Raw genomic sequence first — 72,089 nt, 5'->3', positions numbered from 1 at the left:
AAGCAGCAATAAGCGCACTTGATAGCCCTCTCAATCTCTTCTCTGCGAGGAGTTACCGATGATAGTTCAACCTCCAACGCTTTCTGATTACACTGGATGACTAGATTATTTTCCACAGTCTGTTCCTTGGCCCATTGTATGATCTTTCTGCGGACTGCATTCAGTTTAAAGATGACTGAATCTAGAGGATCATGGTGCCAGGTATCTTGAACTAGCTCCTCAATTTCCTTCTTCTCCGTGAGGGTATGATTGAACCGAAACATCCCTTTCTTCCGGGGACCAGTCCTATTAAAATAGGTAATAAGGGGGCGGTGATCCGATCCTTCGAACCTCAGATATGAGCATCTGCCCATGGGAATTGTTCATTCCAGGAGCAGTTAACCATAGATCGATCCAGTCGAGATCTCACATAATGAGTATGCCTAGTACCTCGCCAAGACAGTTGATTCCCTGAGTGCTTCAAATCCCACAAGCCGCTCTGCGAGACAAAAGATCGGAATGACGTAAAGGAGCCTTCCCAGCGAGGAGGACCTCCCGTTTTCTCCGTATTATCCAGGATTTCGTTGAAATCACCTGTAACCAACCAGGAAGCCTCTCTGCCCTGTCCCAATATTGCAAGTTTGTTCCAGAAAGCTGTCCTATTTTCCACTGCGGGAGCACCATAAATAAAGGAAATAAAGGATTCTTTTCCTTTAAAGGAGACTTTAGTATCAATAACGTTAGCTGAGTGCTCCAAGATATCGATGTCAACCCCCTCTTTCCACATCAGGACGAGACCCCCACTAAGACCCACCGGGGGCACAGAAAAGTAGTTAGGGTAGTTGAGCTTGCGGAGTTTCCTTTTGATAAATTCATCATCGTTTTTTGACTCCATGAGGAACATAATATGTGGGCAGATATTGCGGTATATCTCCTTCAGGCCACGAATTGTCAAGACGTTCCCCAACCCCTGACTATTCCAGCTCATAAGAGCTAAGGAAGAGGAGGGGGAGGGGGTGAAAATCCGCCCCACCATCCTTAGTACGACGAGACCTCGTTGAGACACTCTTTGGGAACACACTGGGGGAAGCCTTATCACAAGGTAAATCTGAGGAACGTCCGGTACACTGTTTCTTACGTGGTGGTTTAGCAGAAGTGGACGCCACTGATTTGAGTTTAGCGTTCTTCAAGGGGCTACGGGCCACACGTTTAGCTGCCTGCGACTTAGTTAGTCTGCGCTTGGCGGACGGTTTGCTCAGGTTCACTGGGATAGAGATGTTAACTGTATCAACTTGGCTGTCAGGTTCTTGCAGCCTCAGCACAGCAGGGACTCGGGTGTTTGAAGAACTATCACGCAGAGCAGAGTCGTTCCCAGCTTCCGTGGGAGCTTCCAGAGCAGGGTTAGATCGAGAGGAAGGTCCCTGGATTCTGTCTAGAGCTGACTTCCTTCCTCCTGTCGAGGAGCGACTTTTGGCTGAGCTATGCTCAGAGGGAAATTCCAATCTATCTCTCACTAGCCGTGCAGGAGGAGTGTGAGAGACTTGTGAGCCAAGGCACTGACAAGGGGTATTATCACCCAAAGGTTCCCTAGCCAGGGGAGGGAGTGGAAGTATCTCATTACCACCAACAATCTTTCCACTAGAGAGTTCTCTAGGGTGTCTGTCAGAGCCACTGTTGCTTTGCTCTTGATGGTAACTTTTGTTATACGACGTTCTCGGAGACGCTCTGTGAGAGAAGTGTTGTGGGTCTGGGATCTCAGCTCGAGAGGAGGAGTGATGTCTGTGATTCCTGGTAATATCCCCCAAATCTCGCGAGTATTGTCTTGACGTAAGAGAGCATGAATATCCTCGACGATCATCATGCCTTTTCTTCTCAGCCTCAATCCGTTGGAGAGCAATGCGTTGAGTAATCCCAAGGTTCCTCTCCTTGGGAGGAGGTAGGTTTCTTGGTCTAATAGGACAATCGACCTCCTCGTGAAAGAGAGAGAAGCAGACAAAGCAATGCTTCTCGATTTTGAGATATTCAAATTCCACTAGCAGGACCTCATCTGAAGGCAGTTGGATCTCAAGGGTCATCGGAAGAGATTGCATTCCGTTCAACTCGATTCTGATACGCGCATCATCAGCAGCTTTAGCCGCTACAAAACCAATCTCATCACCAATAGTGTCAAGAGTTTCATCATTCCAGAAATGAAGAGGCAGTCCGTGGACTCGAATCCAGAAGGAAATAGATGATGGGGACGTTTCTGAGACCACTGGTTCCCACTTTTGAAGTATGAGCATCCAGCGCTTAAAGTGATACGGTCCCTTGTTTAGAACAGAGAGGAGGTCAGCTTCTGACTCAAAGCAAAACTGGAATTTATCAGGGCCTAGGTCCCTTCCAGCTACACGCCCTTCAAGGTTCCAAATTTGTGGAAGGAAATCGATTACTGCACGAGGTCTTTGGAGAAGAGGTTTACTAACCCTACCAATTATGGTGAGTTTATTAGCAGCAATAAGGTTGTCGTTGTTTCTGGGAGGAATGCGAACAAGAGCTTTCTTAGTAATTGGGGCCGCCGGGACCCATTTTTTCTTATCATTACGAGATAATCTTCGAGCCATCACGACAGGAGAAAGCTGAGAGTAAAGAAATTATAGCAGAGTAACCATTCCAGAGAGTCAGGTTATTACAACCAAATAGTACTAGCGAGGTAAGGTTAGCAGACAGCTTGTATCCAGACAGGTTATATCAACCAAGAGAGAAATCGTATGTCACGAAACAGAGTTTATCGCTCATTCTGCAAACAGAGATATGGAGCAGCACCACGAGAACGGCTCAGGGGAACCTGGCTGACCCGCCGACGGAGTCGGGGGCTGAACCCGGGAAGGAGCTTGTTAGAAGCGAGTTTTACCAGCCAGAACTCGGAGGAAGCCGCCGGAGGAGCGGCCAAAAGAGGAAAGAATTTGAACAGACAGAGGCTTATACAGTGGGTAAAGGGAGAGAAAGGGGAAAGTCTGTCAGGTAAAAGGAAGTAGATCTAATACTCAACGTGTAACGGTTTGCTTGGAACTCGTGCCTGAGAGAGAAAAGAGCTAATATTAACACGAGAGATGGAGAAAAGTGCCTGCATACGATTCTATCCATGTTAGATAGTTGGAACCATATTTTGAGAAGTGGTTTCCTCCACTTTTGGGATACATTTTCGGACGGATTTATTTGTTTGAATGATCAGATTACGAGATCGTCGGATATGTCACAGTAGGTTAGGGGGTTATACTCTATGGATAAAGAAGTAAAACCAAATCACCCAAATGTAGACCAAACCAAGTCTGGCGTTAAGCCAAATCAAGATTGGCCAAGCTTGTTTTGGATTTAAATAAATATGCATGACTTTAAAAACATATTTTGAAGTCGTTTGCTTAAGTTATTTATTTAATAAAGATAAAGAAAATTGTGGAAACTAATGTGTAAGCATTTAAAAATGTAATGTGGAATTGTCTCGGATATAATCGTTTCGGATTGGTGTGTCACGGGAAACACTACAACAACACACTATGTTTTCCATCAGAAAGTTGATTTCCATCGAAAAATAGTTGTTGGAATGCAGTAGATGAAAACTCGTTATATGTTGGAAATTTTCCAACAAATTTCAAACGAATAGAGACAGTAGATATTTCGTGAAAAGTTTGTTGGAATATGTCGTTGGAAATCCGAAATTCCAACGAGACTTCCGTTGGAGTTTCAAACGAATATTCCGTGTCAATTTTTCCATGAAGTCCCAAAGATTCTTCCGTTTGGATTTTCTGACGAGTTTCAAAAGAATTTTTGTGGTTTTTTTTCAATAAGTTCCCACAAAAATTTAATATTTTTTTTATAAAATCTTTAAATTTTTTTTTTCAAATTTTGAAAAAAAATAAAATAAAAATTTAGTTTTAAAATTAACAAAAATAGTCTGGAATTCCATAAACGGAAAGTGGATAAGAACAAATATAAAGGAAACGCAAAGATTTGGCTCTTGAGGTTCGCCATCTTCGTCCGAGAAATTTTGAGGGTCCTTGGCTTTAAGGATCACTCTTTATCGAGCTAATTCCATGTGTACGAGAGAAGCCTTCCCGAGTTCCTTGGAGCACCGCTAACGCTTATGTCTCCGGTACGGTTTCATAGGCAACTTTTTTATTTTTTTATTATTATTTTCTTGTTGTATGATAATTTTTTTTCAAAAGGCGAACCAATCGCGACCGCCAAGTGTCAGCGGAGCCCACGAACAGTGCAAGGAACAATTAAATACCGGTACTTATATAAAACTTTTAAGGAGCTGATTCTTAACTATTTGTGGAACCCATTTATTTTTAATATTATTATTTTTTAAGGATTTTTGGGTTAAGAACTCCTATTGGAGTTGGTCTTAGGTCTCGTCAGCAATGTTTATTCGAGGACGTATCGTGGAGGACACTGAGTCTGAGAAGAGAAACTGACTTTTTCATACGCGGGCGAACCATATCTGTGTAGAAAATTCTTAGGAATCGGGGCTGTCTTCAATATTTATTGAAAACTATTAACAAAGTGAAAATAAAATTATAAAATATTTTTTTTTTATAAATTTGTGAAATAAAATATCAACAATAATAATATTTAACTGGTTGTAAAGCTGCTGGATCTCCTCAGCTGGGTATGGATGTTTGATTCTTCGATTCGGTTTGGTTCTTTTGTTTTGTTTTTTCTGAAAATTTGTTCACCAGGTGTCACTACATATTCAGTTCGGTGAATAAGAAAACAGAACCGAGTTATTTTGGTTAAGCTCCACAACGAGATGACGTTCCTCAAATTCTCTGAAAATACTTTCTGAATGTATGCAATTCTTAGGAATTATGTGGACTTTGGTTCAGTTAAACACCAAACGGGCTTCGCGTTCCGTGGCCCATCTCTTCTATCAACCTGCAAAAGAAAAGAAGAAGCCCAAGTCTCAGCCCAAGTATTGTCGGCTAAGTGAAACGGTGCGTTTCAATGGAGGAGGAGTTTGTTATAACAAACTAATGAGCTGGCATCGTCACTACGGCGAAGTGAGAGAGAGAATCAGATCGAGAGAAAGGATCAAGGAAGAGAGAAGACGACTTAGCTTGGAGATCACGAGGTTGAAGCTCGACGGAGTCACGAAAGCGGTATACGATCAGATTGGATCATTCCAGCAGTGATTTTCTGGCTTCATAGAGGAAGCGATAAGCTCGCTAACTCTCTCTTTGTTGCTCTGTTTTGGTGGTTATACGCCATTGTTGCTGAGCTTGTAACCTTGATCAAAACTCCGATAGTGATCAGTTGAGGGATATTGTTCCCTCCCCGCTGAGTAGATCAGCGAATACTAGGTGAACAATTGTCTCGTGCTGTTCTTTGATTGCTTTCTTCGATCAAAAACCTGAAATCAAACTTGAATCAACAACACACATTAAGCAGGATTTGAACCTAAGAAATCGGATCTAAAACTCTACAAAATAGTCGACATATAATAAAAAATTGCAACTCTTCTTCAGTTTCACGATTCATCAAAGAGATTCAAAAAAAAAAACTAATTGTTAATCGTAGAAATCTAAGACACTTTCATTAGAGATCCTAGAGTACTCGTTAACAAAGGAACAATCCCAACCACTTTCTCATCAATTTTATAAAGATAATTGGAAGTCCTTAATACATATAATTATCAAGTTGGTCATTCTTACGAAATGTAATTCTGAAAGGCATCTATACTATTAAAACAGAAGTCACAACTTTAATTTATGTGTAGTTTTTTTAAGTTGGACCTATTCCTAAACAATCAGGTTACATTTATTCTCTAATTATATTATTGTTATTATACCTTACAGAATATTTTCTTTTAATCAAAACTATAATGAAACATACGGCTAAAAATCCGGTTAGGATAACTAGCACAAATTATCTTCGTACTTATTGAATTGCAAAGCTCATTAAATTTACTTGACCACGAAATATACAGCAGTTGAACGTAACATTATAAAATGAGTGATTTACGCTCTAGGTCACCTTCTATCTTTATATTTTATCATAGGTCACTTTTTAGTACTGAGGTAGTTTCTTTAAACTAAATCTCAACCAATTTTCAACTGAGTTTTTACACTGCAGGATAGTTTTTGAGTTTTTATTACAGAATAAGGCAGTTTGTTATACTATGGTAGTTTGTTGGTGGTCAAAGACACTAATATCCCCAAATGAAGCCCAAACCTTTCTATACCTTTCTCTTCCTTTCTTTTCTGGTCACGTGGGTCTAGTATTGCTTTATTTAAAATGTGAAAATACATTGTTTCATTTATTTGTTTTTAATCTGAACCACAAACAAAAAATTACTTTTTTATCTTATCTCTAAATTAAACCAACAAACAGAAGAGTGCTGTAAAAATGCGGTGGTGAAACAAATTGATATAGCTTCCGCGGCGGCAAATAATCCATATAAGTTACTGAAATGGCTTTGACGAGATTTGAGTATTCATCAGTCTCGTATAAAGAAAAATTATTATATTGCTTTATTTGGCATTTTCTATATCATCTTCTCCGCCGCGTTTCTACCACTTCAACCGAGCTCTTATAACCAGACACTCAACATTTGAGAATGCAGCGAAGATGGCTAAGGGAACGAAAGGGACAAACAAGAGACAGACGGACCCAAACATAGTGAGATTCATGACACTTAGTAGCAATAAAAACAGAAGAAAGTAAAGTCTTTATTGAGTGAGAGATGCTCAATTTATGGAGGCATCAACTCTAGATGCAACCCATGTTGAAAATGCCTACACTGGAGTGTTCACACAGATTCACAAGATAGTGACCAAAAGAAGTGTGGATAGATCCAACAAAGGAGGATGATCTTTGTTTTAAGCGTTCATGTACACACATGTATACAACAAAAAATAGTATCTATGTGTACATTGTTTTCATGTACATCATTTTGATGAGACTACATATATACCTTTTTGTTTTAATTTTTCCTAATGCAAGACTAATAAAGTAGTTAGATAATGTTAGATGCATGTGCATCTTTTAACATAGTGGACAAAAAAATAGTATCCATGTGTACACTTCTTTCATGTACACCATTAAGTTCATCCACATGTACACTATAAAAAACTATCTACATGTAACTCGCTAAACACATAATCATTAACATTGTCTTTATTCTATCCTAATGCATCTTCTTCTCTAACTCATATCTTGACACCCAAAGTTTAGCATTTACTTCTTCTAGTGACTTCTCCAGTGACTCAGTTCTATACTCTTCTTTCACGTGTATACATCTTTGATTTATAACTAATTGCAGTCTTGCCACTTTCAGAAGAAGTATAGAGTTAATTCTCATCATGACTTTTTGTCACATGTACACAATCCATGTGTACATTGTTTTCATGTACATCGTTTGATGAGACTACATGTACACCTTTTTCGTTTCATTTTTTCCTAGTGCAAGACTAATAAGGTAGTTAGATAATGGTAGTAGCATGTGCATCTTTTAAACTAATGGACAAAAAAATAATAGTATCCATGTGTACACTTCTTTCATTTACACCATTATGACTTTTTGTCACATGTACACAATTTCACAATGTACATATGAACACACATATAAAACTGTGTTGGTTCGACACAACCCTATCTAATATGAACTCCCTACAATCTATGTTGTACTGTCTCTTACAATAAAGGAAAAAACTTCACAGAAGTATAAAATTCATATGATGAACATTAATATTGCAAAGATGTAATCTTTACAAGGTTCGAAGAACATAGAGAAACTGAAATCGATGGATTTTAACACTGAGTTCTCCTTCTTGTTATTCATAAAAGAAGTCATTTGGCTTCAAATATGGATTCAAAATTCCACTGGAATGAGACATCATCACCACTTCGGAAATCGTTATCGCGACAGTTACAAACCATTAGAGAGGGGAGGTGTAAGAAAAACTGGAGTTAAAGAGCATCAATTGATATTGACCAACGACAACAATTTCCAACGAGAGCTTTGTGGAATCCTGGTGCTTTGGCTAGTGAGACGGCAAATTCGGTGGGGGAAAATCAGAAGACAATACCTCAGTATATTTATGTTCAGTCATAAACGGTTCGTTGAAATCATAAGGAAGTAGCCATAGACACAAAACAAGTTCATCGGAGTTATCTATCCATCACCGGAATGATGGTCAAAATCCACGGTGGAAGATGAGTCGGGCATTCCAAACGCTGATGTCGATGATTCCATACAAACTCATGATCTCAGAATCATACATTACCTTCACCTTCGTCATCTTTGCCGTTGTCGTCTATGTTCTCACTGCCGTCACCGTCTTCATCATCAACGCTGTCATCGTCTTTGTCCTCATCTTCTTCTTCTATTGGTTCTATATAAGGCTGATTAAGGATTGCAAAACTGGAATCATGTGTTTTTCATATTTGTCTTATTCTTTATCTTTTTCCTAGCATGATTTGTATTAGACAAGAAAAAAATTAAAGAGATAAAGAAAGAGAAGAGAAAAGGAGATTCTTTACGGCCACATATTTTGATTCTTATATTTTTGTCTTCAAAAATTTTGGAGGTTTGTCAGCCAAACAATCGGTTTTATAAAGAATTTAATTTTTGGAAAATGTAATATATAAGCGCTATCCACACATATTTTGTGTATTAATACGTACATGATAATCTATGTACACAATTTTTCTGTCCACATGTACATCGATACATATGTACATCAGTTAATTTGTGCAAAAATCCAAAATGAAGAGCCATTTATGCAATTAGGAAGGGTTAGAATAAACAATCAAAAAGTTAGATGTCAAATTACCATAATTAGATGATGTACAGATTGATCATTAAAAATCATGTGTACACATGTACAATCCTGTAATTTTGTAAAGAAATTTAATCAGATTAGAAGTTTGAAGCATATTGTGAAAGAAGCACGAAACTAGAAGACCAAAAGTGCAAAAATACGATATCCTCCAGGGATATTGCTCAGCGTTTTCGGATCTCATTAACGACGACGGTGAACCAGGATAATGTGTACAACAACAACACATAAAACAAAAATCTTTAGTCTATTTATTACATTTTAATGAATTTTACTTTTTATGAGCCTTCTCGGTTAGCCACTTCTTCGATATAGTAGAGAAACACATTCTAATTACGTACATATGTACAATGAGTATGATGTACACATTGATCAGTAAAATTACGTGTACACATGTACAATGAGGTAAATTTGTAAAGCAATTTAATTAGATTGGAAATTTGGGCATATTGTAAAAGAAGCATGAAACTAGAGGACCAAAAGTGCAAAAGACGAACTCCTCCATTGGTGTTGCTCGAACATCTTCTCGCCGAATCTTGTTAACGTTAACGATGACTACGAGCCGGCTACGACGAGGCTTGATTCCGAAGACGGCGAAGGCTGAGGGCACGACCCGGAGGTGGAAAAGCAACGATCACCAGTAGAGACCTCACATCGACAGGATCTTTGAGGGAGGAACTGAGTACGATGAGGAGGTGGCGAAGCTCTCCGGTTGTAAAGAAGAGAGATACAGAGACGACATCAAGATTTGATTTGGAGTGATTTACACTTAACAGCCCAGATGGAGAAAGAATCAAAAAATAAAATCAAAACTAAAAATGTAATCTTTGAAAGGATTGTTTACAAAATTGATTGCAGGGGCGTTAGAAGGTTTGGTAATGGTGGAGGAGTACAATGATAATTCGAGAAGCTGCGATGAAGAGGCGAGGGTTGAATCTGGAGAAGAAAAAAATGATTGATGTGGAGGAGATCCAATATGAAACCAACGGTTTCAGTAGGAAAATTTTTAGATGAGATCCAAAAAGAGAAAGAAAAGGAAAGAAAATTTTCATATTGCTAATAGTTTAATATAATATTTTCAAACACAACAAATTCATAGCTTATATGCAGTAATTTAATTTATTGTTTCAACTTATTAGTGATATTTTTCTTATTAAAACATGAACATTAACTAAAACTATACATTATGTGATATTTACGACAAATTCTATTTACTTTAATATTAACTTAGATATTAATTTATTTGAGATTGTAATTTTATTTTAGGTTTTGTTCATAGATATATGTTAACCGAATCATTTGTATGATATTTACTGAATAACCTATATTAAATGAAATTTATAAAACATCCGCTTCATTTAAATGATTAAACTGGAAATTGTAATGAATTTTGTTTGTTTTTATTCCTTTTTAATCTAAATTTTCTCTTTATTATCTATCTTTCTGAGGGTTCTTATATTATCTACTCGCGATTTAGATTTTTTTACCCCGAAAATTTTGAATTATTTACAGTTAATTATTCAATGTTAAAACTTTTAAAGAAAAATGAAAAATCTATTTATATTGTAAATAAAAGATATGAAAATATTTTGTTGAGATGTAAATCAGAGGAAATATAGGAATATCTATTTGATTTTTTTAGAATAATTAAAATATTTCAAATATGTATACAATAATTCATTTAATTAGTTTTCTAAGGAATGACCCGAATAGAAAAATCATACATGAAATAATTCATCAATTCTCTTTTAATAGAGTAGATATTTTATATTTATGAAAATAAAATTTATAATTTTATCAATTTAATATAATTTATCATATCTATTTTAATATAATAATTTTAACATGATTTATTATGATTATGGAATAGATAAAATAGGATATAATTTGTATTTTTAATTTTATAAATAATAACTGAATATATATTAATGCATAAAAATATTGCATTGCTAATTATGAAATTAGTGAAAATATTTACATAATTTGTTTGAAAATTAAGATATTGTTAAAATATTTAGATCAACATAATAATTTTCTTTTAATATCATTGATTGTGATTATATAATATATAAAAATAGGATGTAATTTTTATTTTCTTTTTATAAACTATTACTGAATATATTAATTTACAATAATATTTTAAGACTAATAACAAAATTAGTTAAATTATTTATATATAACTTTTGAAAATTAAGATCTTGGTAAGATCTTGTTAAACAGATTTTTCGAAAATTTTAATATATGCATATATATATATATATTATTAAATTTTAAATAAAAAGATATTAAAAGATATTATGATTATAGTAGTTCAAATATTTTATACGTTATTATTTTTATTAAAGTACATTTAATAAAAAAATTAAAGATGGTCCAACTTAAAAATAACACATATACTATATATACACACTCCAGTAACAACTTCGAAATACTCATCAAAACATGTTTACTAAATGTGTATTTTGTTTGACAACATTAAACTGGCTTTGTATAAAATAATGTGACAAATAATTTAACAGAGACCAGAAGGTTCGTGGTGTGGCCTAAGGTTCATATGAAAAATAAACAATGGAGGCGTGAGTTAAGGTTTGTGAATTGAGAAGTGTAAGATTTGTTACAATGTGAGATAAATAAACAGGTGGATTAATAATATTCTTTATTTAAATATGAAGTTTAATAATAGATAAAAATGCAGTGTGACCAATTCTAATAAGTAGTCCATTTTTAAAAAAATCACACATGAATTAGAAGTCATGACTTCTGTTTTAATATAATAGACTAGATCTCGATCCGCACAACCGTGCGGGTTTTATTTTCAGTTTTATATGCATATATATTTATTTAGATCATTAGTAGTATATTTTTTTAATTTAATCATATATTTAAATATTTATAAAGTTATTTCAAATATAATAATGTATAGTTTGCATGTTGTAAATAATCAATTGTTTAAACCATCGTACATATTTGTTGTTTTTTATTATATATTTATCTTATTGTATTTGCATTTAATTATTAAATGTATTTAATATGTGCATGAAAAGCATATTGTATTTGACAATTATTTTTTATTTAATTTATATCAAATTTTTACCCGTCTTTTAAAACTGGATTTCTTTTAGCAGTATTTTCTATGTTTATTTATTTTACATAATATATTATTATATTTACAAAATGAAAGATATGTTAGTTTTATACATGTAGTATATAGTCTGCTAATGTTAAGCCGCTTTATTATCATATTATACTTTTAACTTAAATATTTTATATATATGAAAATAAAATTAAAAATTTATTAATTTAATATAATTTATCACATTAAGTTCAATATGATAAAAATAACATGATTGATTGTGATTATATAATAGATAAAAATAAGATATAATATTTTATTTTTTTATTTTTCATTTTATAAAAAACAACTGAATATATTAATGTATAATATTATTTCAAAACTAATTACGGAATTAGTTAAAATATTTCCATATAATTTTGAAAATTAAGATCTTGTTGAGATCTTCTTAATAGATTTTTCAAAATTTACAATATATATATATATATATATATATATATATAAATTTTAAATAAAAAGATATCAAAAGATATTATGATTAAAGTAGTTCAAAGATTCTATATATATTATTAGTCTTACTAAAATATATTTAATAAAATTTCTTAAAAATGGACCAACTTAAAAAACACACATGAAATGAAATTGTGACTTCTATTTTAATATAATAGATATATGAAAAATTTACATCCTCGGTCACTTTTCTACTTACAAATATCAAAGAAAGTCACTTTCTTCTACATGAGCACTTTTGTCTAACTCATCGTTAGAAACCAGAGGAGAGAAGGTGTTCCAATTGACTTTCCATTATCTCTCCTTACTCTTCTCTCTTCTCTTTTTAACTAAGTCACATTTTTGAGCGGGCTTCATTTACAGCCGTTGATCTTTAAATAACACTGACGGCTCAGATTATTTCATCCAGATCTGGACAAGACAGCAATCTGCTTTCACCACCACCCTTGGATTTCGCACCTTCCTCTCTGTTTGACGGTCTGGATTTCCCTTTGGGTTTTCACCTCTTTCTTCTCGTCAATACCATTGTTTACCTTTTCACCGTTTCTCTTCTTTCTTACCTCGATTCACTGTCGGCTTCCAGAACCTAAGAACACACAAATTTGTGATAAGCAGATCATTAACGGTATGGTCTTAATCCCATAAACCCGTTTAACATTCATTAATTTATAGTTTAGCTGCAATTATTTTGAACATATCTTTGTTTCAACTCAGCTGTCGCGATGGCAGAACATTGTATGGTCATCGCCGGCGAATGGGAAACCTCGCAGGCAACCACTGGAACTTCGTCATCGACAAAGAGCAGATGACCCGAATTGTCCCTCTTCATAACGTCATCACTATTACCAAATTACTGAGTAATGTGTTCAAGGAGTTTTTTGAAAAGCCTCTCACTCTCCTTACTGCTGTTCTTAGCTATTGGCCACCGAACTCTAAGGAACTTGCTACAGGTCTTACCACCCTTCTAGTTATGCTTACCAATGACGGGCCGTTTCCTTTTTTTACCAGCACTTTCAAACAAACAAAAGGAATGAACCTGTTTGTCACATTCAGAAAAACCGCGGTGCCTGGCCTTGCTGATCAGAATCCTTTACCCTTTACCACGCCGAACCAACCTATCAAGAGGGCGCATAGCCCCTACTCTCCTGATATGCTTCAGGCCTCAACCGCTGGTTCACAAATACCAGGCTTCTCCCTGTTCGCCGATGATGAGCTAGACATGCCTCAGAACCGTCCGCATGTACAACAACCAAATTGTACTCCTGTCCAAGCACAGAGTTGTCCGCCTGTACAACTTCCCCGGAGTACAGCCTCACACAATGCTAGCAGCTCTCGGACTGCAAAACCCTCTCGAATCTCTCTCATTGATGAGACCCTCATCTGCGGGACGAGCTCCTTGAAGACATGTTCAAAGAAGACCCTGCCAATATTCCGGACAGCTGGGCATCCGAAGATGATGGTGAAACTGGGTCTGATGCTTCTATTCCGGCCGACATTGACAATGTTCCTACTCGTGGGTATGATCAGGACTTTTGGGCCCCCCTTCTTGACACCCACCTTGGCGGTTCTGATGCTGCTGAGGTCATGGCTGGAATCGCAGTTCCGAAGACTGCGCCCCATATCATTCACTGCACCACTAGGGATGCCTTTGACCACACCATTCTTATCTCCGGCGAACTTCCACCGTACACAAAACCTGAAATCGGCTCTTTTCCTGTACAGGCTAGAAACTGTCCTCCTGTACACACCCGTAGCTGTCCACCAGCTTCACGTACTGCGCCGTACATGGGTGCGAGCACTAACAGTACAGCTGAATTTCAGACATCCTCGTACGCCACCTGCACGAGAGACCATGCCTCTTTCAGAAATCATCGACGAGGAATTTGACATACCCCCACTGTTCGACGACACGTTGTACGAAGTTGAAGATGTCCCAGATTTGGATATTGATGATGACGAACCTTATGTTGGGAAACTTTACGCCTCCAAACAAGACTGCCAAATTGGTCTTGCCATCTATGCGATTAAGGAACAATTTTATTTCAGGCAAACCAGGACCAGCAAGCACAAATTTGTACTGAGTTGCCACGATACGCGCTGTGATTGGAGGATACTGGCTAAGGAGCTAACCGCGTGTGGTTACTACACCATTAAGAAGTGTCAGTTGAATCACACCTGCGACTGGGAGACCCGTAAACTTTACAAAAGGCGTGACCCTACTGATGCTCCCAAAGCCATTCAGCTTCAGCAGCTTGTCTTAGAAGATATGCGTGTCTCTGCTTCTTACTGAAATGTCATCGGGCAAAAGGAATTGCAATTGACATGACACATGGCAATGCCGAGGACTCCTACCTCAACATTGCAGACTATTTTGAGAGGCTCAAAGCGACTAATCCTGGCACAATCACTGATGTCAAACTGAAGTTGACGAAAACGGAGACACTCGTTTCCTGTATGCATTCCTGGCCTTTGGCGCTTCTATCCAAGGGTTTCGTCGCCTGCGCCCTGTCTTGATTATTGATGGTACTCACTCGTCTGAAAAATACAAAGGGACACTACTAACTGCTAGTGGACAAGATGGCAACTTCCAGGTATCCCTCTAGCTTTTGCTGTTGTAGATGGAGAAAACCCATGACGCCTGGACCTGGTTCCTTTCCATGGTTGAAAGAATTATTGTTGACTCTAGCACACTTACAATCATCTCTGACCGCCATGTCTCCATTGTCTCAGACATAAGTCAGACATTCCCCAAGGCACATCACGGAGCCTGCATTGTTCACCTTATGAGAAAGGTTGTCTCCCGCTACAAAAGCAAGGGCCTTGCTAAGTTGGTTTGTGAGGCTGCTTTCCAGTTCCGCCGTGCTGATTTTGATGCAAAGTTTGACAAGATCAAGATGGCCAATCCAGCCTGCTTCAAATACCTGGAAGACATTCACACTTCTAAATGGTCTCGCACTTACTTCCTTGGCAACAGGTACAATCTCATGACCAGCAACATTGCAGAGCAGCTGAACAATGCAATCTCAAAATCCAGAGCTTCCCCCATTGTTGAGATGTTCATGTTCATACAGCGAATGCTTACCCGCTGGTTTTCAGCTATGAGGACTAAATCATCAAAACATAGGGGATTTTACATACCAGAGGTTGATAAGGTCATTCAGACCCACATCAAACTTACTAAAGGCAGCAAAATCTCCCCATCTAAGGAATGGAGCTTTTCTATAAGGGGGCTCTTTGGCCATGGCAACACTGTTCACCTGGATACTAAGGCATGCACATGTCAAGTATTCCAGAAGCTAAATATACCTTGCGGTCACGGACTCATGGCGGCAGACTCAGTTGGACTTTCCTACCTGGCTTAATTGGAGAGTACTACAAGACTCAACACTGGATAGACACATATGCAGGTGTGATTTACCCTGAGACAGACATTGGTGAATTCTCCATCCCTCCTGCTCTTCCTGATCTTCCTATTGGCCCTCTGAGGACTCGCCGTCCTTCTGGCCGTCCAAAGGAATCACGGATCCCGTCAACAGGAGAGATACCGGTAACTAGAACTCTCACTTAGATTTTACACCCATTTTTTACATCCTCTAATATAACGTCTTTGTTCCATTCGTCCAGCCTGTCAAAAAAACCAAGACTGTTCCCAACAAGTGCAGCCGCTGCGGTGGTACTTGGCACAATCAGACTCGCTGTGTCTGCCCTATCTGACTTACGATAAATCTTATATCCAAGTGATGTATCTTTTGGATAGAAAATTCACCTAGTCTGAGCTATTATCTTTTGCACAATTATCTTTTGAACTTGTAAGGCTTCTTTTGTACAACCTGGTTACCCAAACCAGCATGCAGTGCCTGTTTCTTTTTTGTGGCACATGCTTTTGTAAAATTACTTTTGCAAAACTTGTGTCTTTTTGGTTAAAGTTCTCGGAAGGATGCTCAAATTATTGTCCTCGTGTATCTGTACAAACCACAATTTCTTATCCACATGGACAGCTAAACAAGTGTTGCTGCTGAAATCTATCCATGTGTTCAGTCGCATAACTGTACTCCTACGACTACTACTTAGGCCCAACCCAATTGAGAAGCCCAACAAGTACCAACCGTTTTACTTAAAATTAAACGTAGTCGTTTTGCATTTAGCCATTCATTGAAGCAGCCCCAAATTTCAGATCATCGACGATTAGGGTTCAAACAAGTCTCTCTCTCCCCAGAAACACAATCCGCCATGGTAAAGAGCCAGAGGGGTTTTCCTACACACTGTCCCTGTGGTTCACGGGTCTCTTTCCGCACATCCAAAACAATCGCCAACCCGGGTCGACTCTTCCACAGCTGCCCCTATGTCAACGAGGTACGCTGATTTTGCTTTTAGGGTTGTTGATTTAGGACAATTGCTGTAACCAAACTTTTACCATCTGTTCTCTTACATATTTCTTACCATACAGAACAATCCACACCATCTATTCAAATGGAAAGACGAATCTATGGTTGAGGAGATAGAGGACTGAGGAGATAGAGGACCTTAAGGATCGTTTTGATGAGTTCGAGCAAGAGGAACTGGGCAACGCAAAGGATCTACAGGTCCTTCAATCGGAAATTTAGAACATCACACACGGAACTAGGTCATACGCCACCACTATCCAGCGTTGCCATGATGCTATGGAAGAAACACAAGAGCAACTTAAAGGTCTTAAAACGGATCTAAAATGTTTGCAAAACCTGGTTTTCTGCGCCCTCTTCTTCGGCTTCGTCTATAAGTTCATTCTATAAGTTCAGTTTGCTTTTAGTTGCTACGGACTTCACATCTTTTTGTATGCTAGTACTTTCGGTATGTATGTACGGCAGTGGTCACTGCCCATCTATGTTTGTTGTAGTACGTACTAGTTCATTGTAATAACCCTCAACGCAGCTAACCACTATTTTCTCTGTCACCGTTTGTACTTGACTAACAAAATTTTGTAGTACACGATTCTACGAGAACACAAGTTCAGCACAAAAAATTAACTCATCGTACACGGGAAGTACTAGTACACTTGTACAACAACCCTTTCTGTGGCAACCCAAAACACTTCATCTCTCATCCTACTAGTTTTAACAACACTATTGCCTACATCGGAAACTCGGTTCCTTAACACACTTGTACACTAACTTCAGCTTGGTTTACCATTCAAATTCACAAACACATCTACTAAGATAAAAAAGCAATCACAGAAACAAATACATATAACCAAGTTAAAGTTTAACATCCACTTCCTTCCCGTTAGTTATGCTACCTTACAAACACAGTAAGTCCACAACCCCCATATCATACATCAAAACAAAATGTAACACCATTAGTCAACAAAATACATAAACTTAAGGTACAAGAAACTAAGCACCGCTCTCCTCCTGCTCTCCTTCCCCACAAATGTACAATGGCACAATCCAATCTTTGTACAAATCCATTGCTCATTGCTTCCTAAAAAAGTCAACCGAACCATCTGTCAATCCTCCACATCCGGCTTCTCCGCACCCGTGGCAGCCAACTCCATAAACTTCACTGCCACTGGCCCACAGTCCCCGCTTCGGGTATTCTGATACCCATCATCCATCAACGAAACACTGAACGGTTCTAAACCGTGTGCCTTCAGATAACTAGCTCCACAAACCTTCCGGACAACATAAGGTAACATCTTCGCGATTGGCCTCATCAGGGACATCACTTCTTCCATTTCCCTAAGGCTGTGATATGGGTCATATACCAACACATTCCAAGCAGTAATACTGATGCGCAGGCCTACCCAGTGATTAGCCCCCCAAATCATAGGGCAAACACAATTACCACAACAACCAAACAAAAAAAAAGAAAAAGAAAGGATCCTCAACCACCGACATCTAACTCGGCATTTTCACATCTTGACTCAACAACAACATCGTCCCCCTGTACATCAAAGGTTTATTAACACCGTACCACAACCAAACAAAAAAACTAATTTACAAACTTACCATTGTTTCATTAACATAGTAAGTCTGGCTAGTTGTAGCCAGGTACAGTACAGTTCCGTGTAGCCTAGTTGCCCCTTTCTCCATCCACTGCAGAGGGACACCATCATAATCTGCTAAAGGTACAAGCACCGGTGGTTGTTCTTCTGAGGAACTACCATCACCCTCCCCATCGCCTCGACTACCCTCAGCAACGTCTTCCCCAACTGATACATCCGTCTCCGCTACCTCGTCGTCAGTATCTCTAACTTCACCACAAACACGACAACTCTGCAGACTGTCCTCATTCCCCCGCTTACTCCCACCTCCATCTGCGTATTCATTGTTGCCATCGTTCCCTCGTTCTGCACGTGGAGACCGCTATGTTCCCTCAGGCCTCAACCGCTGGTTCACAAATACCAGGCTTCTCCCTGTTCGCCGATGATGAGCTAGACATGCCTCAGAACCGTCCGCATGTACAACAACCAAATTGTACTCCTGTCCAAGCACAGAGTTGTCTGCCTGTACAACTTCCCCGGAGTACAGCCTCACACAATGATAGCAGCTCTCGGACTGCAAAACCCTCTCGAATCTCTCTCATTGATGAGACCCTCATCTGCGGGGACGAGCTCTTTGAAGACATGTTCAAAGAAGACCCTGCCAATATTCTGGACAGCTGGGCATCCGAAGATGATGGTGAAACTGGGTCTGATGCTTCTATTCCGGCCGACATTGACAATGTTCTTACTCGTGGGTATGATCAGGACTTTTGGGCCACCCTTCTTGACACCCACCTTGGCGGTTCTGATGCTGCTGAGGTCATGGCTGGAATCGCAGTTCCGAAGACTGCGCCCCATATCATTTAGTGCACCACTAGGGATGCTTTTGACCACACCATTCTTGTCTCCTGCGAACTTCCACCGTACACAAAACCTGAAATCGGCTCTTTTCCTGTACAGAATAGAAACTGTCCTCCTGTACACACCCGTAGCTGTCCACCAGCTTCACGTACTGCGCCGTACACGGGTGCGAGCACTAACAGTACAGCTGAATTTCAGACTCATCTCATACGCCACCTGCACGAGAGACCAGGCCTCTTTCAGAAATCAGCGACGAGGAATTTGACATACCCACACTGTTCGACGACACGTTGTACGAAGTTGTATGTCCCAGATTTGGATATTTATGATGACGAACCTTATGTTGGGAAATTTTACGCCTCCAAACAAGACTGCCAAATTGGTCTTGCCATCTACGCGATTAAGGAACAATTTTATTTCAGGCAAACCAGGACCAGCAAGCACAAATTTGTACTGAGTTGCCACGATACGCGCTGTGATTGGAGGATACTGGCTAAGGAGCTAACCGCGTGTGGTTTCTACACCATTAAGAAGTGTCAGTTGAATAACACCTGCGACTGGGAGTCCCGTAAACTTTACAAAAGGCGTGACCCTACTGATGCACCCAAAGCCATTCATCTTCAGCAGCTTGTTAGAAGATATGCGTGTCTCTGCTTCTTACATGAAATGTCATCGGGCAAAAGGAATTGCAATTGACATGACACATGGCAATGCCGAGGACTCCTACCTCAACTTTGCAGACTATTTTGAGAGGCTCAAAGCGACTAATCCTGGCACCATCACTGATGTTCAAACTAAAGTTGACGAAAACGGAGACACTCGTTTCCTGTATGCATTCCTGGCCTTTGGCGCTTCTATCCAAGGGTTTCGTCGCCTGCGCCCTGTCTTGATTATTGATGGTACTCACTCGTCTGACAAATACAAAGGGACACTACTAACTGCTAGTGGACAAGATGGGAACTTCCACGTATTCCCTCTAGGTTTTGCTGTTGTAGATGGAGAAACCCAAGACGCTTGGACCTGGTTCCTTTCCAAGGTTGAAAGAATTATTGTTGACTCTAGCACACTTACAATCATCTCTGACCGCCATGTCTCCATCGTCTCAGCCATAAGTCAGACATTCCCCAAGGCACATCACGGAGCCTGCATTGTTCACCTTATGAGAAACGTTGTCTCCCGCTACAAAAGCAAGGGCCTTGCTAAGTTGGTTTGTTAGGCTGCTTTCCAGTTCCGCCGTGCTGATTTTGATGTAAAGTTTGACAAGATCAAGATGGCCAATCCAGCCTGCTTCAAATACCTGGAAGACATTCACACTTCTAAATGGTCTCGCACTTACTTCCTTGGCAACAGGTACAATCTCATGACCAGCAACGTTGCAGAGCAGCTGAACAATGCAATCTCAAAATCCAGAGCTTCCCCCATTGTTGAGATGTTCATGTTCATACAGCGAATGCTTACCCGCTGGTTTTCAGCTATGAGGACTAAATCATCAAAACATAGGGGATTTTACACACCAGAGGTTGATAAGGTCATTCAGACTCACATCAAACTTACTAAAGGCAGCAAAATCTCCCCATCTAAGGAATGGAGCTTTTCTATAAGGGGGATTTTTGGCCATGGCAACACTGTCCACCTGGATACTAAGGCATGCACATGTCAGGTATTCCAGAAGCTGAAAATACCTTGCGGTCACGGACTCATGGCGGCAGACTCAGTTGGACTTTCCTACCTGGCTTAATTGGAGAGTAATACAAGACTCAACACTGGATAGACACATATGCAGGTGTGATTTACCCTGAGACAGACATTGGTGAATTCTCCATCCCTCCTGCTCTTCCTGGTCTTCCTATTGGCCCTCCGAGGACTCGCCGTCCTTCTGGCCGTCCAAAGGAATCACGGATCCCGTCAAAATGAGAGATACCGGTAACTAGAACTCTCACTTAGATTTTACACCCATTTTTTTACATCCTCTAATATAACGTCTTTGTTCCATTCGTCCAGCCTGTCAAAAAAACCAAGACTGTTCCCAACAAGTGCAGCCGCTGCGGTGATACTGGGCACAATCGGACTCGCTGTGTCTGCCCTATCTGACTTACGGTGAATCTTATATCCAAGTGATGTATCTTTTGGATAGAAAATTCACCTAGTCTGAGCTATTATCTTTTGCACAATTATCTTTTGAACTTGTAAGGCTTCTTTTGTACAACCTGGTTACCCAAACCAGCATGCAGTGCCTGTTTTTTTTGTTGTGGCACATGCTTTTGTAAAATTACATTTCCAAAACTTGTGTCTTTTTGGTTAAAGTTCTCGGAATGATGCTCAAATTATTGTCCTCGTGTATCTGTACAAACCACAATTTCTTATCCACATGGACAGCTAAACAAGTGTTGCTGCTGAAATCTATCCATGTGTTCAGCCGCATAACTGTACTCCTACGACTACTACTTAGGCCCAACCCAATTGAGAAGCCCAACAAGTACCAACCGTTTTACTTAAAATTAAACGTAGTCGTTTTGCATTTAGCCATTCATTGAAGCAGCCCCAAATTTCAGATCATCAATGATTAGGGTTCAAACAAGTCTCTCTCTCCCCAGAAACACAATCCGCCATGGTAAAGAGCCAGAGGGGTTTTCCTACACACTGTCCATGTGGTTCACGGGTCTCTTTCCGCACATCCAAAACAATCGCCAACCCGGGTCGACTCTTCCACAGCTGCCCCTATGTCAACGAGGTACGCTGATTTTGCTTTTAGGGTTGTTGATTTAGGACAATTGCTGTAACCACACTTTTACCATCTGTTCTCTTACATATTTCTTACCATACAGAACAATCCACACCATCTATTCAAATGGAAAGCCGAATCTATGGTTGAGGAGATAGAGGACTGAGGAGATAGAGGACCTTAAGGATCGTTTTGATGAGTTCGAGCAAGAGGAACTGGGCAACGCAAAGGATCTACAGGTACTTCAATCGGAAATTTAGAACATCACACACGGAACTAGGTCATACGCCACCACTATCCAGCGTTGCCATGATGCTATGGAAGAAACACAAGAGCAACTTAAAGGTCTTAAAACGGATCTAAAATGTTTGCAAAACCTGGTTTTCTGCGCCCTCTTCTTCGGCTTCGTCTATAAGTTCATTCTATAAGTTCAATTTGCCTTTAGTTGCTACGGACTTCACATCTTTTTGTATGCTAGTACTTTCGGTATGTATGTACGGCAGTGGTCACTGCCCATCTATGTTTGTTGTAGTACGTACTAGTTCATTGTAATAACCCTCAACGCAGCTAACCACTATTTTCTCTGTCACCGTTTGTACTTGACTAACAAAGTTTTGTAGTACACGATTCTACGAGAACACAAGTTCAGCACAAAAAATTAACTCATCGTACACGGGAAGTACTAGTACACTTGTACAACAACCCTTTCTGTGGCAACCCAAAACACTTCATCTCTCATCCTACTAGTTTTAACAACACTATTGCCTACATCGGAAACTCGGTTCCTTAACACACTTGTACACTAACGTCAGCTTGGTTTACCATTCAAATTCACAAACACATCTACTAAGATAAAAAAGCAATCACAGAAACAAATACATATAACCAAGTTAAAGTTTAACATCCACTTCCTTCCCGTTACTTATGCTACCTTACAAAAACAGTAAGTCCACAACCCCCATATCGTACATCAAAACAAAATGTAACACCATTAGTCAACAAAATACATAAAATTAAGGTACAAGAAACTAAGCACCGCTCTCCTCCTGCTCTCCTTCCCCAAAAATGTACAATGGCACAATCCAATCTTTGTACAAATCCATTGCCCATTGCTTCCTAAAAAAGTAAACCGAACCATCTGTCAATCCTCCACATCCGGCTTCTCCGCACCCGTGGCAGCCAACTCCATAAACTTCACTGCCACTGGCCCACAGTCCCCGCTTCGGGTATTCTGATACCCATCATCCATCAACGAAACACTGAACGGTTCTAAACCGTGTGCCTTCAGATAACTAGCTCCACAAACCTTCCGGACAACATAAGGTAACATCTTCGCGATTGGCCTCATTAGGGACGTCACTTCTTCCATTTCCCTAAGGCTGTGATATGGGTCATATACCAACACATTCCAAGCAGTAATACTGATGCGCAGGCCTACCCAGTGATTAGTCCCCCAAATCATAGGGCAAACACAATTACCACAGCAACCAAACAAAAAAAAAAAGAAAAAGAAAGGATCCTCAACCACCAACATCTAACTGGGCATTTTCACATCTTGACTCAACAACAACATCGTCCCCCTGTACATCAAAGGTTTATTAACACCGTACCACAACTAAACAAAAAAATTAATTTACAAACTTGCCATTGTTTCATTAACATAGTAAGTCTGGCTAGTTGTAGCCCGGTACAGTACAGTTCCGTGTAACCCAGTTGCCCCTTTCTCCATCCACTGCAGAGGGACACCATCACCATCTGCTAAAGGTACAAGCACCGGTGGTTGTTATTCTGAGGAACTACCATCACCCTCCCCATCGCCTCGACTACCCTCAGCAACGTCTTCCCCAACTGATACATCCGTCTCCGCTACCTCGTCGTCAGTATCTCTAACTTCACCACAAACACGACAACTCTGCAGACTGTCCTCATTCCCCCGCTTACTCCCACCTCCATCTGCGTATTCATTGTTGCCATCGTTCCCTCGTTCTGCACGTGGAGACCGCTATGTTCCCTCGTTCACATCGTTTCCCCCATCTTCCTCCATAACATCATCATCGATCCCCCTACGATCATCCCCTCCTTTACCTGAACCGCTACCTTCGTCATCACTATCACCATCCCCCCGCTCTTCTGGAGTACCATCAAGTGGTCCACCACCATGTTCTTCCTCATCCTCATCAGACAAGTCGTCATCCTTAGCCCCCTTAGACATCTTACTCTCCTTCCTCTTCAAGTTTTTCCCACTGCGCATCAACTCCTTCTTAGGTGTTAACCCCAACCTCCTGCGCTTAGACAGCTTCCTTTTCAACCAAGCCACAGTCTTTTCCAGTGCCACAAGCCTTCTTACTACCTCTGAGTCACACACATTATCAACCAGCGCAGGCTTCCTAAAATACGCGCACAATCTCCTTTGCTTCAACAGAGGCTCTGCCACAACTCCAGCTTTCGACGCACCAGCCTCCCACTTCCTCTTTTTCACTGCTTTCGCTTCCTCATGGTTGTAAAAATTTTCTTTCAGATCACCTCCCCTCCAAGAACTCTTCAGATATTCATGTCCAGCCGTCAAACGCCCCACCATGTATGTAACAGTCCAGTCAGCAATCTCATCATCCCACACTCCCCAGCCTTCTGGCATGTCTGCAGGTACCTCCATCATTGGCTGCACCATTAGCTAACATACAGAAAACAAAAACAAGTCAAAACATGGTTATGTGTGTACAAAACCCTAACAAAACACAGTACACATGTCTGAAACACAATCTGTACACAAATTCACAAAAGTCTAGCATAACCACGCACACAAACCATAACTATGTACAACTGTGCAGTGCCAAAATTACCGATCTTACTTGTACACATATACAGCTCCGCTTGCAGTACACACATACAATACCAGAAAACTGAACATAGTCTCATAAAAAAATGTCAACTAGCAAACACAAATCTTAATTCACCAGTAGTACACGTATGCAATACCAGAAAACTGTACACAGTCTTAATTCACCAGTAGTACACGTATACAACTAGCAAACACAGATCATGGAAAATCATATTAAAACAACATTAGTACAGTGGTTTGTACCTGCGGGTGATTCTCAGCCTCCAGGACATGTCCAGAGTTTCAAACCCTTCCTCTGCGGTAAAGTCTCACAATCAATAAGCTTCAAATTATCAATACCCCCCAGTCTTGCGGACAGCACAGGTATCGCTTCATACACCACCAGTCGAAGAACAAGCGGAAAACCTGACATTTTCTTAGTCTTCTGCCTCAACCTGGAGCAAAACTCCCCTTCTGGGTCGTCACACACACCCAACACCCTCTTCGGCGGGATCATCGTTGAAATCGTCCAGTAGAAAGATTCTCTCCCCCATGGAAACTCTAGGATTTTGTTCAGATTCTCCAAACGCTTCACATGCTTCAATGTTGGGCAGACCGGTGAAGTAGAAGCTAGCAACACGCCATCAACAATTAGTATCAGGCAAAGCCTAAATTTCCGGCTGCGTGGGATGGTGAGGTCCTGCTCAATCATTCTAGCGACCTCTGCTATCGTTATGTCGCGCCTCCCATCAAATAAGTAATCCCAGAATGCATAGTCAGCCTCCTTGTACTTCGGGACAACATCCACAGCATAACCAGCCTCAAACTCTCAACAAGGCGAACCCGTCACACGCCCAAACTCCACCAACGAGAATCTGAAAGGGTTCCCACCAAACACAGGCCACACCTCATACCTCTTTTTGGTCACAACCTGTCGCACCAGCATGGCATGTAACATGACGGATGAATAGCTACACCTACGGACAGGAATGTTAAAGAGGGGACCAAAGCAAGAGTGCAGCGAACGCCCTAGGTCAGGGGTTCCTTTCAAAGCATCTCTGACCACCATCAGGTACCCAGGAGAAGAGTAGTTGTTCAACCTCCTGCTCGGGAATCTATCAGTCTCGAACAACCTTAAAGGTAGTCGTTCATCAGGACCCTCTAGAGGGCTAGTCTCCCCTATACAATCCAGAACAAAAACATTAGCCATGTACAACACCGGACAAACACAGAGACATAGACGCAGGAAACACACGAACAAAATCAGGTTAAGGCTTCCAACTACTCACCCACTACGTGTTTTTTGCCAGGTCGCCGACGAAACCCCGACGAATCCTCCGCTTCACCACGGTTCTCCGACGAATCCTCCGCTTCAAAAACCAAACCAAGTAAAAGACACTTAGCGGACTAGATGACGCGAAAAGAAACAGCGGACTAATATAAAAGGAACCCTAATCGGAATCGATAACACGAAAATAAAAAACTCATGAACAGTTTGACAGACCTTTGCCCGGACGGCGCGCACTCCTCCTCATCGCGGTCTGTAAACGGAAATCAGGCAGTCTCGATGGAAAAACGGTTTATCAGCAATGAATGGGAAACAAAACCTCCTTCTCTGTAAGTGGGAATATCGATGAGAGTGGGGAGGGAAACTGAAAATATCTCACCGCTTTTCAGTTTTTTAATATTAAAAGAAAAAAATAATCCCCTTTTAATTTGAATTTCAAAACCGTAACCAGACCTTAGTGCTCTTTTTAACCAAAACGAAACCAGTTGGGCCTCTAACAGATCAAGTTGCAACAAAGTGTCTTAGTATAGAAAAGTGACCTATAGTGGTGCTTAAAGTCAATAAGTGACTTAGAGCGTCTCCAAAAGAAACTCTATAACTTCAAATATAGAGTTTTTTGCTCTCCAAAAAGAAACTTCAAAACTTCAAATTTAGAGTTTTGTGGAGTGAAACTTTATATTTGAAGTTTCACTACTCAAAACTTCAAATTTGAAGTTTCATCTTTTTATTTGCAATTTAATCCTTATAATTAATTACATATAACATTTATGATTCTTAATTATTATTTTTGTCTATCATTTTAGTCCTTAAAGTTTTTATATTTCACAATTGTTTCAGATTTGTTTTAATAAATTCAATTTTAACACATAAATTAAATAAAAAAAATTAAAATAAAATGTATATTATTTTAAAACAGTAATTAGAAAACAAAAATATGACAAAAGAAACATAATAAAAAACTTTTTTAAATGGGTACATGAAGAAATAATTATTATACATAATCAAATATTAAACTACAAACAAAGTACCACATTGTATAATAATTATGTCTTCATGTACCCTTTTAAACAAAATTATTAAGTTTCTTTTGTAATATTCTTGTTGTCTAATTCTAGTTTAGAATAAAACTATAAATAAAAATGCATAATTAGATATTAAACTACAAACAAAATACCATATTATTTCATAAAAAAAAAATTTTATTATATATCTCTATTTATAATTTTATCTTTTAGTGTAAGATTTTATTAATTAATATTTCTGTAATATTTTTATATATGTGTTAGTTATTTATAAAAAAAATATGGATTTACATTAATTATGATAAATACAAGGACCATAGAGTAAAATACAAATAGTTTTGAAGTTAAGTTTAAAGTTTTGCTTTTGGAGAAAAACATCTTGAAACTTCAAATATAGAGTTTTTGCAAACTCTAAAATAGAGAGTCTTTTGGAGATGCTCTTAGAGTATAAATCTCTCTAGATATATATAGGTATATAATTATATTTCAGATATATTCGGATACCCGAAATATTTTGGTTCGGATCAGATTTGGTTTCGGTTCTATATATACCAAAATTTTAAATCCATTCGTATATTTAATCAATTTAGATTCAGATTTGATACTACTTTTTCGAATCAAGTTCGGTTCTTCGGATCTAGGTTTTTGCCACTTTTGACTTTCATTATATATATGATTTTACCATAAACGTGTTAGTTTATATTTTGGTTTGAACTTAATTAAACCAAACTTATAACATATTACAAATGAATTGATCATAAACTTGTGCTCAGATTCAAACTTAAATTTTTTTCTTAAACAACTAATCCAACAAACAAAAATATATAGAAAAAAGCAAATACATGTGACAGCTTGAAATAATTTATTTGATGGAAAACAAGTATACTCTAGATATTATTATGTTTGAGTAACCTTAAATATACACATTTCATATATGTAATTTCTATAATAAATACCAATTAAGAAATGAAAACAAAATATTTATATAACTATAAACGAAAACAAACACCTGCGCGGTTGCGCGGATCAAGATTTAGTTCTTATTTATAATTAAAGTTCTGTCGTCATTCTTAATAAAAATAATCAAGTTGGGTCTTTTGTCATAAAGATAATATGTGAGTCATTCTTATATTAAAATTAGTTTGGCTCGTTCTTCATAAGAATTAATTAAGTTGGCTCATTCCTGATAAAAATTAATTTGTGAGTTTGGTCATTCTTTATAGAAGATTCTTTTAAGCTGGTAAACATAACATAAATTGCATTCAGTAGCTAAGAAAAAAAATCAAAATTTACAAAGTAACCAAAATCTCATTTTCTCTCCCGTTTTCTCTTCCTATCTCTCTCTACCTCTCTCTTAAAAACTAATTTAACATTTTTCTTGGTTATTTCATAAATAACCCCTAAACATAATTGTAAGTTGAGTTATTTTTTAATTATTTTTTAATAAGGGTAAGAGTAGTTAATTCGACATTTTTTAAATTTTAAAAAACCATTTGTTCAATACACTCCTTAAGAATAAGTAAGACTATGTTATAAAACTAAGTGGGAAAACGTGTTTCTGTTATTAATCTCGACCAGAGGTCTTACATATATATATATATACATCAGGTCGTGTTTATCCTAATACAATAAGGATAAGGATAACGACTAAGTTACAGATAAACATAAACTATATCCTAAGTAGATAAGTACAACAGTCGATATGCATTATCTCCTGCAGTCGGTACGGTCCTGGTCGGTCTGGTTATGTCGATCACAATCTGGTACATAACACTCCCCCTTGATCAACACATCCGGTACTGGTTCGTTCCATGCTTAATGTTGCCTCATTAAAACCTCTCCTGGAAAACCCCAAAACCAATGTGGCAAAATGGGAAACCATGGACAGGAAAAAGAGTACAACACATGAACTCCCCCTGATGAATGCATCACTGTAGTAGACGCATTCCATCTGGTATCCGAGTCTTCCTAAACGTTGAAGCTGCTTGTGACTTGGTGAAGATGATCAGCTGGATTCTCCTTGAATGAACTAGTGAATGTTAGACGTCTTGATGTCTTTGGAACTCCATAAAGATGTGGTCAGGATGTACATCTTTGCTGCTGATCACTCCATGTCTTGGTCGTACTGATGGCGCTTCGAACGATGCTCGGATGGACTTTATAGTCTGCAATTAAACTTTACTTGCAGGTCCTTTTCATGTCCCACGGAGATACTTTGGTTATATGGCTTTATCAAAACGTGGACATTCAATATATATTGAGTCTTCTGACCCAAACAAATACGAACCACTTCTCTTTATATCGTTTGCCCATTTGGACTTATTTCTCTTCGTATGTGCCAATTGTTTTATCCATTGTAGCCAATCTTTCTTTATTTCCTTTTGTCGATCCATGTTATGTTATAGACCTTGTCTATACACGTCCATTACCATGAGTGTCTAAGGTCATACCATAAATAATTATTTGCTGCAATTGAACTCATCAAACTATGAATTCGCAGTCAGATACACTCATGTTCTTTATACATGGCTATCGATCTTTCTTGCCTTTAGCAATACTATATTTATTAAGCCACGACTAGGTATGCTTCTGGTCACTATCTTAGATTACGGTTCTCACTTTAGGCGTGCTGACTTAATCATACACACACTTACACGGCTATGATTTTTCTGCAGTTTTACCATATGTAAGAAGACATAGCCTGTTTAATCAATTGATAACTTGTATCATTGAAACTATTGAACCATGAGACCATTGAACCTTTCTTAGGTTAATTCCGGACACAAGGGTTTCTTTAGTATGTATGGACTGAGTTGGATTCGTCCTTAGACAATTCCTTTACTAATTATTACTTAGTCTCTCGTACTGTTTGCAGCTGCTGTATTTTTCAGTCCATGAACAACTTAGGAACAAAGCTTGTTCTATGAGAATTTCTTTTCTTATCTTTCTATGGTACCTTTATTCTCATTATCCAGTGACCCATATACTGCTTACTACACCATTATTCCTTTCTTAAATATCCAGACAAAATCAATCTTGATTTTCTATAGTAGCATCCACCATATAGGAGCATATCTTCTTATAATTTGTTCCTTGGTCCTTGTGAGTATCCTTGTGTAATCAAGCTATACTTGACCTTTATTTAGAAGGAACATAGACACACTAGACCACGTGGTCATGTCCTGGAATCTCATGGAATTTCTTCTCCTCACAAGATCCATTCACTGGTTTCATTCTTAGATGGCGTTTCTGTATGTTCATGGCCATTACGCCCATCTGTCTATAAATACTTTGAATTCTTTGAACGTCCCACGTCCCTATATAGTTTTATGCGTACTCTTACGTGGGTTCATGATCCTCAGGTTATATCTTTCAAACTCAAGTGCTACAATCTGTTATGAGCTCTTATGTATGTAAATACATCTTAGGTGTCGACACTCTTTTGTTTATAGTTCCATACTGTTCCAGACATGATTTAATTAGATTTGAGATCTTATTATCCAGGACCTTTATACCTTGCAGTTTGGCGTCCCAAACTACATGGTCTGGTAGATGTGTGGTTGCGCAACCTTATTTCTCTGTCTGAACTAGTTTCACTTTATGAACTCGGATATGTATTTTCTGTGCACCTTTCATTACTTTCCGAGGTTTCTTATTATTTAGAACTTATTTGTCTATCTTTAATAGACATTGTAGCAACTTTATTGTGTCTCTTAGGACATCAAATTTCGTGGTGCTTAAGCTGGTATGACTTAATCATTATTTTCTTTTCGGTTCAGTGTGTCTGGCATATTTTTCTGCTAGCTTTTATATCTTTTGATCTCATTCTTTTTGGACGTCTAGATCATAATCTTTGGTCTGAGGATCTTGCCAAGACACCTATGGTAAATACCATTATATTTACATTTTACTCTTTAGTCTTTACCAGCTCATAACTTTCTCTTTTTAATGTTGGATAATCAGATTACTATCTTTTGCAATATGTGTTCTTGGCCACTGATTGAATCACCCATGTTTGGCACAAGATACATTATAATTTCGTGGAGGAAGTCTTATTAATTTTACATCATGTTTTGGACCAAGATGGCTAATCTGGTCAGGCCATAAGTGTTTATTTCGTGGTGAACCATACAGGTTACCATGGCTATTTGCCTCTTTCATACTGATCCTTAGCATAGAATAAATCAGTAGAAAATGTGGGTTTAGACATTTATAATCCCTTGGGCGATTTTTCAAAATCTGAAAAGAATTTGTTTCCTTTGCTCACTGATTCAGAATGGAAACCATTCTTAACTCTTTATAACTCAATGAGGCTTTTAAGTTTAGGGTAATTCCGTGCCTCTATTAGGCAGTATCTTTGGGCTGTGGTTTATAGATGGATTGACTAACCTAAGATATCATTTTGTCATTTATCAATCACAAATTATCAAGCAATTCAAGCAAGATAAACAGAAGACCAAAATCAATTTTATTATTGCTGTAAATTTTATAAATGACAAGTAATCAAATCAAAACATAACATATGAAATACAAAATCAGAATGTCAGAATTTATCCTCTTTAGTTAATGTGTAAGCCGGCCACTCCATCTCTTATTTTGGACACTGCTGCTTCGGATTTTTCCTTAACATTTTCAGGTCTCATCTCAGCTTGTAAGAGGCACGTGAATAGATCATTGTAAGTGGTGAAAACCCTTTTCTCTATAGGTATACTGTAGCAACAGATCTTTAGTATTTGCTGTGGTGAAGGTCTTTTCCAGTAAGTCCTCCTCAGTTATTGTTTCACCACATAGTCTCAGTTTGGAAACGATTTTGGACAGTGCCAAGTTGTATTCTTCCACAGACACGAAGTCTTGGAGTCTGAGACTCATCCATTCATGCATGACCTTTGGTAATAATACCTTTGTATATCTGGACTTTAATTCTGTCCAGAGGTCACGAGGATTTTCAATGTGTATATACTGATTTTTCAGTTCATTTGTGAGATGATGGCGCATAATTGTTATGGCCCTTTCATTATCACTTTCAGTTGCAAACTCACCTTGAGTGATGCACTGTCCGAGTCTTCTTAACATCAAGACTACTGAAGTGTCATTGCCCATTCCAACCAATTATCTCCAGAGAGATCTAGGGCAGTATAATCCGAAGGTTCAAAACTCGACATCTGAAATCATTATTCAAAACAGGTCTTAATTTTTATGTTAAGTAATCTTTTCAGAAATTTTTATTATTCATATCTATATCACACACGCAGCAAACAAAAAAAATTATAAATAATGCATTTCAAGCAATATTAAATTAAAGCCATACGGCTTAAGGTGTGAATCAACTTTTAAAAGGATTCAGACAAGTATGAAATCAATCATACACCTTTAATTATTTTTAGATTAAAGGTTTTCAAGGTTCTCTTTTTCTTTTTTTTTTTGACAGCAAACACAGACTCATGTAGACTCTGTAAACCAAACCGGTAGCTCCGAATCCATATGGACGACAAAAGACGATTGCTTCCTTGCACTGCGTGCTAAGCTGTCCGCCTTTTTATTTTGTGTCCGTTGTATATGAAGGAGTTCTGATCTTGTGAAACTTCTTTTCAAAGAGATAATGTCTTCTAAGTAACTTGCAAAGGCTGGCCACTCTTCTGGTCCCGAAACCATCTTCACCAACTGAGAACAATCCGTTGCAAAAGTAACCGAGAATTGTCGTAAATTCCTCATACATTCCATAGCCCAAATAAGAGTCTCCATTTCTGAGTGTAATGGCGAACTACTCGCTCTCGTATTTCTCGCTCCCATAAGTCCCTCAAATCCTTCCAATGTACTGTACCAGCCTTGTCCCGGAAAACTTTCATTTTCTTTCCATGAACCATCCGTAAAACACCATCTACCTGGTATAGTTTGGATTATCGGCTGTGTCAGTGAACTGCCACGATCAACGCCCTGTGGCTCTATAACTTGAGCTTCAGTCCATAATAGCGCCTCCGTTTCTGCCAATTTAAGAGTATCCATTGGATCCATATCCAAATTACTAAACACTTTATTATTTCGTGCTTTCCATATATACCATAGAATCCATGCAAAATGATGAACATCCAACTCCGGATGGATTCTCCAAAATAAGTGGTCCATATTTGTGTATATTGCCTGTGTCGGGAAGATATTTGGATTAGTTGGAATCTTCGACAAGGCCCATATCTGACGTGCCGGTGGACACTCGAAGAATACATGATTTATGGATTCTTCGGGAGCCCCACACCTATCACAAATTGTATCCCCTTTCATCCCTCTAGCCTTAAGATTCTTTTTAACCGCTATGTAGCCTGAAACTATTTGCCATAGAAAATGTTTCATCTTTGGTGGACATTTGATCTTCCAGCAGAAAGCTTTTAGAATAGAGACCGAAGGACCATACTCTGGTAGAATTCGATCTCTATCGGGGTAAATCCTCTCCACTTGATAACCAGATTTAACCGTATATTTTCCATTCATCGTAAAATGCCACCCATCTCGGTCATCTAACCTCGATTTACTCAGTGGTAAACTCTCAATTATTTTTGCATCTTGTGGGTCCACCAGTGTCCTTATAGCCTGAATATTCTCGATGTTGCATCAATAAGTGCATCCACCGTAATATCTGGATAAAGAGAGTGATTATTTTAATTTGCTGGTCTCGGGCGAGTGGATGGGAGCCAAGGATCATTCCATACCGAAATAGATGAACCTGTTCCCACCCTTTTGATTAGTCCTTTGCTAACCAGAGATCTAGCAGAGACAATACTACGCCATCTATAAGACGCCGAGTACGATCTAATTGGTTCCAAGGGCGAAGCATTCCGAAAATACCGTCCCTTGAAAACCCTGGAGAATAAGGAGTTTGGTTTCTCGATTAGTCTCCATAATTGTTTTCCTAACATGGCCGTGTTAAAAACCGTTAGGTCCTTAAAACCCAGCCCACCGTCCTCTTTGGGTATACACACTTTGTCCCAAGATTGCCAATGCATTCCCCTTGTATTACCCGACGGACTCCACCAAAACCGAGTAACTGCACTTGTGAGCTTCTTTATAACTGTTTTCGGAATACGAAAACAGGACATGACATGATTTGGTAAAGCCGTGACCACTGATTTTATAATCACCTCCTTTCCCCCTTTGGTAAAGAATTTAAACGTCCATCCATTTATCCTATTATTGAACCGATCTTGAACATATCCAAATACCTGAGTTTTTGGTCCCCCTAAATTCTCCGAAATTCCCAAATAAGATCCCATACCACCTAAATTTTGTATCCCTAATTCATCCCGGAGTTCCTGTCTGATTGATTCCTCAATTTTATGACCAAATTGAATTGATGATTTCTCAAAATTTATCTGCTGTCCTGATACCATCTCGTATTCCTTCAAAATTCTAAGGATTGTCTGGCATTCTTCTTTTTGAGCTCTACAGAAAAACAGACTATCATCTGCAAAAAGCAGATGAGAGATTGGTGGACAAGCCCGCGCAACCTTTATACCCGTCAATAACTTTTCCCTTTCCGCCTTTTTTATATTTGCAACCAAAGCTTCTGTACACATAATAAACAGATAGGGGGATAAGGGATCCCCTTGCCTAAGGCCCCTTTGTGGAATAATATGTCCCTTTGGTTGACCATTCAATAGTACTCGGTACTGTACTGAAGAAAAACACCCCATCATTAACTGAATCCAGTGAGAAGCAAATCCCATCGTCGAGAGAAGCGCTTGAATAAAACTCCATTCCACTCTGTCGTATGCTTTACTCATATCCGTTTTTATAGCCAAAAATTTACTCTGACATGATTTATTTGTCCTCAGTCCATGAAACATTTCCTGAGCTATAAGAATATTATCCGAAATCAGCCTTCCAGGTACAAATGCCGATTGTGTTTCCGAGATCAGTAGTGGGAGACACACCTTTAACCTTTGACATAAAACCTTTGATATAATTTTGTACCCAACATTACAAAGACTGATAGGTCTAAGCTCTGTCATCTTGGTCGGTCTCTCCTTTTTAGGGATCAAACATATGTTGGTGACATTTAAATTTTCATCCAGCTCCCCGGTACGCAAGAAATCATTGACCATATCCAGCAAATCTGTCTTTATTATGTGCCAAGAGTGTTGGAAAAAGAGAGCGGTCATTCCATCTGGACCCGGAGCTTTCTCCGGGTGCATCATAAATAAGGCTTGCCTAACTTCCTCCTCGGTTGCCGGTTTAACCAACCGAACATTCATCTGTGCTGTAATTGTGGGTGTTATTTCCTCTAAGAAATCATCAAAACCACTAGGATCACTCGTTTCGAATAAATCTGCAAAATAATCCACAGCAACCTTTTCCACTCCTTGTTCCTCAACTATCCAATTACCATTGTTATCATAGAGACCTACTATCCGGTTCCGAGTTCTACGTTGTTTTGTTAGGGCATGATAGAACGCCGTGCTTCTATCCCCAGCTGTGTTCCACATGTTTCGGCTCTTTTGTTGCCAATATTCCTCCTCGTCCTTATAGGCTTCTTGTAATTTTCTTGAAACTTCTATAATCTCTTCCTGAGTTCTATTGTCATCCATTTGTACCTCTTCCAACGCCTTTTGTAACTCTCCAATCTTCTCCTTTCCGTAGGGTGGATTATTCTTCCGCCATGTTGAGATTTCATGACGACAATTGGTTATTTTTGATACAAAACCCCTGACCTTTCCAAACAGAACCCTGCCCTTTCTCTCCAACCTCTCTCAATTGTTTCTAATAAGCCTTCCTGACCAATCCATCTTTTATCAAACCGAAACTGGCCCTTTCGTTTTTGAAATTTATTATCCATGTATGCCACCACTGGCCTGTGGTCAGATCCCACCATTCGTAAATATTCTGTGTAAGAACACGGGAAAAGTGTGTGCCAATCCTCATTCGCTAGAGCTCGGTCTAATCGACATCGAACCATCTTTTTGTTTCGTCTCCCTTGCCAAGAAAGTGTATTTCCTCTGGCTGGGAATTCCAGCAATCCAGCATTCCTAATCATATTATTAAAAGAAACAAACGATTCTGCACTCCTAAGATTACCTCCATCTTTCTCATGATTACCCGTTATTTCATTTAAATCTCCAATAATGAACCAGGGATCCGACCTTGCCAAGCCATATCTAGTCAATCTCTCCCAGACTCGGTCCCTCAATTTCTGCACCGGCTCTCCATATACAAAAGTCATGAAAACTCTTTTTCCCAATATAACGGCTTCCACATCAATCATCCGATTACTTGTGTATAGAATCTTAAGTTGATACTCATTATTATAATATAGAGCTAAACCACCACTTGTTCCAATAGGGTCCACCGTAACCAAATTATCATAGCCAAAATGTGATTGAAACCCGTGAAGGAAAGAAAAATCTTGCTTTGTTTCTGATTAAAAAAGAAAATCCGGTTTATGATTATGTCATATTTCTCGAAGATAACTTATCGTCCACTTGCTTTCTGCACCTCTACAATTCCAACTAAGCACTTTCATTAAAATTAATTCTTATTTTTGGCTCCACCGAGCATGTAATCGGGTATAATGAGACCCTACGAAACACAATTTCCATTATTCTTAAATGGCAGCACTGCATAATATACCAGTGAAGCCCAACACTATTATCCATAATATCACCTGATCGCGAACCTGTATACCAAAAACCACCCCATTGATTAACATTAACTCCATCGTTATCCTTCTGCCATTTAGTCCAAATCCTACTATTATTCATTAGTCCCACTTGTAGAAAACAATTTAAAAAAACATCTGTCCTCTCATGTCGTTTCCTCCCTTCCTGCCCAGCGCTTTTGATGTTTTCAGAATCAGGTAACCAATTCCATAGAAACATGAATAGTACTGAGTCAATATTCCATGACAACGACCATAATCCAGATCGTAAGAAAAAGCCCATAATTCCTGTATCACACTGCCATGTTCGAAACCAATCTTGTCCTCCCCAAATAGGACAAAACCAATACTTCATCCAATACCGTCCGAACTGTGTAGGGTTTAAGGAGACCCCACACGTCCCAAATTTTCGTGCCTGAACGATATAAACTCCATAAGACAATACATAATCCATAAGCCAATTCCATAACCCACATGCTTCTGTGCTCGAGCCTCTATCTAGTACTTCCAACAAGACAATAAAGTAGTTCACAAGCATTAATCCTAATATCACCACACACCACCAGTACCAATAAAAGAAAACGACCACTTTTATTCCTTTGATGAAGCTTAAAAGCAACAATGCAAGAGGCCTTAAGAAAGGCATAAAACAAATAACCAAAACAACCTGAATACTAAAGAGAGTACATCTACTCAAATAGCTTAATGAAAAATTGAAAACACAAATGAAAAATACCAACTTGCCAAACCTAGCCTGGTTGCAAGATTTTATTATTATGCTTACTTTATCCATAAATTATTTTTTCTGATGGCCATCTTTTGGGTTTGCCATACCCTTCTCCTCCATGCGCTTGATGTTGCCTCCCTGTCGAGTTCCTGGTTTTGCTGGCGCCCGCTTGCGTGGTGATCAGAGCGCATTAGCAATCCTGAGCTTGGTACTGACTGCCGTGCTGGCTGTGCTTCCTGCTGACTTGCCCCCCTTCTTCTTGGTTCCCTCAGCTTTAGCCATATCCTTGTCAACCAAGTGGTGCTTCCTTCTCATTACCAACCTCTGCCTTTTCCTCCAGTATGCTTATTAGAACCTCATGTTCCCTTGTCTCCTCATCGAGTCCCTCCTCAGAAAATTCCTGATCATAATTCTCCGCATCTATATCAATTCCATGTTCCAGGAGATAAGCGTTCATCTCATCTATATCCATTAGCTCCTCCTCTAACAGATCGTCCTTATCCCCTGTCAAACCTCTAACCTCATTCAATCCATTATCCACATCTACAGGATCAGATATTACCTCTGTTCCCTCTGCCTGAGTGTTGGATAGTGCATCTTGAAACTCTTGAGACGGTGGCGTCTGGATCCTCTCCTTCGGTGGAATATCCTTCTCCATTTGAATCTCCCCCTCCTCGGGAGCTGATTCCACTTCTATACCTTGTTTTATTGGGTCTCTTACAGCTGACACCTCCCTACCGAGATCCCTTCCTCTCCCTCCGCTTGTCCCCAGTGCCTCTCTGTCTGGACCACTAACAATTAAATCATTTTTCCTCCCTTCATCTCTGGAATGCCCTCTATCTCTAGCTCCTTCTCCCTGATTGTATCTGAAGCGTTCACCTTCAGCTACTCCACGAGAACTGGCCTTGGGATTGTATGATCTTTTATTTCCCCTCTCGGCCACCTTGACCCACTGAGGATCCTGCTCCTCATAAACTTTCCCTTTTCCCTTACCATAGTAATCACGCCCCTGACGATTCTTACTATGTTGTCCTCCATTCCCATGAATAAGCACTCCCTTGTAACTCCGTGCCCTCTCATCATGTTCCTCTCCATAATACCAACCCCCATTTCTCTCTAGAGCCTCCTCCTTCTTCTCTGGATTTTGTGGTGTGTTCTTCCTGGTTAGAGGGCACTTGTCCTCCTTGTGGCATAAACTTGAGCATGTCTCGCAATAGCCAAAGAGCTTTTCATAGCGCAAAGAGACATGAGCTTCCACCTCATCATAAAACTCGCCTCCTTTGAAGTTCAGAGTGGTTTCAAAACAGAGCTCCTTAAAAGCGTCAACCACCACCTGAACTCTCCCATTTTCCAGATCAACATCCACTGTCCTCCCTATGGGGTCACCAATACTTTCGTAAGTAGGCGTCGTTCTGAAGTCAGTAGGAACCCCAAAGAGCCGAACCCAAAAGGGGATCTCTGAAGGGAAGCTCTGATCCTTCCTTTGTTGCCATCGCGCCAGCGCCAACATCCAATAATCGAAGTGATAAGGTTGGTGCCTTAGCACTCCTTCAATGTCTTCCTCCCTCTCAAACACGAATTGAAACTTTCCAAACCCCAAGTCTGCACCAGTGACCCCACTCTCCAGCTTCCATATCTTCGGGAGATTCTGAAGTAACGCCTTCAGATCCTGCGCCACCGGGTTCATACACCGCCCGATGATCGTCTTGGAATAGCTCTTGATGAGAGCTGAGTTATCAAAGTGAGGCACCGAAATCTTTAACCTTTTCCTAGTGCCCTCTCCATTTTTCCCATCATCCGCCGAACCAATCAAGCTACTTTGTGTCATGTTAACCAAAAGAAACAAAACCCCTATTACCAACTGTGAAAAGGAGACAAACAAAACAATGATGTATAGTAAACACAAAGTAGTTGCCCTTTTATAATAATCCCCATCCGCCATTCTTCCAATTCCCCAATCTTTGCCTTTAAAACTATATATTTCAGAATCAAGAGAATCAATCCCGAATCTCCTTTCCAATCTCATCACTAATCTCCATTTAACCTTTTGAAAACCAGCAATCACTATCACAATTGATAAAGACAAGTTTCCAAAAACCTTGTTTTCATATTCGTTCCTGATTTTGCAAATCTCCCCAACGGAAGGAAGAATTTTAAAAAAGGAAAGAAAACCTCTTGATTCCTTCGATTGTATCTCCATGATTGCCCAGATCAAATCCTGACTCATCGATCTTGGAAGTTTCCTAGCTTCCTCGAGAAATCGTTTTCGTTTTGTCAACTCCATCCCACGAATCTTTGACACAGATCCCCAATAGATTGCTCCAGAGACCCCTCGACGATACCACTCTGCTCCAGAGTGATCCGCCACACCAATACCCGGATCCCACCGCCATGAAATCATCAAACCCTAGATCGCTAGCTTAGTCGCCATTTTTGAGAGAAAATACGTTTTAAGAAAACATTTCAAGGTTCTCTTTTTCAAAACACAAGGTTTCAAGGTCTTTAGAGATTTTATCTTAGAAAAACATTTCTAGAAGATCAGGAAAGTATTCCATAAAATTTTATTAAAAGGAGATTCCTTAAAAGGAAACATCTATAAGGGAAAAGTTTCTATAAATAGAAACTTTCTATTATTCGAAACCTTCTAATTTCCGAAAAAGGGAAACTTTCAATTTATTTTATTTTTTGACTTTTAATAAATCTAATCAGAAAATATTACTTAATAATAATCATATTAATTAATTAATTAAATCAGGAAATATCAATCAAGATAAATTCTATTTTTCTGATAACTACTAGCAAATCCTAATCCATTTAGTATAATGATTATATTTCTGATAATTGCTAGTAAATCCTATTTCAATCAGGTTAATGATTTAAAAAAAATCAAATTTCGAAAATACTAATATCAGATTACAAGCTATTTGCATTCGAATTTATCTAAGATTTTCAGATTTATCTATTATTTTTTCGGATTTAACTAATTTTTTTTTTAATTTTAGTTTTCAATCCAAAATCAGTTCTGATCGACTTTACACATTCAGGAAACAATTCTAAGTTTTTCAGATCAAGCAAAACAGATTAAAAAAAATTTCAGTCGATTTTATCACTTATTTTGGATTTATCCCTATAATTTTTGGATTTATCCAAAAAAAATATTTTTCAGTTCTAATCAGCTCTGGTCGATTTCTAAACATCAGAGAGTCAATTTTAACTTTCAAGAACAGCAAGAAATCGATCAGGTTGATTCAAATATGACAATCAAATTTTTTTTTCAAACCAAAACAGCAAAACAGTTCGGATTTATTCAATTTTTCAATCTGATTTTCTTAAAAAAATTGAAGTTCATGTAATTAACAATCCTAAGCTTTTTCTAATCAATCAGCAGACATCAAGAACAAAGCTTTAAATAATTAACCAGACAATCATCTCGGATTTTTCAGAAAACAATTCAATCGGATTTTTAAAAGAATATTTGTGTTTATAGTATTTTTTTTTTATTACTTGATTACTTAATTACTTAGATCAATAGATCATTGGGGCTGTGAGATTCAAAACCTTTTGATTTCGATTTTAATTGATGAAATCAATCTCTTGTAAACTTTTAGAGCTCCAAATTACTCAGGGGTTTTTTGTTATCTATTAATCCTAGGCTTTCATATTTTTAAACAAGTTTTAATGGTCAAATCCTTATCATTCAATCAGATTCGTTTTATGGGTTCTCTTTTAGAGTTTCAAAGTTTACCTTTAGGACTCTTGAGTGTAGATTTGGACCACCAGAGAGGAGGGGAAACCACGAACTGATTGAAGCTGAGATGAGCGTGAGACGTCGTCTACTGGTTCAGCTCTTCTTGGTTAATGAAACAACAAATAAGAAAATAACAAGTGGAGTCTTAGATGTCATGAACACATAAACTAATCAAGATAAAATAAATTCATGAAAAGATAAAGAGTTGAGTTTTTAGAAAAATCTTTCTTGGAGTCGGATTTAGTTTTCAAAACAAAATCGACCGCCGGTATTGTAGCTGAGCGTGAGGGCGCGTCTCTGATCGAATCGATGTGATTTTGGCTGCGTTTGATTCGCCTTGTCAAGAGCTTCGATTTTATATATGGATCGTCGCCTGGATCCATAGAGTTTGAGAGATAGAGCTGTTTGAAATAGCGTCGGATTTTATGATTTTTTCTGTCTCGGGTTTATTTCTGGTTTTTTAGGGTGGAGGCTATCGTGCTGATAACGTGTTATAAAATTAAGTGGGGAAACATATTTCTGTTATTAATCTCGACCAGGGGTCTTACATATATATATACATCAGGTCGTGTTTATCCTAATACAATAAGGATAAAGATAACGACTAAATTACAGATAAACATAAACTATATCCTAAGTGGATAAGTACAACGTCGATAAGCATTATCTCCTGCGGTCGGTACGGTCCTGGTCGGTCCGTTTATGTCGATCACAATCTGGTACATAACAGAGTAGTTAATTCGACGACAAAAAAAAGTAGTTAACTCGAAAAATGAATATGCGAAAATAGTCCTAAATATTATATACTTAAACTCCTCAGAAAAAATATTAACAAAATAGTGTTTTTTTAAAAAAAAAAAAGACGTTACAATCTCTTTGCAAATTTTAAACTATTAAAATATCACTAAAAAACATAGTATTTAAAAACGGTTGTGACTACGAAGTGCATCATTGATAAGCGCATTGAATATCATTTCTTTGAGATGGATTATTTGGAGTTAGTCCAGATTGTGCACCTTCCGGAAGAGCGGTTGACAATCTCCAATCTAACAACCAATTTCTCGAGTTACGCGTTCACCTGCCATTCTTTCATCTATTCCTAGTTCTCCTTTCTTCTAATACCAAAGAAAACTCTCTTGCTCATTCAACTCATTCCAATCCGGATGTCTTTTAAGTTATAGTATGATTGAAAAAGTGGTTTTTCTTTTTTTTTTCTCCGCTAAAAAAAATAAAGACAAACAACTTTTATTTCAACATTTCTCACATTTTTTTCCTTCTAAAATCTCCTTCCACTTTCATTGTTTTTTCTTTAATATTATATGTGCAGCACCCCCGAACCCGGCTATGATCCGCTGTCGGCCAAAAATTGACAAGAATATGACCGTCGGTTTCACCTAGCCTGTGGCTCGTGAGTGATACATTTTTAGTTTATACCCCGCAGCTTAGCATATAGCTTAATTTGCATCCAGCACCGCGAATGCATAATGGAGTTAAAGGATTAAGATACAATATTATTTAACATCACGAAAATTTTAAGAAAACATTCGAATTACTATATTTAATAGTATGAGTTTGAAAACACAAATTATTTATACATGCTGCGACGGTCCGTAACCCAAGAAAATCTTACATATATATATATATATATATAGTTTTTAACACTGCATGTCATTTTCTATGATTTTATTACATCTTATGTCACTTTAAGTTACTGAGGTAGTTTTTGAGTGGTTGTTTACGTTATTGTCCGACTAAAACTTAGAGTCTTATTGTTAATCTTCTTCCTTGTTTCCTTTCATGAAAATTAAATTAAATACCCAGAAAAAAGTGAGACTCGTAAAAAACGACGATGAAAAATTTCCAAATCCTAGCTAAACAAAAAAGAAAGAAAATTAATTTAAAAAAACTCTCGCGGCGATTACGATGGCGACAAACTAGGGTTCTATGACCCTTCGGCGTTGGAATCCAGGAATCGATGGGAATGGAAGGAAAGTATCTGAGGAATCACAGGAAAGGAAACTGGGGAAGATTACGGCTAGATGTTACGATCGGGAGAGAGGATTGCGAGGAGATTTGATCGACAATTTTTCCGATTCACGATTCAGAGAAGGAAACTTGGTGAATCTTCACGATCTGGAAATATCTTTGGGCTTTCACCTTCTATCATTACAGAATCTCAGGAAATCTGAGGTAAGAGGTTTGTTATCATTAAAACAAAATCTCTTTCCATCGTTTATGGAATCAAAAGAGGATATGATATTCTGGGAATGGGGGAGTATAGGAAAGTTGAGATTCTTTACAATAAGATGGTGGAGATTTTATGCTTAATTGCGGGGTTCAGGATTATTATTGATACTGGAAAATCTGGAATTAATAGGGTTCTGATTTGTGTATGTTACATGGAAGAGGCGAAACACTATAAAAATACTACAGAGCTCATTCTTGCTTATATCATTCGTTCTCGCTTCTTTTCTTACAAGCACAATATCTTATTGCTTTGGTCTTTTGTTTCAACTAATATGTCTCAGAGTCAGTTTATTGGCAGTTCTGGAACCAAGGAAGATGGAGAAGGTGGGCGCAAGAGTTTGAAGATTTCGGTGCCTCATTTCAACAACTCTGACCTCATCAAGGGCTATTCCAAAACATTGATTGGAAGATGCATGAATCCGGTGGAGCAAAAAGTCAACTTTCTGGTGAGAACTTTTCCTAAAATCTGGAACTTGGAGGAGAAGGTGGTCGGTACTGATCTGGGGTTGGGGAGGTTTCAGTTTGACTTTGACGAGGAAGCTGACACTGAAGCTGTGCTCAAAATGCAACTGATATACCATGGATTTTACCTATTTTTACCCATGGTATATAAGTGTTTTATATACTATTTATTATGTATTGGAGTCTATTTAGAGTATTCACAGGTTCATGGACGATTTGGAGATATATGGTGATTTTGGTGCCTTTTGGAGTCTTTCAAAGTGCAGAACTGAAAAGACGCTTCAGATATTTAGCTCTTGACAAAAGATGAAATTTTGAGTTATCTTTCCAATCCCACCGGTCTGAGGTCAATCCGTATCCTGTAGCAGAAGTGCCCGTTTTACTGAAAAGTGATCAGTCTGCCTCGCGAGAGGAAGCTGTCGAGAAGAGGATTGTATGTCGATCGATGCAGCACACTGCATGTCGATCGACAGAGACATCAGAATGTGGGCTGAGTATATTTCATGACCGACTGAAGCCCAGGAGTCACCACAAAGTTACAAAAATACCCTTGACGACCAGAAACCCTATTTATGTTATTTCTAAGACATTGTTGACGGCTACGCTTTAGACGCTTTCTACGCTTTCTTTCATTCATTGTTCTTAGTTAGGAGAGAAAGGAGGAACTCTTTCAGAGTCCTCCTGGAACTCCTTTTCTTTTGGTTTATTTATCTATTGCTTTTCATCTATTCATTTATGATTTCTGTGACAACTATCATGTCTGAATAGATCCACCTGTTAGATCTAAGGTTCAGATAGGTTTGTGGGATTAGCCCCAAACTATAATTTCTAAGTTGTGATATTCATCAAATAGATTGGCCCTATGCTTGTTCTAGATTAGCTAACTAGAGCATAGATCACTAGGATCCTTATATCTTGAATTATCTGTTTGAACTAGTTGTCTCCTTGGAGAAGAGCTAACCGCCCTCCTTGTGGCCTAGTGTTCATTATCGGCTCGCGCCTAGGCATTTCTAGAAGCCGTCGATCGATATCCCGACAGGTGAATCGATCGGCGCTGCCAAAAGTTTATCGCTCGATATCTCTAAAGGATATCGATCGACTCTTTTTCTGGTCAACAAACGACAATTGAGATCAGAGATCTAGTTATTTAACCAGTGAGAGATCACTGATTGTTAAGCGGCTGAGTTCTATAGTATCATGCAAACAACTTTTTAGGCATTATAGACATTATAATTCCAATACCTGAATAGAAACCCTAGATCTAGCTACCATCCTTCTATCAACATTTCTTGGTTACATAAGAACAACTGCCTTGTTCGCCCTTGCAATTTAATATATTTACTATTTTATTTACTGTTTTATAATCTATTTACTGTTAGCCTAACTTAATCATATAACTCATATAACTATTAGATCTAGTGTGTGCCCTAGCTCCTTGTGGATTCGATTTCTAAGTACTATAATTTGACCTCTTTTGATGAGAGTAAAAATCACTCCTTAGGGTAATTTGAATGGTATCAAATTCGGCGCCGTTGCCGGGGAACTTCGATCGCCATTAGATCTTGTTTAGTTAGATTTTGTTTAGGTTTTATTATTGTTCAAAAATCTCATAAAATTTTTTCTTCTGTTTCAGGTACATACCAGGAGCAACAATGAAGAGAGGATTTTTAGGGTTTTCAAACAAGTCTACTGGTTTATGCACGATCCGTAAGTCTACGAGGGTAGTAACGATCGACACCCTCCAAGCAGCATTGATCGACAGCATACACCACAAATCATTCGACATCGTCCATCATGAATCGATCGACACCCTACGAGAACCAGTGATCAACAGAGTCCACAAAACGTCAAACGGCACTGTTCACCTGAACACTGTTCACGCCGGTACTGTTCACCAGAGTACTGTTCACGCGGATACTATTCATCAGAGTACTGTTCACGTGAATACTGTTCATCCCGATACTATTCATCGGAGTACTATTCACGCCGATACTGTTCATATGGGTACTGTTCATCCGAGTACTGTTCATCGAGGTATTGTTCATCCTGCATCGATCGGTACTGTTCATCCAACGTCGATCGACACTGTTGGCCCATCTTAGACCATCCTTGCTGAGCTTTTGGAGACTCAAGAGGAAGCACCAAAGGTAACATTGCCCCGCTCAAGTGAAAATAAAGGAATAGTATTGGTTGTGATAAGGACAGAGAAGGATGCTCAGTTAGGTAATGAAACGGGTGTAGTTCTGGAAGAAACACTACAAGAAAAACAGGAAAATTCTGACGACCACTCCGACGGAAAGCGAAGTCGTCGGACCATTCCGACCACATTCCGACGACATACCGACGAAACCCAAAAACACGGGTTCGTCGGTATTTCGTCGGAAAAGTCCGACAAACTTCCGACGAAGGGCGGTCGTCGGTATATTCCGACAACAATTCCGACGAAAGCCCGACAAAAATTATAACCGTTACGGTCGTCGGAATTCCGTCGGAAAATACCGACGCCGTTCCGACGGAAGCTCTCGACCGTTGGCGAGAAAGAATATGCCCGTTTATAGCCGTTAGACATTTTAAAAAAACCGACGGAATTCCGACGGATTTTTTATATTTTGTCGGAATTACGTTGGAATGGCGTCGGATTGCCGTAAGCATTTTCCTATAAATGCAACCTCTCCTCATTCATCTCATTCACTCCTCATTCTCTCTTCATTCTCTCTTATCATAAGAAATTCGAAAAAATCATGTCTTCTGGAGATTATTTTCGTTCGTGGATGGATAGACCTCATTTGGATCCCAACACCAATTTGCTTACAGAAGAATACGTTCGAGGTATTGGAGAATTCATGAAGCTTGTTCAACAGCACCCGGATGCAAATACTGGTATGGTAAGATGTCCCTGCTCTACTTGTAATAACAATAGAATTATAAAAGAATGGGAAGTTTGGAAACATTTGTATAGAAAAGGGTTTGCACGGAATTATAAAGTTTGGTATCTTCATGGGGAAACTGGTTTTGAATATGGTAGTAGTAGCGAACCTCAGCCTGTTAGCGAACAACCTCAGTCTTATGGTTGGTTAGAAGAACCGAGAATGGATGTAGATTATGGTGTAGGTACTGAGCAGATGGTACATGATCATTATAGAGGGGAAGAACCAAATCTCGAATTGGGGAGATATTTTGACATGTTGGATGCAGGAAAACAACCTTTGTATAAAGGTTGTAGAGATGGTCATTCACCTTTATCATCTGCAAGTAGATTGATGGGTATTAAGACAGATTATAATTTGGCTGAAGAATGCGTAGATGCGATAGCTGATTATGTTAAAGGTATTCTGCCAGAGGATAATCTTGCACCGGGTTCATACTACGAGGTTCAGAAACTTGTTGCGGGTCTTCGATTACCGTACGAAGTGATAGATGTATGTATCGACAACTGCATGATCTACTGGGGAGCGGATAAGGATCGGGATAAATGCAAATTTTGTTGGAAACCTCGTTATCAGGAAACGAGGGAAAGAGTTCCGGTACCATTCAAAAGAATGTGGTATTTGCCTTTGACGGAAATATTGAAGAGGTTGTATCAGTGTGAGCGCACGGCGAAGGCAATGAGATGGCATGCAGAGCATTCTACAAATGGTGAGATTAGACATCCTTCAGATGCGAAGGCTTGGAAACATTTCCAATCAACATATCCAGAATTTGCTGAACAGAGAAGAAATGTTTATCTGGGATTATGCACTGATGGTTTCAGCCCATTTGGAAAGCATGGAAGACAATATTCTCTATGGCCGGTGATTGTGACACCATACAACTTGCCGCCAAATTTGTGCATGCGACGAGAGTTTTTGTTCCTCTCCATTCTCGTCCCCGGACCAGCTCATCCTAAGAGATCACTAGATGTGTTTCTTCAACCACTAATATATGAGTTACAACAACTATGGGCGGTTGGTGCTGAGACATACGATGTTTCGTGCAGAGAAAACTTTAATATGCGGGCATTACTTATGTGGACAATAAGTGACTTTCCAGCATATCGTATGTTATCCGGATGGACAACACATGGCAGGCTTTCATGTCCATATTGTCAAGATAACACATATGCTTTCCAACTAAAGCACGGAAGGAAAACATGTTGGTTTGATTGTCACAGAAGATTTCTACCACCTGATCATCCATACCGTAGGAGTAAGACTTTGTTTACGAAGAACAAGCATGTGTTTGATGATCCACCTACGGAAGTTAGTGGGAAAGATTTGGCGATACAGTTTAGGGATTTTGGTGCACAAAGGACGCCAGACGTAGGTGGACATGAAAACATTCCAGTCGATGCTGTTGGAGAGCTACATAACTGGCACAAAAAGAGTATTTTCTAGGATCTGCCATATTGGGAGAGTCATATATTGCGTCACAACTTAGATGTCATGCATATTGAGAAGAACTTTTTCGACAATCTGATGAACACAATCTTCAACATCCAAGGTAAAACGAAGGATAATCTGAAGTCAAGGTTGGATTTAGTCGATATCTGTGATCGTTCTGAACTTCACGTTGATGAGAACGGTACGGCACCTTTTCCCATTTATCGGCTGGATGGTGCTGGCAAAGAAGCGTTCTTTGATTGGATTACAGATAAAGTGAAATTTCCAGACGGTTATGCATCAAATTTGGGTAATTGCGTTGACAGAAGCGAAGGAAAGTTTACTGGCTTGAAGAGTCACGATTGTCATGTGATTATGCAGCGGCTCCTTCCGTTTGCTTTTTCCGCACTATTACCACGTAATGTTCATGAAGCAGTTGCAGGGATAAGTGTTTTCTTCCGTGATTTATGCACCAGAGTAGTGACTGAGCAGGGTATTAGTACTTTGAAGGAAAACGTACCCGTTAGTCTTTGCAACCTCGAGAAGATATTTCCTCCATCATTCTTTGATGTAATGGAACATCTTGCTATTCATCTTGCAAGAGAATTGGAGCTTGGTGGTCCTGTGCAGTACCGATGGATGTATCTTTTTGAGCGTTATATGCATCATCTGAAGAAGAAGATCAAAAATTTAAGCAAGGTGGAAGGATCTATAATTGCACAGGTGATCAATGAAGAAACTTCAAACTTTGCTGAAAACTACTTTCCATTAGAAGTGCATACAAAAAACCGAAGACCTGCTCGGCATGATGACAGAGGAGAGAAATCAACGTATCATGTTACTGTCCCAAGCATGTTCAGCGAAATAGGACGACTAAGTGGAAAACCCACGAAGCGGAGACTGACGGAGATTGAGCACGCTCATTTGCAAACATATTTGCTTACCAACTGTGAAGATGTTCTACAATATGAGAGGTAAAAATATATTTTTCATTTAAATTGTTATATTAATTTTCAATAAGTTTTATTTCATATGAATAATATCTTTTTATATAGTGTTTATATGGCAGAGTTGCGTATGACTTACAGACATACCACAGAAGAAGAGCTTCAACAATTCAGACATAACGGATTTGCTGCATGGCTTCTTAATTATGTGAGTCATAACATATATGAAATAATTAACATTTTAATCATATATATTTAGTATAAAATAATAAACATTTCACTCATATATATATTTTATTTTATAGGTGACTGATGGTTTGGCCAGAGGTTTTGTGTTCGATGATTGGATATGCGAGTTTGTGCGGGGACCAAACTATGTGGTCAAATCATATCCAAAATATTGTACACGAGGATATGCCTTTGCAAAAAAAGGTCATTCTAGGACAACTTATGATGGAGGTGTTTCCTCTTCTTCCGGTGACGATGTCTACTACGGCAACATACAAGAAATATTGGAAATCCAGTATCCTGGTATGGTTGGATTGCGGTGTGTAGTATTCGATTGTGATTGGTATGACACCACCCCAGATCGAGGAGTGAAGACTGATGCGTTTGGTGTTACTTCGATTCATTCGCGGAGGAAACTTCAATATTATGATCCTTTCATTTTTGCTTCGCAAGCTGATCAGGTATGTCAATTTAATATTCAAAAATATAATTAACGATTTATATATTATTATTAATACCTTGAAAAATTGATAGGTGTGCTACATCAGTTACCCTCGGGTTACGTACCGAGACGATCCATGGATCACGGTGACGCAAATCAACCCAAGAGGACGAGTAAACGGACCTTCTGATAATGATCCATTACAACCAAACTCTACCAGCAACGTGAGTGCAGTTGAAGATTTGGCAGAGGTTGAACTCGTTGAGAATTTTAACGAGTTTGGACTTGATGCTGTTGTACACTCGGAGCCAGAAGCTGAGATTGGCGAGTTTGACGAAGATTCTGAAGATTCTGAAGATTCTACAGATTCTGAAGATTCTGATTAGGACTTATGTTTTCTTAGTTGTATGATTAGTTTTTTTTTTTTAATTAACAAAATCCGTCGGTATTCCATCGGAATATTCCGATGAAATTCCGACGACTCGTGGTTAATTCAGGGTCTAGCCATTCGTCGGAATTCCGTCAGAATATTCCGATGGAATTCCGACGGATTTTATTAAATCTGTCGGAATTCCATCGGAACACTCTGACGGAATTCCGACGACCAGAATATTTGAAATTTTTATATCATAATATATCTATATTTGGATACCGAAACTACTTTAATAACACATATTAGATGTTTAATATAATATTACATATCAACCGTTCGAGTTTTACAAGTTATTTAAATAATTATTTATGTATATCATTGTTTTCATAACATCTCATCTTAATACTCATATACTTTCATTCATATTAATATAAACTTACACTACAAAACACAATTGTGTGTAAAAATTGGATTTGAAAACCTTATTATAGTTAATCTTTTTTAAATAGTCTATTTATTATCAAAGTTTTGGATTTGATCAGTAAGAAACTTGTTTTTAAACCCTAAACCCCAAGTCGTCGGAATTCGGTCAGAATATACCGATGGAATTCCGACGACCTGCCCTATTCCGACGGATCTATGTTCGTCGGAATTCCATCGGTTTGTTAGTTTCCCGAAATTACAAACCGCGTGAAAATTTCGAGTGGACCGCGTGAATATTTCATTAAACCGCGCATTTAATATTTTATTCCTTTTCCGACGACATACCGACGGACACGGGTCCGTCGGTTCCTTTAAATAAAAACCAATCCTTCTTCCTTCTTCACCATTTTTGCCTCTCTCTCTAAATCCTTCTTCCTTCTTCACCATTTTCCGTGAATCCATCCCACCGGCGTCCCCACCTCCGTGAATCCATCCCACCATGTAAGTATCATCTCAATCTCTATCTTTTTCATTTTTTTGAGTTTAGGATGTTAGATTTTAGGATTTGAGGTTTGATTGATTTGCATGTTCGAAATTGAATGGATAGTTTAGGATTTAGGGTGTTAGATTTTAGGATTTGTTGTTTTTTTTTTTGGTTTATATATTGGATTTGTTGATTTTTTAAAAACATTTTTCATATTTTTTATATATCTAACAACTTTTTCTATATTTATAAAAGTTTATAAAAACATTTTTATGCAGATAAAATATCTTTATGAAGATAAAAAACTTTTTTAATATTTTATATAGATAAAAACGATTTTTAATATTTTATATATATAAAAACGATTTTTAATTATTTTTACGTATATAAAAGCTATTTTTAATATTTTTATATAGCTAAAAACGATTTTTAATTAATTTTATGTAGATAAAAACTATTTTTAATATTTTTTATAGATAAAAACGATTTTTAATTATTTTATGTATTTATAAAACCATTTTTAATTTTTTTTTAGGATAAAAAAGAATTTTAATTTTTTATATATATGTTTTGACTAATATATTAATTTTATTTTCTAGGTCTGATGATTCGAGTGCTCGTCAGCGTGCCCGACCTCGTCGTTCCGCACCCCGTGGCCGAGCTAGTTCGGTGAGCAGTTCCCGTGCATCGGGTTCGTCCTCTCACGAACAAAACTCGGTTCCTGTCGCTCCGGCTCCCGCTCCGGCTCCCGCTCCAGCTCCTGCAGCCCCTCCACATGACCCGGGGGTCATGCCAGTTGAAATATTGGTTCAATAACCAGGTCGAGAGCATCTCCCGGTTCTCGAACAATACCCACGAATGGGACAATCGACTTGGTTAGTATTTTTATTTCATTTGTACAATTATTTTTTTTCCTTTTAATCTAACATTTTTTTTTAAAGGTTCATCAAGTCGACCAGTGGGATTAGCGGGGGAGCATCACCCAGATGATGTATTCGATGCTCCAGACGGGATATGACAAGTGGACTTCGATCCCTTCCGCGGAACGCGAGTTGTGGTTTCGTCAGTTCGCGGTAACTATTAAGTTTTTTTTAAAACATTTTTAAATTTTTTATATTTTATATGTACTAATCAAATCGTGTGTTTTTTGTAGCAAGAATTTACTTGGGACTCCGGCCTGACGGAAACAGTCCGTCAGGCATTCAGCCGCAAAGCCCAGACCGTCTACACGAAGCAGATCTACGAGTGGAAGCAAGTATGGCTGGATGAGAGGAAGCCCCGGTTACTTAGCGGGACGGTGTGGACCCAATTGATCCAGCACTGGGAGAAGGAAGAGACTATAGAGAAGTCTCTACAGAACTCCGCCAACCGGAAGAGCGATCGTGGCGGGAAAGGTATTTACGTGCACAACCTCGGCGCTTGCAGTATGTCCTCTAAGGAGGATCAACTGGTAAGTTTTTTTTTATTTGTCTTTCTAGTTACTTAAATAATTTTTTATATGCATTACCTAACACATTTTTTTTTAGATTCAAGAAAACGATGGTAATCCCGTCGATCATCTCGTCGTCATTAAGGAGGCGTACACCAACAAAGGGACGGGTGAAATTTAGGATCCGGTGATCAGAGAGGTCATTGAGATGGTAGAATCTCAAAAAGAAGCTTTTCTAGCTTCTCAGCAGCCTCTTTCTGACGACGATTCTAGGGGTGCTTCGAACAACATGTCCCGACTGCAAATCAACGAGCTGGTTGAAAAGGTATTTTTTTTTCTATTCTTATATTTGTTTTTAATACTTTATTTATTAATTTTATATTTTTTCTATTACTATATTTTACTAACTTAAATTTTTTCTAGGCGGTCCCTAAAAAAAGGATCGTTTGGTAGGGTTGGCCCGTCGTGCTTCTTCATGTCCGACTTCTTCATCTCAAGTCCCGTACGCCGATCCGTTGATTCTAGAGCAGCTACAGAACAAGGATCAATGGATTGGAGCATTGGAGGAGCAGAATGCTACAATCCTTGGTGAGTTGGCGGATCAGAAGAAGACCAACCTCGAGATAATGCATAAGTTGGATCGTTTGTTCCCGGATCAGTAGTTTTTTTTTTGTTTTTTAATTTAAAACTTTCTAAATGTTTTTTTTTCAGTTTGTATTAAAACTTATTTTCTATAATATTATTATTAGTTTCTTAATTTCAGTTTTTGTTTAAAATAATTTTAATATTTTAAAAGTTTAAAAAATAATAATAAAAATAAATTTAATTAATAATATATATAAATCAGAAATTCCGACGAAATAAATCCGTCGATACATTCCGACGGATCCGTTCGTCGGAATATCCCGACGACGTTTTTCGTCGGAATATACCGACAACTCGTTTCGTCGGAATTTCCGACGACTATGTTCGTCGGAATATTCCGATGCAATTGTTGTCGTCGGAATCATGAGTTTCCGATGCATACGATGATCGGAATACTCCGACGGACTTCCGAGGGAATTCATTATCGGAATGGCGTCGGAACTCCGTCTGAATCGGGTTCATCGCTATCCGTCAGAAAATCGTCGGACTGTCTGATGGATTTCCGACGAATTTTTTTTTTCCGACCAACTGAAACCGACGACCACTTTCATCGGAATATCGTCGGAATAGTGCTATTCCGACGACATTCCGACGGTTTTGTCCGTCGGTATGCGTCTGTTTTCTTGTAGTGAAAATAGGACTGATGATATTGGAGATGGGATTAAAGAGAGTCTAGGAAATGAATTTGAGTCCTTATCTGACGGAGAGTTAAATGAGGATGTGAGTATGCTAGATGTAATGACTGAGGAATTGGTGGGAGAAAAGGACGTGGAGGATAGGAATGGGAAAGACAGGGTAGCTGGGGAAGTGGCAAAAGTTCAGGGTCAGCGCAAAAAGAACTCAAAGTCCCAGGGAGTGGGAGCTTCCAACAAGATTTAGAAGGCTCAATTGTTCACTACCAAGCGTCCGGTGGCTAAACCAGGAATCCGTCATGGAGACCACTCCAAGCAAGGGGACGATGCGGGTCCTTCAAACCCGAAGACTGGCCCTCCAAAACAATAACTGTTCCCATGAATCAAGCCTCTTCAGTGTGGTCAAGAGAAGGCTTTGTGTCTTCTAGTTATCGTTTTTCTCTTTTTTATGATGTTATTTCAAGTTTAATAAGCTCTTTGAGCATTTTTTTGCTTTTTCATTATGGTTCAATGGTTGTCGTGGTGTTTTTCCTTTTCTTTGTTGTCGTGGTTCATTATGGTCTTGTTTCTTTGAGGGCAAGTTTGTACGTCGTCTTATTACTGGAATAAACAGGTCCTTATTTCTTGTGTTTATGGTTATTGGTGTTTTATTCATCATACAGTCAATGAGATGAAGGTGTTTATACTTAATAAACGGGAGAGGAATTGGTGGAAAATCAGGGTCTCTGTAATACCTATGCAACAGGCTCAGTGTTTGGTCTCTTTAAACCAAATTCAGAACGAGAATGAGGTAACAAGTGATGGTTGGAAGATCATGATACTAGAAGATATTGAGGAAACAAAAGAAGATTGGCATTTCATGACCATAGGAAACTTATCGGGAACTGGTAAACGAATTTTACGTTCTGGCCAAGAGCTAAGGAGGACTTTTGTATGCATACACATACTAGTTGTTATGGAAATGAGAAGTCTCTCTCTATGTTATTATTTTATGATGGGATATACCTCAGGCAAGGGTTCAGATTCAAGATTATTTTAAGTGGTAACATGGTCGCTGACCTAATCACGGGTATCTTCAAGCCCAATATATCAGCTCAAAGGAGCATTTTAATTATTTTTTTACGAGTCAACTTTTCCTGTACCCCTATTTCTCTACACAATCTTCTATGGGCTCTCTTAGTCTTCTACACCCCTTTTTCATAATTCTATTTTTGATCAAAACACTAAATCCCTAATCAAATCTTTCCCCTCTTCAAAACTAAACCCTAATCCCCCCCCCCCCTCCCCCCATAGATTAGTGAACCCATGGACAAGTATTTAACTTCTATACCTTTCAAATTTGAAAAAATATATTTTAAAAACGTTTTTAAACCCTATTTTAATGATTTTCGTGAAAATATGAAAAACAGTTTTTTTATTTTTTGAAATATTTTTATCAAATTCTATAAATCAAATAAAAAATATTCACGTTTCCGATTTAATTTTATGATTTTTCGTTAGATATATAAAATTAAAAGAAGAAAACTGTCTAATAGAGATTGAGGAGTAAGATATAGGGGCATGAGAGGAATTGCCTCTTTTTTTATGATAGTTCTAAGTTGGAATTGTGGGGGAATGAGAAGTAAATGGACAATAAGTTATCTTAGAGAGATATGGCACAAACATCGTCCTGATTTTTTGTTCTTGTCTGAAACGAAACAAGACTTCGCCTTTGTTCAAGGGTTTCAATCTCACTTTGGCTTTGACAACGTGACTACAGTTGACCCAATCGGTACAAGTGGAGGTTTAGCTCTTTATTCTAATAAAGAGTACCAGGTTAAAATTTTATACACCAGCAACCGCATGATAGATGTTGAAGCAGTGGTACAAGGGACACAAGTTTTTATGACTTTTGTGTATGGAGAGCCGGTCCAAAAACTACGAGATCAAGTATGGGAGCGTTTAATGAGATATGGTTTAGCCCGTTCTGACCCATGGTTCATTATTGGGGATTTAAATGAGATTACTGGTAATCATGAAAAAGAAGGAGGTTTTATACGAAGCCCATGATCTTTTGTCCCTTTCAATACTATGATTAGGAACATAGGATTACTGGAATTTCTAGCACGGGGAAATAAGATGTCCTGGCAAGGAAGACGAAACAAAGTGATGGTAAAATGTCGGCTGGATAGAGCTTTAGCTAATGAAGACTGGCATACACTTTTCCCATGTTCTTACACAGAATATTTGGGATTGGTAGGTTCTGACCACAGACCAATTGTGGCCTCTCTGGATGACAAAATCCAGAAAAGGAGGGGACAATTTCGTTTTGATAAAAGATGGTTAGGTCAGGAGGGGTTAATGGAATCCATTGAGATAGGTTGGAAAGACACAAGAGAATCATCAAGTTCAAACTCGAGGGATTTTGTGTCTAAAATCACTAATTGCAGACACGAAATTTCTACGCGGCAGAAGAACAATCCTCCATATGGAAATGAAAAAATAGGTGAACTCCAAAAGGCGCTTGAAGAGGTACAAACAGATAATAACAGAACCTAAGAAGAGATTATGGATATCTCTAGGAAGCTACAAGAAGCGTATAAGGATGAGGAGAAATACTGGCAACAAAAAAAGCAGAAATTTATGGAATACAGCAGGAGATCGTAGTACCAAGTTCTTTCATAGTCTGACAAAACAAAGGCGGGCGAGAAATAGAATTGTTGGTCTATACGATAAATCTGGTAACTGGATAGCTAAGGAACAAGGTTTAGAAAAGGTTGCGGTGGAATATTTTGAGGATTATTCCAAACAACATCTCCATCAGATTTGGCAGGCTTTATAGAAGAGATAACACCCACGATTACACCCCAGATTAATCAAAATTTAATCAGAAAAGCAACTGAGGAAGGTTCGTCAGGCGTTGTTTATGATGCACCCAGAAAAAGCTCCTGGACCAGATGGGATGACGGCTCTGTTCTTTCAGCATTCTCGGCATATCATTAAAAAGGAGTTAGTGGAAATGGTTAACAATTTTATAACATCGGGAAGTTTGGATGAAAGGTTGAACATCACCAATATATGCTTAATCCCAAAAACGGAGCGACCAATAAGAATGAAAGAGTTAAGACCTATAAGCTTATGCAATGTCGGGTATAAGGTTATTTCCAAGGTTTTATGCCAGAGACTAAAGACTTCTCTCCCATCACTCATCTCATAAACTCAGTCGGCTTTTGTGCTGGGAAGGCTGATTTCTGACAACATTCTTATTGCTCAGAAAATGTTTCATGGCTTGAGAACTAACAAATAATGCCAGAATAAATTCATGGCTATTAAAACGGATATGAGTAAGGCTTATGATAGAGTGGAATGGATCTTTATCCAAGAGGTTCTTACAAGGATGGGATTTGACCAGCACTGGATCAAGCTTATAATGGAATGCATTTCTTCAGTGCAGTACAGGGTATTATTGAATGGCCACCCAAGAGGTCAGATAATCCCTCAGAGAGGTCTTCGCCAAGGGGACCCCTTATCTCCTTATCTATTCATTATGTGTACGGAAGCTTTGGTGGCAAATATTAAAAAGGCTGAACGGGAAAGACAATTAACAGGAATTAAGGTTGCAAGGGCAAGCCCCGCTATATCACATTTGTTATTCGCGGATGATAGTCTTTTCTTCTGTAAAGCACAGAAAGAAGAGTGTCAGACAATCCTTAGAATCCTTCAGGAGTACGGGGGAGTATCAGGACAGCAAATTAATTTTGATAAATCTTCAATTCAATTTGGACACAAAGTTGAAGAACCGGTCAGGCAAGAACTAAGGGACATATTAGGGATACAAAATCAAGGTGGAATGGGGTTTTATTTAGGTATTCCGGAGAACCTAAGGGGCAGGTTTTTGGATTTGTCCAGGAGCGACTCAATAATAGAGTTAATGGATGGACCTTTAAATTCTTTTCTAAGGGAGGAAAGGAAGTGATTATTAAGTCGGTCATCACGGCATTGCTGAATCATGTAATGTCCAGTTTTCGTATCCCAAAAACGGTGATAAAAAAACTAACAAGTGTGGTGTCACAATTCTGGTGGAGTCCAGGTGGTTCAACACGAGGCATGCATTGGCAATCATGGGATAAAGTATGTCGTCCAAAGGAAGACGGAGGTTTAGGATTTAAGGACTTCACAGACTTGAATACAGCTATGCTTGGCAAACAACTTTGGCGACTAATAGAGAAACCTCATACTCTATTCTCACGGGTTTTCAAAGGTAGATACTTCCGGAATGCATCACCTTTGGAACCCATTCAGTCATATGCATCATCCTACGGATGGATCAGTATTACTTCTGCTAGATCTCTGGTTAGCAAAGGACTAATCAAAAGGGTGGGATCAGGATATTCTATCTCAGTATGGAACGATCCTTGGCTCCCATCCACTCGCCCGAGACCAGCAAATAAAAATCAACATAATCTTTTCGCGGACCTTACGGTAAACTCACTCATTAATGAAAACTCGAGGACTTGGAATATCCAAGGAATTCAGAGCCTGGTGGATCATGGAGATGCGAACACTATATTAAGTATTCCTTTGAGCAGAAATCCGACGGTGGATCGTGATGGTTGGCATTTCACAAATAATGGGAGATATACGGTTAAATCGGCTTATCAGGTAGAAAGGGTGTACCAGGATAGAGAAAAATCGATACCAAAGTTTGGGCCGTCGATTGCCCCTCTAAAAGCTTTCTGCTGGAAAGTACGCTGTCCACCAAAGATGAAACATTTTTTTATGGCAATTGATTTCAGGATGTATAGCGGTCACGAAGAATCTGCAAGCGCGAGGAATGAATGGTGATACTATATGCTCTAGTTGTGGAGATCATGAAGAGTCAATTAATCAAGTCTTCTTTGAATGCCCGCCTGCAGTACAAATTTGGGCACTATCTAGGATCCCATCAAATCCAGAAACTTTCCCAACTAAATCTCTATTTGCGAATATGGACTATCTATTCTAGCGGCTGTCCCCAGCAATGGAAGACCATCACTTTGCATGGATTTTGTGATATATTTGGAAGGCAAGAAATAATAAGGTTTTTAGTAACTTCGATGTGGAACCCCGAGATACACTAAAATTGGCTGAAACAGAATCACAACTTTGGAATGAGGCGCAAAACGCGATTTCATAGAGTGTCGATCAATATAGAATAACAGAAGCTGCTCCAATACCGATTATACCAGGTAGATGGTGCTTCTCGGATGGATCATGGAAAGATAATGAATTATTTTCAGGACAAGGGTGGTATAGTACGTTGGAAGGCTTTGATGGATTAATAGGAGCGAGGAATACAAGAGCAAGTCAGTCACCACTTCATTCGGAGATTGAGGCTCTCATATGGGCAATGGAATGTATGCGGAACTTAAGGAAATATAGTGTTACTTTTGCAACGGACAGCACTCAGTTGGTGAAGATGGTTTCAGAACCAAAAGAATGGCCGGCCTTTGCAAGTTATCTGGAAGATATTACGAGTTTGAAGAGAAGTTTCACATCATCAGAGGTTATCTATGTACCACGGACACAAAATACAAAGGCGGACAAGCTAGCACGCAGTGCAAAAGTTCAATCGTCTTTTGTTGTTCACATGGATGTAGCCCCTCCAGCTTGGTTTACCCAGTCTATATGATTCTGTTTAGTTGCTGACAAAAAAAAAAATTCCAAATCGAAGAAGAACATCTCAACTGTTGGTTCTCCTTCGAGAAATCCACAAAACACCTTTGTTGTCGCCTCCGGTGGATGGTGGTGGGTTATCGGAATGTTCGTGATTGATTACTAATCTCAAAGACATAATGCATGGAAGAGATGCGACAAGTTTCTCAATCCCAGAACTCACAAAGCTATCCTTGATAATGGAGGAGATGCCACGACTTTGTTTGAGTAAGCAAGGAAAATTCATCTCGCTACTTCAGACTCTGGTTCAAGTCAGGTGGAAAAGTCAGGTGGAAAGCTTCTACCTTTTTCTTATACGTTTCGTTTAGGGTTCCTATTTTATATCTGAAATGGCTTTTCTGAAGCGAGTTATACGAAATCGATTGTGGCGACGCAGTTAAGAAGCTAGTTGATCCTGACAATGAGTACTTGTCTACTGATTATGTTCCATCTTCTCTTTAGTTTTGTTACTGTCTTCTTGAATCTTGTGTTGGTGAAATTTGAGCTAAGTGAAAGGCTTTTTTAGTTGTTTTTTTCGTAACTTCCTCTGGTTGTTTATTGTAGTTAAGATCCTACTCGAGTTTTCTCTGTTTTTTTCTTTGCTTACACTTGTTAATAGAGACATTTCCAACTCTCTGCTTGTTCATCTTTACATAAGCGATGCCCAAATATAGCATGAGAACAATGGGAATGAAAGGCCTCACCTTGTGGTACCTCAAATCATATCTCCAGTTTGTCTATGGTTACTTACACGTTGCCTTCATGAGTAGTCATAATCAAAGGTGACCTCTTCCTCGCACACTGTTGCTCGAGATACTTTTCTATGTATTTTCTCGCCAGAAAATTCTCTTCCGTCACTGTCGCCACCTCACTTGTCGCCGATTTTCGACAAGTCTTAAGAGAACAACTAATGCGTCACTTGAGTTTCACATGTTGTCTAGAACATTGATTAAGCTTTGTGTTTGTAAATGTGTTTAAAATAGTCATTGTAGCCGTGTTCTTTGTTTGCGAGTGTTTTACATGTACACGTATTCGTAGATGTCCACATGTATACTTAGGGTATATATGCACCAAAATCATTTTTGAAGATGTTGTCTCGCCATCATGAATATGTCAAGGCTGATGTTTAGTATTCAAAGTTTGATTCAATCAATTTATTTATGGTGTATTAGTCGAAAATAACTTAATGCTATCCGCATGTACACCATATTACAACAAACGTACACATAATTATAATCCAAGTGTTCACCTCCTACAAGCTATCCATATGTACACCTCTACACGAGATTCACTTCTACACATTTGACATAAACAAAAACATATCTATATTAACTCATTTTCAGACTGTGTGGACTCTCACTCTCAACCATGATTTTGAGATTTTTTGTATCTCCATTCACCCACACAGATGCAACATATCCTCCAGCAACAAAGAAGAACAGTGATTCGTCTCCATACTTAGAGATACAGAGAACCAGTTACAACCTTGAGATGGATTCTAGTAAAAGAATCATAGTTTCATCAAATGTAAGAAAATATGCAAAATGTTGTAAACGAAAAGTCTTGGTTTTCCACTTTATACATAAAGAAACATTATTGTATAAGAAAATCTATCATAGTAAACATTAATAAATAACAAAGAATTTACAGGAAGACAGACCACTGTCTAGGCGGACATAACTAGGCTTAGCGTAGAATGCAACTGTATTGGCTCAACTCGCCACGGTGACCCTACATTTCACGTATATGCGCCCGATTATTTGGCTACTCGCCGCTTTTTAGAACAGGGGTCCTATGTGATGATAGGGAGTTCCTTTAGCATCTTGTCTAGTGGTTGTTCCTATTGATCATGTGCTAAGTGACTTGTGTGGGATACCGATAACGGGTGGCGTCTTGAGTAAGAGTAAGAGTCTAACTACAAGTGGTTTGAGTAAGTGAAAGAGGAAGTATAAGTATGAGTAAGAGAATGAGAATGAGAAAGTGGAAGTGTCAATGAACTTGTATGTAGTCCTGGTTGGACCACCGAGAACGGGTGGTCGTCTAGAGTCTAGGGTGTTATGTGATGTGAAAGGTACCGCGCGAGGGCGGAATATAAATAAACAAGAAAGTGTAGAGGCGCCATAGGATCGAGTCAAGCCGAGAAGTGGCTATGCAAAGCTATGAATGGCCGGGGGCAGACAGAGCCGGTGGGCCAACGTGCTGCAATCCAGGTAGCCTCTAGGAAGTTGGGCGGGATGGATGCTCGAAAGAGGTGCCGCCCAGGATAGACCGGAACGCGTAGGGACATCCGTAAACGGTCATAGGTTCATTTCTTGAAGTTGAGTCAGTTGTGTTTGTCGAGCCGGTCTAATCTTTTATTAAGTGTTATGTAGCAGTGATTGAGTTCATTGTATTGTATTGATTGGTCGTTAGGTTGCTAGAAATGACTTATGATGCATTGTTTGATTGTAGTGGCTAGGCAGTCCTGGCTCCCGCATAGAGTAATGTAGAGTGTCTTGCGGGCAGGCTGGTCTAGAGTCACTTCACTGAGTAACCCAATACTCAGACCCTCCCTTTCCATTTCTCTGTGCGCAGGACTGTAAGTAGAAGTGTATGGATACGGGTGGATCGAAATTTCAAAGAAAACAATGCGACCGTCGACTCTTGGGACAAGTAAGGGACACGGTGGGTTGCCTATAAGGGTATACGCGTGTCTATAACTCCCTTTCGATAACCCCGGTCGGAATCGGGGGAAAGCGGATGTTACAGCTTGCGCTAGACTTTTGAAGACTTTCTGAGTCCTAAGAGCACTCTTATTGCAGGTTTTTTAAGAGTTTTTAGAGAAAGCAGGGCCCACCAAAAGAAAGAAATGAAGAAAAAAAGTTGCCAATACAGAAACTTGTTTGTTTGGTTTCTTTGACAATTTCGCGGATCCCACAACACGTGGCGACCCGCAATTGGTGTATTTTTTTTTTTTTTTTAAATTCGAAAAAGTAAAAAAAAAAAAAATTAAAGAAACCTAAAGGGTTTCTGGCGTTAATGGTGCTCTAAGGGTCCGATGATCTCATACTCCACCCCGTCAACATAAATGTTAACCACACTCTCATTGTGAAGTTCACCGTTTTCTGGGGGAACACGGCAAACTAGTACCTCAACTTGTACGCGCAGCATACCACCGACCAAATGAACAATCGGCACTATTCTCCGGAGTTTTTTCATTAACCCGTAATGAAATGACATGCCATATCATCCTAAGAAGCGAAGATTACATTAAAGGGGGGATACGAGAACACCAACAACAAGTGTTTGTGAGTCCGCTCATGTAGACGCAATTGAACTACACTTACTCCGTTCGTACTAAGTCCTCATATCCCTTTTGGAGCAGACCTTTAGTATGTCGCTTTCGGTTTTGGTTCCGTCCATAAAACCAGATCCTAGATGCAAAAAAATATTGAAAAAGGTTAATTTTAGTTATTCTTATTTCAAAACGTTTTAATAGAAAGCAAAAATATAATTAAAGAAATACTTTTGAAACTTTTTTGGGAAATTGTCTAAAATACCATTTTCATAGTATCACTTTTCATGTTTACACTAACAACTTTTACCACCATTTTTAATTAAATGGTTAGATTTGAAAGTTAAGATTTAGTGTTTAGATTTGATGTTTTAGGGTTTAAGGTATATAGTTTAGGATTTAGAGTTGAAGATTTAGGATTTTTGAAAATGTGTTTTTAGTGGTGCTAAAGATAAATAATGGTACTTTGAAAGTGGTATTTTTGAAAATTCTCCAACACTTAAAATATGCTGATTTTATACAAGTATTTTGAGTATCCAGAATAAATACAAATCCACATGATTAATTTCTTAGGATTTAAGAATTCAAGAATAAAAAGATGAAATATTTTTTTGTTTCTTTTTAAAAAAGTGGAGGAATTTTCAAAAATACCACTTTGAAAGTACCATTATTCATTTTTACCACCAGTAAAGACACATTTTCAAATATATCTTATTTATTTAAATGTTAAAGACTCTTATATTCTGTTTTTATATGCTTTTCAAAATTCTAAAAACTCTAAATCCTAAATCCCCAACTCTAAACCCAAAACTCTAAATCCTCAACTCTAAACCCTAAACTTTATACCCTAAATTCAATACCCTAAACCCTAAACCCTAAAACCTCAACTATAAACCCTAAATTCTCAACTCTAAACCCTAAACTATATATCTTAAACCTTAGAACACCAAATCTAAACACTAAATCCTAAACTTTCAAATCTAAACATTTCATTAAAAATGGTGGTAAAAGTAGTTAGTGTAAACATGAAAAGTGGTACGGTATTTTAAGCAATTTCCCTTTAAGTGGGGGTAAACTAAATACATGTTTAACATATAGGCTTTTAAAGGGAAATTGCCAAAAATACCATTTCATAGTACCACTTTTCATGTTTACACTAATCACTTTTACCACCACTTTCAATAAAGGATTTAGATTTGAAGGTTTATGATTTAGGATTTAGGATTTAGATTTAATGTTTTAGTGTTTAGAGTATATAGTTTAGGGTTTAAAGTTGAGGATTTAGAATCTATAGTTGAGATTTTAGAGTTTATGGTATTGAATTTAGGGTATAGAATTTAGGGTTTAGGGTTTAGAGTTGAGGATTTAGGGTTTAGGGTTTAGAGTTTAGAGTTAGGGGTTTAGAATTTAGAGTTTGAGATTAGAATTTTGAAAAGCATAAAAAAACAACAATATAAGAGTCTTTAACTTTTTAATAAATAAGGTATTTTTAAAAATATGTGTTTAGTGGTGTTAAAAGTGAATAATAGTACTTTCAAAGTGGTATTTTTGAAAATTGCCCCGCTTTTAAAATATACTATGCCAAAAACGTGTAGACTTTATATAAGTCGTCGAATACAGAGTAAACACAAATTTCTCATATTATATGATTTCAAAATCTTCAAAAAAGCGTGTAAATTTTATGGAAATATCTTGAGTCCGTAAAAAAATATAATAAGTCTACCAGGTAGGATTTTGAAATCTGAAAAATTTATGTAAACTTATGGAAATCTTTCGAGTATCTACCTACTTAATACAAGTCTACTAGATAAATTTCGAAAGCTACCAAAAACGTATAGATTTCACGTAATGAGGAAGCAACTTTCGATGATCATTCAAGTTATCCTATATTTTCCGGGGAATTTTCAAAAATACCACTTTAAAAGTATCATTATTATTATTTGTGGAAGCCCCCTTGGTCCAGTAGTTTGACTAAGGGTTCAATTGCTTCTACACCCGGAGGTCTGGGGTTCAAACTCCAGAAAATACCAAATTATGCAGATTATGGAGAAACAGGTTACATGAGATCTTCTGCTTGGTGCAGGACGTACCATCGAACATTGATCTCATAGGACGGCTCAGAGTGGTGCTGCTCAGAGTGGTGCAGTCAAGCGGGTATTCTTACATAGTGGTAGAATTGTCGGCTGTAAAATCGTCTTTGTAATATTCTCATCATTGTAATAGCATAATTAATCGATAATAATCGATCCAGACGTTCAAAAAAAAGTACCATTATTCATTTTATCACCATTAAAAACACATTTTCAAAAATACCTTATTTATTAAAAGGTTAAAAACTCTTATATCCTAATTTTTATATGTTTTTCATAATTATAACTCCAAACTCTAAATCATAAACCCCCAACTCTAAACCCTAAACCTTTAACTCTAAACCCTAAACTATATAACCTAAATTCGATACCCTAAACCCTAAAACCTCAACTATAAACCCTAAATTCTCAACTTTAAACCCTAAACTATATACCCTAAACCCTAAAAATCAAATCTAAACCATAAATCCTAAACCTTCAAATCTAAACCCTTCATTAAAAGTGGTGGTAAAAGTGGTTAGTGTAAACATGAAAAGTGGTACTATGAAAATTGTATTTTAGACAATTTTCCATATCTTTTCTCCTATTTTCCTTTATTTTAATACAATTTGATGGAAAGCAACGTATAAAATTAGCAAGTTGGATTTTTTTTTTGTCACGAATTAGCAAGTTGGATAATTCTTAATAAATATACTTTATGACTTGGGAGTTGAGTCTTTCTTAATAAATATAGATTTAATCATGTGATGATAGTCTAGTGGCAGGCGAGTTCCGGTGCTGTTAAGTAACTCAGGTTAGAAGGTACCCTACTATCTTTCATCATATGGCATGCACCTATGAGCTTTTTGCTTAGGGTCCTTTTGAATATCTGGAAAGAGGGTTCATATGTAACTGCATCTCCTTTTAGGATTAGTCTGGACTCTAGGGTACTGTACCCAGTGGCTCAGGATACCCGAGTTAACAATACCAAAAAAGTATAGAGTTGGTCTTCTAATAATGGGTTTACACGTTGAGCCATCAAGATCAAAACACCCAGTGTTATCAAGACGTTGGGAACGCTGAAAATAGATTAAAAAATATCTTTTTACCTTAATTATTTATGAATTTTTAATAGGGAAATTGACAATAATAGCATGAAAAACTACCTCAGCGATTATTTTACCATAAAAGTTTTAAGGAAAGAAACGAAAACATATAAAATCTCCGTCGCATGCTCATTGCGACTTCGAAACCATTATCGCCGAAACCATTATCGCCGTAACTGTCACCGATTGACATCGTCGTAACTGATTCGGCCATAATCTCCGATTCATAACACAATCTCTGATTTACACAACAATCACTGATTTTGCCACGAAATTTCGCATTGCCGTCACACGTATTCGAGAAAGAAAACACGTATTTAAGTTATTTCCGGATTATGTTCGCTGAGATCTTAGTATATAAAGCTTTATGTTCAAACTTCGTAATTAGCAAGATCATGACATGTGTTGATATGTTGTGTTTCTGGCACATTCTAACAATGTTTTCCAATTGGTTTTCTAGTCTTTATCGAGTCTTTCTAGTAATTTTCGAGTCATTACAGGTCTGGAGTTGCACAGTATAGGAGATGGACCTGTTGGAGCAAAAGAGGCAGAAAAGAGTGTAAATTGGTGATTTTCACCCAGAACAGATTGATGACTGTTCTCGATTGAGAGGAACACCCGAGTGCCTTTTCTAACGGCAGAGATTTTTAAGGAAATGACTCCCCGGAAAGATTAAAAGAATGGAACCTATTCTGGCAGATATTTGAATGCTCGCTTGGGTTAGCAGCTACCAGACACTCAGGATTTACCCTAATTAACTCATCTTTTTCTCCCAGCCGTCTGTGGCTTTCATATAACTTCTTTTTCTGTTTTCTATTATTATTCTACGCTATTCTAGACACAAGAAACCACTAGATCTTGACCCGCATGGTTATTTTATTTTATATATAAATATTTGCTTTACATGATTAGTGGTTTATAATTTCAATATTTACCATATTGCTAGAGTTTAATATAATATTTTCAAGCACACCAATTTCATAGTTTGCATGCAGAAATTTAATCTATTGTTTCAAATTATTAGTTATATTTATCTTATTAAACCATGAACATTAACAAAAACCTTACATTATGTGATATTTACGATAAAAAATGTTCAATTTAATATCAACTTAGATATTAATTTCCTTAAGATTGTACTTGTATTGTAGGTTTTGGTCATACATATATGTTAACTGGATTATTTGCATGAACTAAATCTTTGACTGAATAACCTATATTAAGTGTAATTTATAAAATGTCATTTTCATCTAAATTATTAAACCGGTCGTCGTTCACATAGTTGCGGAGCTTCCAGTGTGCTTAACATAGTCATTATGAGTCTGTTTAAGTAGATGACAAGAAACAAATTAAACCGGAAATTGTAATGCATTGTGTTTGTTTTTTTCCTTTTCAACCTAAATTTCTCTTTCTTATCTATATTTTTGGAGGTTTCTTATATTGTCTATTGGTGATTTAGATTTTTATACCTCAAAAATCTTGAATTATTTTCAATGGATTTTTAAATGTTAAAAAATTTATTTGCAATTCTTCATCTATCATATATAACATTATATAATCCACACTAAAACCTAAAACTACATTTGATAATAAACACACTGAAAATAAAAAATATTCACGTGAAATATATTTTTCAATCATTCATCTGTTATTTTTGCTAATGACATTAACTGGTACACCTATTGGAATTTCAAAATTTCACAAGATATATAAAACCAACAAAAAAAATTAAATTAATGAATAATATATCAATATGGTCTATATATAAATGAGCTTGATTATCTTTTTTATAAACAAAGCAGTCAAATACTTCTATTATTTAAATATAAAATTAAATCGACTATTATATTTAATAACAGAAACTAAATGCACTTTCAGAATAGCATTTCTAAGCAGATCATTTACATTGATAGCATATTTTCAACAGTGTGATACAAATTTCTGAATTAACAAATCTTAAATTTTAGAGATCAAATATTTTATTTAAAAAATTAACAAAACATTCACATCACAATTTAATATAAAATAGTACATGACTTTAATATAATTACATAATTAATTAGATGCTTAAAAGAGTTTTTTTTTAGTAAAAATGAAATATACATTTATATTTTAAACAATTACCAAATTAAATAAATATTTAAAAGGTTTGTTTAAGTGAAAAACAAAAATTTACATTTATATTGTAACGCCCCGACCCGCCTACGGCTAATGGGCCACCCACACCCGTTCTCTCGATCTGTGAGCCCATCCCATCCGACGGTCGGTCGTTAATTTTCCAAAGCTCGAAATCATTATTTACTGACCCTACAATCACCACCCGACCTTTCCCCGTGCTTTGGCCTCACTTACACGGTATCACGAATCACTTCCCGATAGGTCACCCATCCTTCCACTACTCCAGCCCAAGCACACTTAACTCTGGAGTTCTAAACGGATGTGTGACGGAAAAGGTAAGTCAACTTTGGTGACATAGGTAGCCAAATCAATTCTCTTAAACCTTTTCACATATCACAACTCGAGATGTTACATAGTTTAAGTAAATACAAAAGTAATTACATATTTTAAAATGTTTGTTTTAATGAAAAATGAAATATGTATTTATATTGTAAAAAACAAATTATAAAAAGATTTTGTTCAGATATAGTTGAGAGAAAATATAGGAATATCTATTTGATTTGTTTTAGAATAATTAAAATATTTCAAATATGTATACAAAAATTTCATTTAATTAATGTTCTAAAGGATGGTCCAAATAGAAAAATCACACATGAAAAAAATCATCACTTCTCTTTTAATATTATAGACTAGATTTTGACCGGCTGTTTCAAACCGCGGGATAATTTTTCGAAACAATCTAAATTTATTTGATATAAATTTGTATTTTTTATTGTATCTACATTTGGATGTTATAAATGAAACATTATATTGAGTATTTTAAAATCCGTCCCGACCCGCTGTTAAATCGACAAATTTTGTGGTCTCATATATAATTCGGTTTAGTTTTTAATAAAAAAATATTTAAAGTTCCTATAAAACCCATAATAACAGCTAATACCCAGGATCTGGCTATCGGTTGAACTAATAGATGATCCAATATGCTATCCGGTTTGACTTAAATTATTAAAATTAGAGTATTCTAATATATATTCATAAATGTTTAAATGAATGATGGATATATAATGAAAGTGATGTTCCAATTTTAATACTATTTTTAGTCAAACTAAATTTTCATCTTATTGTAAGCGTAATGGATCAATATTTGAGAGCATGCATATTAAAAATGAATATATTTGAGCATCAACAATTTATATACGTCTATTACAATTTACTGATTTATGTTTGTAAATATAATTTTCATTTATTTAGTAAGTTTACTTTTGTTAGTCACATGTTATTAGATTCTTTGATGTTTTGTTTATGACTTATTTTAAATTTAAAAGTTAATTTCATTAATCGCATTAATTTTGATTTATATTTGTATTATATATTAATTTTATTTATATTTTTCTTATATATATATATATATAATTATATTTTACAACTAATTAAACTATTGACACCGACTCTCTTTTATCAATTTATGTTTTAATGTAGTGTTTTATGATATAATTGTGTTAATATATTTGTTGAATTAGTTAATGTTTGATAAATATATTGCATGTGTTTGAATAACCCGTAAAACTATGTTCGTAAAAATATCAATAATAACTATGTTTCACCGTATACTAAATATTAATAGTATCAAACTATTACTATTTTTAACACACACACATATATATATATATATATAATATATGTATATGTATATCTAATTTTAATACTCTAAATATATGAATTATTTTTATATATTTAGTGAGGGCTTTGAAGAAATTGTTTTTTTTTTGCATTTGGATTAATATATAGCTGTATATTATACAAATGAATAGATATATATCATTATTTATCACATTAATAATTAAAATATGATTAATTTATTATAAAATTTCGTATTAATTAAAATATATTCATTAGTTTAAAAATAATAAATTAGTTAGCTAGCTCCTTAGTTTTAGGCATGATGTATATTTAATATTAATTAAGTTAAATATAACTAATTCAAAGTTACCAAATAATTATTTTTCAAAAATAAAAAGATCAAATGATCATGTGGATTATAATATATTAACAAAATTAGTTGATGTTATTTAACATTATTTTATTTTGTTATAATTTATTACAATTTATATATTACTTTTGGTTTATTTTGAATAAATTTTATCTTTAGTATTCACATTACACATTTAAATACACATATATTTTAAGTCTTGATATTTTTTTATTTTATATCATAACTCTTAACTTGTTTAAAATTGTTTAAAAAACTTGTTTTTAATATATTCTGTACGTTGAATGATAGTAAAAACAAAAAAAACAAAGTTAAATATTTTCTTCAAATATTTTCAAAACATAAAACGTTTCATATATAAATATTTAATCAAACCGATTTTCTTTTGCACGTATGTAGGAATCAGTTGCATATCGAATAATATCTCATTATTAATAGATACTTGTTAGATTAAAAAACATTATGTGATAATAATTAATGTATTTATTTTATTTGGACTATTGTAACTTTTTTTGTAATCCAAAACATAGTCGATAAATATTGCTTCTGTTTTAATAGTATTGATTATAACTTTTTTTTGTAATCCAAAACATAGTCAATAGTATTGATTGGAGACTTTAAGATTTGAGGATTTGCTACTTTGTAAAGGGAGAATGCTCCATCTCTCTTGCCTAGAGAAGATTATCATGAACCCTCTCTTTGTTTCTGTTATTTTTATACAGTATTATTCAGTGTCCATGTCTTTGATCTCTTGTGTCATGGCTGAGTAGTCGCCTAGCTTGTCTAGGGTTCTAGGTTGTTAATAACGTGAGCTAAACATAGATAAGTGAATCATTATATTGTACTTCATTCATATCCATCCTTACTGCTTGCATTAATCTGGCCATTTATTGTATGAACTTAGGTTTAATCTATTCATTAACCGTGTATTAGGTTGCTAGGCTCGACATGTTATGAATGAGCGTAACATCCCTAATCAGCGAAAGTAGATATTAGGGTGTTTAGTGAATCTATCGGACTTGATCTCTATTGCTTGCTGTCGCGTCTTGATCCAAACGAGAGTTTAGGTATCAAGATCGATCAGCATAGGGAGCAGTATCACGACAGTGGACTGTTCTACTTGAGTGATCCGAGTTCTGTACATGTTCTTATTAGCGCTTGAATAATTGTTCAGCTCACAAGTATTAGCACCCGATGAAGTAACCCTAGACTGGCTTCTCTTTAATTTGAATTTACTCTTTGCAATCATTTAGTTTGCTTGCACGTCACTACTTAAATTAAAACCCCATATTTGTCTTAGCTTGATTTTGATCCCATAGAAATAAAGTGTAATCGTTGATCTCTGTGGATTCGATTCTAAAGTGCTACATCGACATACCATTTGATTGTGGTAGTGTGCACATTAGGTTAATTGGTGTGCGTATATACGTAATATCACGTGTCAACTGCCGATAATATTTTGACAAGTGTTAAAATAGTATAAACCTAAGATGGTGACACGTGTCATTTGGTCAGTCATATTTCAACTGATTAGATTTTGACACGTGTAAACACATTATAACTAACTAATTAACCAAATCTTATTAGAAATAGTACTAGGAGTGTTCAATAAGTTATTATTCATTTATTACTAATAACATGGTTTAATAATATATAATAATTAATATAACCATCAACTCCTACAAAACTGGAATGATAAACATAGCCGGTTTTCAATCCAGTCAAACTCTTGATAGATATTAATAAGATATATTTGTGATTTTGTTAAGATATTAATAAGATATATTTGTGATTATATTTATTATAGTAATAAATGATAGAATAAGTAAATGTGATGATTTTCTAAGAGATGCTCCAAAATGAAATATCACACATGAAAGAAGTCATGATTTCTGTTTTAATATATAAGATTTATGATTGTGGTTAATTATGATTGTGGCTACAACAAAGTTATGTTTTAGATTATGATTGATGTTCTTATTTTCATATGTTTCCATAATATTCTAATACTTTAATT

At 37.4% G+C, this 72,089-nt stretch overlaps 3 protein-coding genes across 8 annotated transcripts; all 3 read left to right on the top strand.

The window, feature by feature from the left end:
• Positions 1–14,999: 14,999 nt before the first annotated feature.
• On the top strand, positions 15,000–16,095 carry LOC108829285 (uncharacterized). Its single transcript, XM_056987189.1, has 3 exons — positions 15,000–15,650; positions 15,761–15,928; positions 16,006–16,095. The coding sequence occupies exons 1-3, from the start codon at positions 15,000–15,002 to the stop codon at positions 16,093–16,095; spliced, it is 909 nt and encodes a 302-aa protein (XP_056843169.1).
• A 4,379-nt stretch (positions 16,096–20,474) lies between these two features.
• Positions 20,475–20,942, top strand: LOC108829284 (uncharacterized). Its single transcript, XM_018602948.2, has one exon. It carries the CDS (start codon positions 20,475–20,477, stop codon positions 20,940–20,942), a length of 468 nt encoding a protein of 155 aa, XP_018458450.2.
• A 21,384-nt stretch (positions 20,943–42,326) lies between these two features.
• LOC108829286 (uncharacterized) lies at positions 42,327–50,427 on the top strand. Of its 6 annotated transcripts, XM_056987591.1 has the most exons (7): positions 42,327–42,580; positions 43,142–43,362; positions 43,707–44,024; positions 45,515–49,213; positions 49,295–49,394; positions 49,492–49,875; positions 49,949–50,427. In XM_056987591.1, exons 4-7 carry the CDS (start codon positions 48,303–48,305, stop codon positions 50,240–50,242), a joined length of 1,689 nt encoding a protein of 562 aa, XP_056843571.1. In that variant the 5' UTR covers positions 42,327–42,580; positions 43,142–43,362; positions 43,707–44,024; positions 45,515–48,302; the 3' UTR covers positions 50,243–50,427. The 6 variants fall into 6 exon arrangements, with proteins under 6 accessions (XP_056843571.1, XP_056843572.1, XP_056843570.1 ...); XM_056987592.1 differs by having other exon boundaries at positions 42,327–43,362; positions 43,718–44,024; XM_056987590.1 differs by having other exon boundaries at positions 42,327–43,362; positions 43,707–43,865.
• The last annotated feature ends 21,662 nt before the right edge of the window (positions 50,428–72,089 follow it).

This window comes from Raphanus sativus, chromosome 6 (assembly GCF_000801105.2).
Source record: "Raphanus sativus cultivar WK10039 chromosome 6, ASM80110v3, whole genome shotgun sequence".
Classification (NCBI taxonomy): Eukaryota; Viridiplantae; Streptophyta; class Magnoliopsida; order Brassicales; family Brassicaceae; genus Raphanus; species Raphanus sativus.
Note: the sequence above shows the minus strand (reverse complement) of the source record. Positions and strands in the feature narration are given on the sequence as shown.

What these genes read in the sequence shown, in the direction of transcription:
- LOC108829286 (XM_018602950.2), top strand. Translation starts at nt 48,303, where the DNA reads ATGCATATTGAGAAGAACTTTTTCGACAATCTGATGAACACAATCTTC. An exon ending in GATGTTCTACAATATGAGAG is followed by an intron (nt 49,214 to 49,294) that starts GTAAAAATATAT and finishes CTTTTTATATAG; the next exon opens with TGTTTATATGGCAGAGTTGC. An exon ending in CTGCATGGCTTCTTAATTAT is followed by an intron (nt 49,395 to 49,491) that starts GTGAGTCATAAC and finishes TTTATTTTATAG; the next exon opens with GTGACTGATGGTTTGGCCAG.
- LOC108829284 (XM_018602948.2), top strand. Translation starts at nt 20,475, where the DNA reads ATGGCCAATCCAGCCTGCTTCAAATACCTGGAAGACATTCACACTTCT.
- LOC108829285 (XM_056987189.1), top strand. Translation starts at nt 15,000, where the DNA reads ATGGAGAAAACCCATGACGCCTGGACCTGGTTCCTTTCCATGGTTGAA. An exon ending in CTGTTCACCTGGATACTAAG is followed by an intron (nt 15,651 to 15,760) that starts GCATGCACATGT and finishes GAGTACTACAAG; the next exon opens with ACTCAACACTGGATAGACAC. An exon ending in CGTCAACAGGAGAGATACCG is followed by an intron (nt 15,929 to 16,005) that starts GTAACTAGAACT and finishes CCATTCGTCCAG; the next exon opens with CCTGTCAAAAAAACCAAGAC.